This window comes from Cannabis sativa, chromosome 1, assembly GCF_029168945.1.
Source record: "Cannabis sativa cultivar Pink pepper isolate KNU-18-1 chromosome 1, ASM2916894v1, whole genome shotgun sequence".
NCBI lineage: Eukaryota > Viridiplantae > Streptophyta > Magnoliopsida > Rosales > Cannabaceae > Cannabis > Cannabis sativa.
Window position 1 is genome coordinate 22,005,841 of NC_083601.1, and position 56,231 is coordinate 22,062,071.

The 56,231-nt window shown below is 30.2% G+C and overlaps 1 protein-coding gene across 1 annotated transcript; it reads left to right on the top strand.

The window, feature by feature from the left end:
• Positions 1–33,287: 33,287 nt before the first annotated feature.
• On the top strand, positions 33,288–54,600 carry LOC115706675 (probable flavin-containing monooxygenase 1). Its single transcript, XM_061105770.1, has 5 exons — positions 33,288–33,963; positions 51,524–51,764; positions 53,326–53,507; positions 53,640–53,989; positions 54,086–54,600. The coding sequence occupies exons 1-5, from the start codon at positions 33,505–33,507 to the stop codon at positions 54,420–54,422; spliced, it is 1,569 nt and encodes a 522-aa protein (XP_060961753.1). The 5' UTR covers positions 33,288–33,504; the 3' UTR covers positions 54,423–54,600.
• The last annotated feature ends 1,631 nt before the right edge of the window (positions 54,601–56,231 follow it).

Below are 56,231 nucleotides of genomic sequence, written 5' to 3' on the forward strand. Positions count from 1 at the left end.
GAGAACCCTAAGAGATTTGGATGAAAGAAATAGAATAAAATTTGAAGATACATAAAAGAAATTATTAAATATTTTCTCAATCCACCAAAATGATAGAAAAATTATTAAAATAATATTCTAATACTTTAAGATGCAACCAAATAAATAAATTAAAAGTTGATTTTTTTTCCTAATCTTTCTATTTCTTTACTTCTAACCAAGCGTCACTTAGTGATTAGCCAAAGTATTGACTAAGAGCATCTCTAATTGAGACAACACCAATTATTGTCAAAATACACACATTATTATAAGATATTTTATTATTATTTTCTCTCTCATTTCTCTTAAAAATACTATGGTCTCACATTATATTGAATTAATGAATTTTTAAGTAAAAAAAATAATATTTTTTTAATAAAAAAATTAAAAAAAGAGAAAAAATGTCTTGTGTCCATTGTATATGTTGACCGCATTACATATACACATGTGGCAAAACCACTCAAATAGACAACCCCATTAGAGATTAGAGATGCTCTAAGCCATTACCTTTCAGGATTAAAAAGAAGAAAGACAAATAAATGGTTACCATTATTAAGTTGTTTGTTTTTTTGTTCCTGATGAATTTAACCAAAATCATCTGCTTGACTACATATTGAGCAGAAAATGATCATTGCCTTTATTCAAGAAGGTTCAAACATTGACAGCTCTAGTTTTAGATGAGATAAGATTAAATCATACATACTGATATACTTGTCTACATCAATGGCAAAATGATTCACAGCTGAGAAGATGATACAAAATTAAACAAGAGGACATATTCATTAAATGCTTTTAAGTATTTTAAGAGTCTCAATGTGCTTAATTTTCAGGTTGGAACTAGTTGTTATAAGTGGCAGAGCCAGAGACATATCCTAGTGGGCGTAATAATTTTTTATTTTTTATATATTTTTTTAAAAAAGAGTACTATCATTAAAAAATATATATATAATTTTTAATGGAATATTGTAAATTTTATTGAGAAAAAAAATTAAAAACAAAAATGTGAGGTGTTCATACAATACCCAATCTATCTAATGATCTAACTTAATTCCTTCTGCTAAGTGCGGATATCTATACTTGTGTGAATTGGATTATAAAATCTAAAATTTATATTTGTACAGATTGAATGTTGATTCACATGTAAAAGAAACTGATTTAATCCATCCACACATATTTATATATAGTTTTTAAAATTATTAAATATACAATTAATGTAAAAAAATAATAATTTAAAATTTTAATATATATTATGATACAAATAGGTTAAATACTATTTTAGACCATATATTTCACAAGTTAGTAATTGAACCCTTTATTTTATTAAATAATAATTTAGACCTCATATTTTTCAAAATGGTACAAAATAGACATTGAATTCAATTTTAATCAAATTATAAAACATAATAATAACATAAGATTATTTTTGTTATAAATATTAATAATTATGTGGATGTCCAAATCTTTTATTTATTACCATTAATTGTAATCAACATTCCTCTTTTTCTTAGTTTCCATTTTTCTTAGTTTCTTAATATTTCACTACTCTTGTATTTGTATAAATAGGGGTTCACCCCATTGGAATAAACAACTCAAAAAATTCTCATTCACTTTCTCTTTCTCTCTTCATCTTCTTCTTCTTTCTTCTCATCTATTCTATATTATATTATATTATTTTATAACATGTTATCAGCACGAGTCTCTGCCCAAGCTTCAAGCATGAGTCTCTACCTAAGACCCAATGTAAGTATTTTGTTAAAGTTCTTGAATTATTTCAAAGTCACGATACACTAAATATATATTTATATATATACTCATCTGACTGAAACAATTTCAAGAATCTTTTTTTTTTATTTTATTTTTATCTATATATTATATATGTATGTATATGTTTTTATATTTTTATTATTGATTTCATATATATATATATTATGATCTTATCATTTATAATATTTACAATATATGTGTGGCAATCATATGATAGAGAAAATCTGTATAAATTATACATATATCCAGAAGATTATGTATCATCGATAAAATATTGCATATATCATGAAGATTATGCATCATCGATAAAATATTGCATATATCCTGAAGATTATGCATCCTCGATAAAATATTGCATATATCCTAAAGATTATGCGTCCTCAATAAAATCTTGCATATATCCTGAAGATTATGCAAACGTAATATTCATTATATAGTTGATGGATGTATAATGAAAGAGATGAATACATATTTATATATATGTTCTTGTATTCTTTGAGGACAATGAAAAATAATCTAATATCGATATAGATTTTGACAAACATTTCCTGAAGATTATGCGTCCTCAATAAAATCTTGCATATATCCTGAAGATTATGCAAACGTAATATTCATTATATAGTTGATGGATGTATAATGAAAGAGATGAATACATATTTATATATATGTTCTTGTATTCTTTGAGGACAATGAAAAATAATCTAATATCGATATAGATTTTGACAAACATTTCTTGAAGTAAATGTTTTATATTTATCGAAGAAAAAAATGATTGTATTTATGTGAATACAACTAAAAAATCATTAAAAATAATTATTATTAATGCAATTTTATAGTGGGTTTTGAATATCCAAAAAGAATGTTAAGAAAATTGCATTGAAACATCAAAGTATAAGAATAACAATGAGCATGACTAATGTTATTTAAATACATGAGGCATGTATTTATTGTTCATCATTCCCTGCAGAGAATGATACGAATTGAAGTCAATTACTTTTAAAGATTCCTCGTATTAGTCATGTTATTATACATTGTTATTACTTGCAATGTTGGAAATTATTGAATTTGACATATATTAAAGATTAAATTTTGCATACATCTTGGAGACTATGCAAAAATTGCATTCATATATTCTTTGAAATATCGTAAAAGAAATTGTTGAATAATTTCTTATATTTTTATGGATGAACAAGTAATAAATTTTTAAGAAATTTATAATAATGTTCTACTTGTTCAACGTCATTCCCCGAAGTGAATGTAATGATTTTAAATAATCAATGACATTATTTACTACTCAAATATTTCCAGAAAAAAGTGGAAACAACCAAAAGATGAGATACCACACACAATCAAAGTGCATGAAATCTATATATCATGTGTAGAATTGAATAATAGTGGTCGCGTACCTATAGTACGGACACACTTATAATCAAGATAAAAATATACTTGATTATTTAATAGAATGTGAATTGTACAAACTTATTGTACATTTAGAATATTTAAATATCATTACCTAAAGAGAATGAATAGACATGAAATTCTATTTCAAAGAATATAGATTTCACATATATTGGTAATGCCAGAAGAAAATTAATATATACATATTTTATTATTTATTGAAATCAATAGTTTCAAACTATTGTTGGTACAGGATATGTAAATATATAGTTACTATATAATTCAGTTTACATATTACCAAAAGTGGATATATAATTTACTAATATTTGTTAGTGATCCAATATAATCAAAGTTAGGACTGTTCATCCGATCCAATCCGTACTTTTTTGGTCAAACAACATCCAATCCGCGCTAAGTGCGGATTTCATTTTTTGGATCCAATCCAATCCGCACAATAGCTCAAATCCAATCCAATTCAATCCGCAAAAGTGCGGATTGGATCGGTTACTTTGGATTGGTTACTTTTTAATATTAAATTATTTAATATTTATGAAAAAAAAAATATTTTTTTTCACATAACTAGCAACAAAATAAAACAAATTATCGTTATTTTATGTCTACAACAACACATTAAATAAATAAAATAACAAATAACAAATTCAAAGGAAGAAAAAAAATTGTATATATAAAAAAATATTTAATTTTATTTTAAATTGTATGTAAAAAAAATATATAAGAATAGAATATAAATTTTTTTTATTAAGTTTTGCAATATAATTGTATTATATGTGTTAGACTTTTGAATTACTATTTTCTTTACATTAAAATGTTATTTGTATATATAATTTTTTTAATTTTGTTATAAATATGTGTGGATTGGATTGTATCGGTTACTTTTACATGTCAATCAACATCCAATCCGCACAAGTGCGGATTTTGAATTTTCCAATCCAATCCGCACAAGTGCGGATATTCGCACTTTGGGGATTGGATTGGATTGGATCGTGCGGATTAGATTGGATCGGCTATTTTATGAACACCCCTAATCAAAGTGATAAAGAATCACAAAATGATTATTTGAAAAGCTTCCTGAAGAAGTCTTACATACAATTGCTACTTTGAGTAGTAAAATATCTTTGTATGTACCTAGATGTGTAACTTTTATCTAGTTATGAAAGTGATAATAAATAACTTATTATATGTACTTGTTGTACATTTAAATATATAATATATCAAGTCATGATAATTAGACTGATGAATAGTCTATTAATAAATTAGACGACTTGTTAAAAAGATACCAGGAAAATGAATGATATATTATGGTTATATCTATTTGACCATTACAATAACATGATGAAGTTGTCATGTATCTTTTAAATTATACACATCATTGAATTGATGATAGTGATTTCTGAAGAAATATAAAGTTTGATAAACATAATAGTGACTCACTACAAAAAAAAAAAAGGATATTCAGCTACAAAAAATTTGGTAGCAAATAATGCCTATTTGGTAGCTATTAAACTTTTTGCTACTAACTTTTTTTGGTGGCTACTTCGTAGCTAATACTCTGTTGCTGAAAGTTTTTTGCTACCAAGACAATTTGTAGCAAATTTGTTACTAATATTTTTGTAGCAAAAAATATCTAATCTAGTAGCAAAATAATTACTTTGAAAGACTACTAAAACCTTTTTTGCTACTACATTTTGGTAGCAAATCACTTTAAAATTGGTAACAAATACAACTTTAGTACTTAAAAATATAATAATTTTGCTACTGAAATTTTGTTGCAAAATAAATTTAAATTAAATTATATGTGATTTTCCAACCAAATTTATATTTAATATTTAATTTTAATTATTCCATTAATGCAGAATTTCTAACTATATATTTATAGAATAATTAAAATAGCAAAACTCATTTTAATAGAATTAATAACTTATATATATATATATATACAATTGAATTAGTAAATTGTTGATAATACAAAATCTCTAACATAATTTAAAATATATAACATACACAAATCTATAAAAATCTAATCAATCTTGGATGTTGGCTTATATCCGATCGACCAATCTATTAGGACTTCCCCAAACATTTTATATTTGCTATACAATATATTGAGCCCTCTTGTGATGCGTGGACTCTCACAACACCAATTGACCAGATCATGAAGGGTATACGGCTGCAGGGTTGTCGGGTTGTGAAGGTAAACACCTAAACCAGATATCAAGTAAATCCTTCCAAATAGCAACTTCTAGATAGAAAGTAAACAAGTAAATCCTTCGAGATAGCAACTTCTAAAATTACTACACCAAATAAGAGCACCTGAATAAGATGAACCACAAAACATGTCACAAAAAACAGCTGACTGGCAATAGGCTGATAAAAGACTCCTGAAATAGCTGACTAGGCTATTAAAAGACATCAGGTAATGTATAACATACTATATGTCTAATCTAGATCATCAAATGCATTTAACAAAGCAAGAGTTCTAGAATATTAAAGAGTCTCCATGGATTGCAGATTCAATGGCAAGTGTTGCACTAGTGCTTCTAAGAGCATTAGCAAACACCACCCTTTTTTTTTTTTAAATAGGGAAACCTTAAAGTTCCAGCATTTAAAATAGCAAAAGAATGAGATATAATAAAAACTAACATAAAATTAAACTCATTGGTTAATTAGATTAATAACAGAACAAAAAAAAATATTAAACAGTGAGGCTTTAATATTATAGGAGGAGACCAGCCATATATGGGAGTTAACAACAGTTTGGAGAAAACCAACAAAAGTAGAGTTTTCAATGGACTATAAACCACAACATGAGATAACCTAAGCCATTTTACAGAATTAAGAAGTAAAAAATATAAGCCACAAACTTAAAACTTATCTCCAAAATTGATTAGATACAAGTAATGTAACCAATATTTGCATCAAAATAATTAGAGAAAGAGGATAAACTTCATTCCATATTAAATTGCAGCAGAACTAAAAGAGGAAAATGAAACACAAAACTTAAATGAGCAACTGTTACCAAAGCCTACAACTGATGCATGATCAAATAATGTTAAAACACATATTTTCAAGTATTTATATTGCCATAAACAGTCTCAACCTCGTTGCTTGAGGTTGCCCTGCTTTCGGAACAGAATACACGAGAGCTTAACAAAACTGAGTTTTGTGACAAGTACCTGAATCTGAATGCCCATGATTTGGATGAAATGTGTTCAACCATTGCAGCCACCATTTTCCTTTTTCACAATAAGGAATGTGCTTGCTCTGTAAGATTATTTGCCACAATACCAGCAAACAAGCTCAATTCAGTTCAAACAGCCTTACAGATACAAAATATGCCCAACAAAGAGTCAAAGACCTAATACAACCACAAGAAAACCATTATACTAAATGACTATTTGAAAACTATTATACAAGAGCAGCAAACAAGCTCAATTTAGTTCAAACAGCTCTAAACTACAAGAAAACCATTATTATATACTATGATATGAGTATTTGAAGAATAGATGATCAACCACCTTATATAGAATCAGAAATTCATCTCATGTAGGTAACAATCTCAATATACTAAGTCAGGTCCAATAAGTTTGAATAAAAATTCATTACAGCTCTAAATTACACTGAAAACAGTAAAATGGGAAATTAAGAGCTCACCAACCATAATGAATTTTCCCAACTACACATTCGAGTAAGAGCACAGCAGTGACTCACTCTCATCAAAACTCAACTATCTGGACCCACCATCAGCAATGAGATGGAGAAGGTGGTTTTGGGTTTCTAGGCTCGGCTCCAATGGAGATGGTGGGATGATATCTGGTTTTGACATGTCATAATCATATCATGAAATTGAAACTTATCATCTTTCGTAAAAAAAGCCCAATTAAAAATATCTATGGAGAATATATTTAAAAATCTATTAATTTATTTTTAAATTAAAAATTATACCTAAAAATAATTAAACCACAAATGTAGAACATTTTAGTTATAAAATTTACCAAAAATTTTAAGAATATTGAATTTAGTTTATCCAAAACTAAAAAATTTAAAAAAAAAAAAAAAAGAAACGTATATACAACAAACAATCCTTATACACAGTAATTTAAATTTAAATTTCCAAAATGATAAGTATCCCACAAAACAAGGTTAAAAAATAACAAAATTACAAATAAGTATTTCAAAAATTAAAATTTAAATTTGATTTTAAATATATACCGTGTACATACATTAATTTTTATCATCATTTTTTTTTCATTACTCTATTCACAGTTAACAATATTCACTGTATTTTTTTTCTCTCAAAAGAAACTTAATTTGCCTCAACAGTCTCAACAAATCTGAAGAGCAATTCAGTGCCATAGTTGTTAAGGTATGAGCTAAATGATATTTGATATATATCATGATTGACATTATAATCTTGCATTGATTAGATTGTTAATTAAAAAATCCATTCAGGTGTTTCAACTGGTGAGGTGTTTCAAAGAATTTCAAAAAGGATACAAGGAGTCAGTACACACAAACAGGTTTGAATAAATTTCTATACTATTTCACTAAAACAATATGCATTGAAACCAACTAGGAAATATAGAATTGACATGGATTAATTATCTTCGTTTTCGAATCTGTATAGTTGTTCTTTCTTGGGCTAATGAATTTACAATCTTCTAAATTAGAAATAACATGAACAGAGATAAAAATAAATATTTAAATCTGAATCATATATTTAAACAAAATATGCCTCAATAAACAATTAACAATCATCATGAACCTTGGAAATTTTTCATCAATCAAGATACTAAAAATATACTTCAATAAAAATCTACTAGCCGCAACATAGTCGCTGCAATCCAAAGCCACAATCGAGCGACATTGTACCAAAATCTACAACTGCCAAAGCCATTCCATAACTATAAAGGCCAAAGAACCAGATTTTAGTAGGCAAAGGACAAGAAAAATTCAAAACCCACCAATATATTCCCTCAAATTGTTCTGTTTAATCTATCCAAACCCAATATAGCTTTAACCAAATAAATAAACCATACCTTAGAAGCATTTACGGTGACATCCTTGCCGTCGAATAATAATAGACTTGTTTGTTGAAAAGATACAAATAATAATCTGTTGAAAATAATAAAAGTTCATTGCATATGCATTGAACTCCCGTCAGACAGATGAACTGATGACAACTATTTGTCTTTTCAGAAAATATAGTAAACTCAACCCTCATTATTATCATCCAATAATATATATATATAAAAACAAAAAACCGAAAATATAAGCTACGCAAAATAAAAGCATCTCTAGCGCTAGATTCAAGCTGTTTCACAAATTATGCCCTCCCTCCCTATTAATTTTTTTGCCGTGTTAAAAATCAAGCAACATTTTGAGCCCGTGCTGCTATTGGATCGAATTGCAGAGCCCAAAGTCATTTTTTGAGTCATTACACTGTGAAGTGTGATTGATTTCTAAAATAAAATCTAGAAACAAAACTTAGGGTTTTAGTTTCTAGAATTGTAGAAATAAGTTACATGCTCCAAGAAGTGAAGAATCAACACAATAATTAGAGTAAAGAGTAAAAAAATTGGGAAGAAGAAAATCAAACCTTTGCCCATTGAGAGATATAGGTTTCGGTCGTACTCCTGCGAAAAATGTTGCTGTGAAAGCAAGGTGAAGATAAAGAGAAGGATTCTCAGTAAAACTAACTTCTTGGCCCAACATAGAAGCCGTCAGAAGCGAACCCACAGCCACTGTCCCCACCGCTAAATCTCTTGAACTCCCCATATTTCGTGCTGCCGTTCTTCGCCGAAGTCGAACAGAGCAGAACGAGCACTGCCTGAGCTGCCGTTCTTCGCCGAAGTCGAACAGAGCAGAACGAGCACTGCCTGAGCTGTCGTTCTTCGCCGAAGTCGAACAGAGCAGAACGAGAGGGAGAGACTGAGATCGATTTTAGGTTTAGGGTTGATACATGAGAGGCAGATTTAGGCTGTTTAGAGTTTAATTAGGCAAAAGAATGAGAGAGCTAGAGCAGTTGTCGACTAAGTAAAACAAAGCGAGTATATATATCGAGCAGTTTAGGGATACAGCTGCTATCGTTGATACAGCTGTATGTACTCTTTATTATTATTATTATTATTATTATTATTATTATTATTATTATTATTATTATTATTATTATTATTATTATTATTATTATTATTATTATTATTATTATTATTATTATTATTATTATTATTAGCCTACTAAAATGTAATCTATTTTAAAAAATATTTTTTTAACAAAAAATAAATTGAGTGACATTATTTAAAAAAAATATAATATGCTCTTTATTTTTAAATGACAAATGTAATTAATTACTAAAAAAATTAGAGTACCATAACTTTTAATTTTTAAAAATAGTAGCAATTAAGTATATATATCTGAAATAAAAATTAGTATTATATTCTTTATACTTAATTGTGTAGCACTTATTTTTGAGTTGAAATTATAAACTATAAATTATCAATTATAAATATAAATATGAATTTATTTGTACACTTCAACAATAAATAAGAAATATTAGATCGTCACTTTAGTTGTGCCAATAAAATTTATACACTATGGTGCCGTTTGGTAGCAATTATGTTTTCTAATTTTTAAATTACAAAAATGAGGTAGAATTTTTGTTTTTGAAAAACAAAAATGTGTTCTATAACCACTTTTGTTTTTTAATTTTAAAAGCTGAAAAACAAAAGTGTGTTCTGTAAAATTTATTTTTATTTTGGTTTTTGATTTTATTTAAGTCGGGTCTGGGTCCGGGTCCGGATCGGGTGCTAGGTTCGGTACCAGGGCTAGGGCCGAGTTTGGGTCTGAGTCGGAGTTTAAAACATTGATTAAAAAAGTGTTACCAAACGGCACCTATAATTATTAATAACTAAAGAATATTTGATAGGATTTTTTTAATTTTACACTTGAAAATAATTTTTTTTTTGTATCTTCACATTATTTCACATAGAAACCCTCATAGTAATTGAACAACCTAAATCGCAACAAAAATTCACATATAAACTACCAGAGCAACCCAAACAAAAAAATCATATTATTTATTATTATATTATTTTATATACTTTTTCAAACACAATATAATATTTATCAAAATTATTAATATTAAATATTTTTTCTTGTAGTATAATTCATCGTGTTTATCGGAAGATAAAATAAAAAATGATAGATAAGAACTGGATTTTCCAAAAGGATAGATTATCGGAGGAGTTTTTCAATGGACTTAAAAATTTTCTCAAATTATCATCCTTTCACTTGAATGATGAAAATAAGATTCGATGTCCATGTGTTTCATGTATGAACTTATACTATTATGACTTGGAGACGATTGAGCGCCATATATTTGTAAGAGGATTTTATACAAAATATGTTTTATGGGAGTTCCACGGGGAAGATATCACAGAAATACACGAGGATGAAGAGAATGCAGAATCAATCGTTGAGGAAGACAACACATTATATGATAGTGATGATGAAGATGATGACGATATGATACCAGCATTAGAGGATTTAGCTAATCAATCTCATTGAAATAGTGATTTTGTGAACCTTGGAGATTCAAATGGCGACAACAATGCAAGAAAATTCATTACCTAACTTATTTGCTGAAGCTGAAAAGGAGTTGTACCCCGGATGCACAGTATTCTCGAGCTTAACATTTATTGTTAATCTAATGCACATTAAAGTGATGTGTGATTGGAGTAACAAATCATTTGATCTGTTGTTGGACTTACTTTGGAAAGCATTTCCCAAAGACAATAAGATTCCACGGTCATATTACGAGGCTAAGAAGATGTTGCGTGATCTTGGTTTAAGATATGAAACCATTCATGTATGTAAGGACAATTGTGCTTTATTTTGGAAAGAGAATGAAAATGCTGAAAGATATCCTGTATGTGATCATGAACGATACAAATTTCAAGGAACTAAAGGCAAGAAGATCCTATACAAAAAGATGCAATATTTTCCCATAACTCCACGTCTACAACGACTTTTTATGTCTCGCCATACATCAACTGATATGAGGTGGCATAAGGAAGAACGTGTTGATATTGATGGTGAACTTAGACACCCAGCTGATGCAGAAGTCTGGAAGGATTTCGATCGACAATATCCTAATTTTGCTTAAGAAATTAGAAATGTTAGGTTGGGATTTGCAACAGGTGGATTCAATCCATTCGGTGATTTATCAAACGCACATAGTATGTGGCCAGTGTTGCTAATGCCATATAACATGCCTCCATGGAAATGTATGAAACGAGAATTCGTAATGATGGCATTACTAATTCCAGGACCCAGTGCGCCAGGCAAAGACATAGATGTCTTTTTACGACCTCTAATTGATGAGCTCAAGGAATTATGGGAAAATGGGGTGCGTACTTTTGATATTGTTGACCAAGAATATTTTACAATGCGTGCTGTGGTATTATGGATGATTAATGATCTTCCAGCATATGGTACTGTGTCTGGGTATAGCACTCAAGGGTATAAGGCTTGTCCTGTTTGTGAGGAAGACACATCTTCATTTCGAGTAAGAGGAAAAACATGTTTCATGGGTCATCGTCGATATTTGAGTCTGAACCACCAATGGCGCAATGATAAAGAGTACGATGGCACAATTGAAAGACGTTCGGCTCCAAGAATTTTAACAGGAGATGAAATCTTGGACAAAGTAAAAGGTTTATGGAAATGTAGGCCAGGGAAAAATGATAAGATCATTAAGGAAGATAAGCAACAAATGAAGGATGCATCTTATGAAAACAAAACAAACTGGAGGCGAAACTGGCCTAAGTTAAAACTAAGACATAATTTGGATGTGATGCATATTGAAAAAAATATATGTGAGAGTGTGGTCGGTACAATATTTAGTATCGATGGGAAGTCTAGGGATACTGAAAAGGCAAGACTTGATTTACAAGACTTAAATATTCGGAAGTAGCTACACATGAAAAAGAAAGGGAATAAATGGTTGAAACCAGTAGCATGTTATACACTATCGGCAAAGGAACGACAAGAATTTTGTACGTTCATAAAATCTGTAAAATTTCCTGATGGATATGCAGGAAATATTTCTCGAAATGTTAACATGAAAGATGGAAAATTATTTGGGTTGAAAAGTCATGATTGTCATATCTTACTGCAAAGGTTGTTACCTATTGGTTTAAGGCCATATTTGAATAAAAAGGTGATGGATGCAATTGCTGAGTTATCATTGTTCTTTAGAAAACTATGTGCGAGGACATTAAATGTGAAAGACTTAGACGAATTGGAAGAGGGCATTGTACTTACCTTATGTAAATTGGAAAGTATTTTTCCTCCTGCTTTCTTTGATGTGATGATTCATCTTGCGGTGTATTTGCCATTAGAAGCTAAGTTGGGAGGTCCAGTACAAATGCGATGGATGTATTCAATCGAAAGGTATCATAAATTGTATTTTAGTTAAATTTGTATTATTCGATAATTGTTGAGTACAATATTTTAAAATTATACATTGAAAACATAATAAATTTCAGGGAATTAGGTCATTTAAAGAAATATGTAAAGAACAAAGCTCGACCTGAAGGTTGTATTGCTCAAGGATACATTATTACCGAGGCATTAAATTTTTGTTCCATGTATCTTCGTGGAATAGAGACACGATTTAATCGCCCTGATCGTAATTCTGAAAACCTTGGCGTCAGAAAAGAATCTACCTTGTCTATATTCAACATGCCTACAAGACCATTTGGCAAACAATCATCTTTCACACTAACTCAAGAGGAACGAAACCAAGTTCAATGGTACATTTTGAATAATTGTCCTGAGTTAGACACATACTTAACGTAAGTTAATTTGTTTTTTCTTCCCAAATATTATAATATTTATGTTTTAGCATAAAATTAATATTTCATAGTACTTGTTATGAAAACAGAGAACATAGATTATTCTTACAATCTCAAGGATTTTCCGACATTGACCAAGTACAAAAAAATGAATTTTCAAGATGGTTTGAAAATAAAGTAAGTATAAAATATAAATTAAAATATCTTATAACATAAATTTGTGTTTGCATCATAAAATGACAATATGAAATTTGAAATATTCAAAGATTAAAAAAATGAACGAAACAACTTCTGGTCAAGCAGTAGAAGATTTGTATGCAATTGCAGTGCAACCTGATTTGTTGGTTTGTTCATATGATGGTTGTATGATTAATGGAGTTCGATATCATACAAAAAGTCGAGATGAAAAACGTACAACTCAAAATCATGGTGTTTTGGTTGAAGCAGAATATGAAGGAAAAATGTGTAATTTTTACGGCGTCATTGATGAAATTTGGGAAGTACACTACCTCTATTGGAATACAGTTGTATTGTTCAAATGTTCTTGGTACAATACCAATGGGAATAAAATGTATACTGAGTATCATTTTACTAGTATAAACATTAGCTCAAAATGGTTTGAAGATGAACCATTTGTTCTTGCTAATCAAGTATGTTCAGTCTTTTATTTAGATGATATTAAAAAAAATAAAGATTGGAAAGTAGTGCAGAAAGTGAATCATCGCCACATTTGGGATATACCACCAAAGCCAGATCATGGTGAAGATGATGATGAAGATCCCACTATCATCGGTTCTGAAGCATATCAAGAAGAATTTTCGAATAATATTGATTTAAATTTTGATTCAACAATAAGTAATATCAATCTTATTCGGGATGATATCGAAGATATAGAATGTGATGATGGAGTATTTAGTGATATTCCAATAAATCACAATGATGATACAGAAGAAGAACCGTAACTTGATGATTCTGAAGATATAATATTGAGTGATAAAACTAATTAAGTATAAAGTGCGTCAATTTTTTGTTTTTTTAATTTTTCAATATAAAAATTTGTTACATGCAATACTAATTAATTTTGTATTTTTCAGCTTTACAGTCATGTCAAATAAGAAGTCACGTGATCTACCATTAAGCCGTACAAGGTCATTTGGTCCAAAGAAGACACATAATAATGATTCAACATCTACAAAATCTCCACCTCCTCTGCCTTGTTCTCCAAATGAAGATTCAACAACACCGTCTGATGATGAAATTCAAGAATTGTTAGGTAAGACCGTTCATACATGCATGACTTAATTAAGATAATATATACATAAATATAGTTATATCACAAATTATATTGTAATTATGGACAGGGTCAAAGAAGAACACCCGTGGCCCTACTCGTGGGGATGGAGTTAGACGTTCATCAAAAAATGATACAAGTAAGAAAATAATTTCTTATAGGAAAGGTGAACTTAGAGTGTATGGGCCAAATGCAACTATATTTGGAAACACTGTTGGTGTAAAAGTACGTCATCATGCTCCACTTCAGTATAGTGGTTGGGCCAAAATTCCTCCAGAAGATAAGAAAGCTGTATATGCTCGCATCATGGTATACATATTTATAATACAATTTTTATGTACATAAAGCTATAATTTTATGATTTATTTAATAATTATCTTTCTTTTTAGGACATCTTTGACATAGATTTTAAAAAAGATCCATACCTCGAAACTATTTGCAATCACTATTGTCAAGAGAGATATAGGGGCTACCGTAACAAATGCCACAGTAAATACAAATCTCTTATCGAGGAAGGTAAAAATCCATTAGAAAATCGACCTAAAAAGTTGGTGCTAATAGACGAAGACTGGGAATGGATGTGTAAAAACTGTTTTTCTAATGAAGAATGGAAGGTATCATAATATTTCTTCAATTTGTACACATTTAATACTTTTAAATTCTTAATACTGACATGAAATATGTTATGTAGAAAAAGTCACCGTGTGTTCTAAAAATAGAGCAAAAGTTTCTTTTATGCATTCTGGTGGAACAAAATCCTTTATTCAATACTTACATGAAGAGGTAGTATTTTTTTTTCGTATAATAGCATTAAAATATTATTATATTTTAATTTTATTTATTATTTAAATGTATTACAGAAATCAAAACAAAGCATAGGTGATGAAGTACAACAACAAACTATGAAGTGTGGAGAGATCGAAATGTTTCGAAAAACTCATTATACGATTGAGAATGGATGGATCAAAGGAATAGCCAAGGAAAAATATGTATGTTAACTTTAAAAGTTAGTAATTTTATTTAATCGTTTTTGTAAAAGTAATAATTCATTATTTTATTGTTATTGTAGAATGAAATGGTTGAGTTGCGACGAGACAAACTTATTCAATTTGAAGATGGCTTGCTACTAGTAGTTGATGAGGCTGCTATGTAACGTTCTCGCTTCAAGCCTCCATTGGGCCCTTACACCCACACAGACTCATGACTATTATACACGAGTACGCTACTCTGGCTACTGGTAGTACCAATCAATCCATTTAACCCCTCTTCAACTGTGTAGTCCCATACCTACACAGCCTCAGAATCATCCCACTTGACCTTCCCCAGGCGGTGTGGGATTGCACAGCTTACCCGGTGTTTCCCCTTACGGATCCTGGGACTACTGACTGTCACAATCACCCCCCTTACGGGGTCCGACGTCCTCGTCGACCACACTTCCGGCTGGGTCAAGGCTCTGATACCATTTGTAACGTCCCCGCTTCAAGCCTCCATTGGGCCCTTACACCCACACAGACTCATGACTCTTATACACGAGTACGCTACTCTGGCTACTGGTAGTACCAATCAATCCATTTAAGCCCTCTTCAACTGTGTAGTCCCATACCTACACATCCTCAGAATCATCCCACTTGACCTTCCCCAGGCGGTGTGGGATTGCACAGCTTACCCGGTGTTTCCCCTTACGGATCCTGGGACTACTGACTGTCACAATTTTTTGTAACGTCCCCGCTTCAAGCCTCCATTGGGCCCTTACACCCACGGAATGAATGGCTCTTATACACGAGTACGTCACTCTGACTGCTTCATGGACTGATGACTGGCCCTACAGACCAACACGAGTGTTTTCAGCGTGCTTTGTCCTCACTCACACGCATCCTAGGAAAACTTCCCAGGAGGTCACCCATCCTTAAATTACCCCAGGTCAAGCACGCTTAACTATGGAGTTCTTTCGAGATGGGCTACCGAAAAACAAGATGCACCTTGTTGATATAGGTAGTATCAATCAATCCATTTAAGCTCTCTTCAACTGTGCAGTCCCATACCCACACAGTCTCATAATCATCCCACTTGACCTTCCCCAGGCGATGTGGGATTGCACGGCCTACCGGTGTTTCCCCTTACGGATCCCGGGGACTACCGATCGTCACAATCACCCCCCCTTACGGGGTCCGACGTCCTCGTCGACCACACTTCCGGCTGGGTCAAGGCTCTGATACCATTTTGTAACGTCCCCGCTTCAAGCCTCCATTGGGCCCTTACACCCACGGAATGAATGGCTCTTATACACGAGTACGTCACTCTGGCTGCTTCATGGACTGATGACTGGCCCTACAGACCAACATGAGTGTTTTCAGCGTGCTTTGTCCTCACTCACACGCATCCTGGGAAAACTTCCCAGGAGGTCACCCATCCTTAAATTACCCCAGGTCAAGCACGCTTAACTGTGGAGTTCTTTCGAGATGAGCTACCGAAAAACAAGATGCACCTTGTTGATATAGGTAGTATCAATCAATCCATTTAAGCTCTCTTCAACTGTGCAGTCCCATACCCACACAGTCTCATAATCATCCCACTTGACCTTCCCCAGGCGATGTGGGATTGCACAGCTTACCCGGTGTTTCCCCTTACGGATCCTGGGACTACTGACTGTCACATGCTATATATAGGCAGGTGTTAGGTGAAGGAAAATACGGTTGGTTACGAGGTTTAGGTCCTACACCTGGAAAAAAGATCTCAGTGGAATTATCATCCAAACATAAAGAGATTGAAGAAGAACGTTTGGACAAATTAGAGAAAATCATTGAAGATCTAAGGAAGAATCAAGATAATAATGTTGCAAGAATCGTTCAAGAGAATATGAAAATATTCTATGAATCACAACAAGGCAGATTATTAGAGGAACGATCATCAGAGTCACCAATCAGAATTCCATCAATGGTTTTATTAGAACATAAATTTACTCTCACATATTTTTTTTTTCATGTCTTTAAAATAAATTATAACAATTTTTTTTTTTGATCCAGGATAAACAAAATAGTTTTTTCACGCAACTGGAGCCAAGTAAAGAAAAAGATCAACCCTCATCTTCACAAAAATCCACTAAATCGTCCTCAAATTTAGAAGAAGTGCGAGATTCTCCAATTAAATTTGAGATTCCTAAGGACACTCCAAAGGGTGTAAAAGCTGCATTACTAGTTGTTCGATTTATAAAAGCTTCACACACTTTTTCCATGGTCATGGACCCAGAAATTTTGGATAATGATGAATATTTACATATTTCACCTATTGATGTAATTCATCTAGGCACTATGAAACGGATTGGAGCTGCTTGCATAGTATTTTACATTAGGTTAAAAATTTATCTTTAAATTACACTTAATGCACTAAATAATATTTTTTCCTTATTAATCTAATTGTAATATTTAGGATCTTACATGAAAAGTTGGTGAAGGCAAATCGAGCACAATATTTTCGTTTCTTTCATCCAATTTTAGCTTTGGATTCATGTCAAGCACAAAATGCAATGACAATGGCAGATCGCATGGAAGGAACAGAAGCGGGACAATTTTGGTTGCTTTCTGTTAATATTGGGTAAGAATTATTTAGTTAACTATTTATGTTATCAATATATTTGACTTACATATAATATCTTACTTTGGTGGTCAACAAAGACCATTGGATGCTAGCAATTATTGATGTATTGCGTGAAACATGTTATTGGCTTGACTCAATTGGATTACCCCCGCCTAATAAAATTAAATCTCTAATGGCAATGTAAGTTAAATAATATTATGGTTTAGTCTATTTAATTTTTATTTTTTAAATTATTTTAATATTTCTTTTGTTTATTAGGACTTTTGATTACTACAATGCTTCCAGTAATAGGCAGCCAAAAAAGTCTGGCATTACATGGAAATCTATAAAAGTAAGTTGTAAAATAAAATTACATTAATATAACAATATAGTAATTATTCTATAAATTTTAAAATATTTATGTGTTTTTATTTCATAAATATGTGCAGTGTCCTCAACAAATATCGGATTTTGAGTGTGGATATTATGTAATGAGATACATGCGTGAATTTTGCATGAATTCTAGACCTATCAATTGGCTAACCACTCAAGTAAGTTATATATATATATATATATATATATATATTTGGGGTATATACACTATGATAAAATATTTTTCTATTTTATTATAAATACTACTATATGAACTAATACTTACCTTACTCATTGCAGTGGAATGGGAAAAAAACTTATACAAAATAAGAAATTGATGAAATTCGTTTGGAATGGGCTGACCAATTTTTAGAAGAAATTACAGAAGATGAAGTGCTTTAATTGAGTGATCACAATAAAAGAAATATTGTTATTGTGTTATGCAAACCTTTCAGTTTATTAATTTGTTTTAAGGTAGTAAGTGCTTTTTTTTTCCCTAAGATGCTTTTATCTATGTTGGTTTCTTTGAAATTTTTACTGAAGCTTATTAGAGGGTCCATCTAGTATCTTTGTTTCAACAAAGTTATATATATCCTATATGACTTATGTAGTTGTTTATTACATTATTTTTCTTTAATTTTTTTATGGCGTTTATAATTTTTTAAATTTAGTTTATCTTGTTCATTTATTATAAATTTAATTATTTCTTTTTACCTTTCTTTAATATTAGAACAAAATATAATTTATATACATATTGTTTTTTAAGAAAATATAGATTAATTTTTTTAATTTGGAGCACAAGTACAAATTTAATTATGTTTTTATGTTTACTTTTCTTACATATATATTATATTATATTCTACATTTATTAATTAGTAATACATAAAACACTTTAACTAGAAATATTTATTTGCTAGTGTAAAAATATGATATAATTTAGTAGTAATAAATTTATAATTGCAATAAATTCTAATATACACAAAATGCATCAACTTTATATTTTACGCCAATATAAAATTTTAGCTACAAAAAATACTAGTAGCTAAAAGTATTCATATGCCACCAAAATTTTTAGTAACAAGCATATTTAGTGTCATTTTGATTAAAACTCATTTTGCTACTAAAATTTAGTAGCAAATTTTTATTTAGTGCTCATAATGTTAGCTACCAAAGATAATTGTAGCTAAAAATATAAATTTGCTACTAAAATATTTGGTAGGAAACTCATATAGTATTTTTTTATTAGAACTTGCTACAAAATCATTTTGCTACGAAAATTTAGTAACTAATATTAATTAACTGCTACCAACTATATTTGGTAGCTAAAATTTTGTTGCTAAAAAGTTGGTTTCTTGTAGTGACTCTTGAAGAGTGTATATGTTTTGGAGAATAATATAATTATATTATTCATGTATATAAAAATGAAACTTGTAATGATTATGCTGTAGTGATTTTACATTACCTTATGAAAGTTTCATTGAAATACAACTTATAGTGAACCTGAAGCTCATGAATTGAATTATTTTGACATGATCAACCATATGCAATAAATTGTCAAATGATTTGACTAAATTTTGTTGAAGAACCAGAAGATTCTTCTCATTGTTAATTTATAAGGCTCAAAAGAAGAATGTGCATATATTTGCACATAAAAAAAAAATATTTAAATTATATTTCTTTAACAATCTTGAGCCATTGTTAGATTTTTATTGCATAGTTTCTTATCGATGTGATAAGATTATATGATCATACATTTACAAAATGTATAAATTTATGTATTTCTAATTATACACGTATGACTCATTCTTAGAAATGAATTAAGTTCATAAGGATTAAACTTGAAACTGAAGTTTATTGAACCTGAAGTTCAATGTCATATAGTATATATAAGTTTAAATAAATATTGATTCATTGTGATATATTGAAATCCCTACAGGTATATTAATATTATTAGATATCACAATTTTAAAAAATTCTCTCGATCAGGGGGAGAGAAGCAGTTGGGATCGATGATAATTATTGAAAAATGATCCTTGCACAAAGTATATAAGAACAATATAGTTCAAAATGATATATACCAACTGCAAATTAATATTATTCAAAGTTGAGTTAGAATGAGTTGAAAACGCCTGAAGCGTAAATGAACAATATAGAAATTATTAATAAATGTTCATTTGATTTATCCTGAAGTTGTTAAATATAGAGGTACTCATAAGTATACCTTGATGTTATAAAGTATTGATGATTAAAATGATAACCGTGATGAAAACGGTACTTGAAGAGACTCCCAAGAGAAGTTAGACATAACACATTTGATCATAATTGAATTCCTAAAGTGATTCTATATAGGTACCTATAAATGATAAACATATTTGAAAAATATGTAATTTAAAGAGATCTCTATAAATTATGTCAATATGGGAGGAAATTATCATTTATTAAAATTTTTGTCGACAATAAATATTGAATGTGTGCATATGCAATAAACTAACATGAGATAGCAAGGATCATGGTATTAGATTTTTCGAGAATTATCGACATACATTTTTTTTTGTCAAAATATTATGACGCAGTCCAGGCAAATTTACTCACATAAAGTGAAGTAAGACCTGTAGGGTGTGCAAATAAATATTTCTAATAAGAAATTTGCATATATGTATTTGTACATAATGAATTATTGTACAAAGTTTGCATAGACATGAGATTGATTGAAGTAAGGCTTAAATATTGAGAAAATATAATCATGATTTGATTATAGCCTGGAATATATTTTATGAGGATTTATAAGCGTCACATAAATGTTGCAACAAAAGTTATTCATTTGGAGCTCCTAATATAGTGAGAATTTGAAATAAGCCTTATCTAAAAATTCTAGAAGAATTTAATACATGTCTTAAGTGATATAAATTCTAAGTCGCGCGCACTATATGACAAAGATCTTTGTATGAAATAAAGACATGTAAGTAAATTATTGTTTGAAAAATATGTATGGTTGTCTATGCAGTATAAATACGTAAATTATACGTTGTGATAGACTCTTGAAGAGTTTTTGATTAATTCAAGAACAAAATTTTATTTCTTTTGTATTTCAAGAAATATTAATGTATAAAGTTTGTTCATTAGTATTGAAGTCCTGAAGTACTTCATATGTATCAAGAATTATAGATATATGATCATTTCATATGGAAATTCATACAACAAGATGAAATAAATATATGGTCTTGGAGTACCATCACTGTCACAAATAAAAATTTATATTATCATTAATGTGTTATGTTCATATCTACTTGAAATTTTAAATTTTCGTATGAACAATGTTGTGTACACACATGAATGATACAATTAGTTGGATAAAAGTAATGTTCCACGAACCCCTCATCTATAATTTAGAAGTCCATACATACTCTGAAAGAGTTATAGAAAATATATGACCAAAGATTATATATGGTGATATTTTAAAAGTGAGAACAATAATCTTATGAGATTTATTATCACCAAAAGAATTATGGATCATATGTGCATGAGGGAGAGGCATATTTATGTTGCACTCTTTTTCCCTTAGTTCAGGTTTTGTCCCACTGGGTTTTCCTGGCAAGGTTTTTAACGAGGCAACTTGCAAATAATTATGAATATGAAATATATATTGTACTCTTTTTTCCTAGCTCAGATTTTGTCCCACTGGGTTTTTCTGGCAAGGTTTATAACGAGGCAACTATAAATCATGTTAACATACTTGCATTTTATGAAGTAAGTAGAGAATGTGTGTGAGTGAGATCATTGACATAGCATATTCGGGAAACATATGGATTGCACTCAATAAAGAAGTATCAACCCAAGTAATTCTCTATGGATAATACTGCTTGCATCGCTCAACTAAAAGGATGTACATTGAAGGAGATAGAGCTAGAACACATTTCACGAAATTCTTCTTTATACGCTTCAAGAAAATGCATATTGGTGTTCAACATATTCAATCAAGTATCAATCTGTCAAACTTATTCATAAAGTTATTACCAACATCAACATTTGAGAAGACGGCAGATAAGATCGAAATTCGTCGACTAGAAGATCTCCACAAATGCCTAAAAGAGGGGGAGTTAGTTTACACTATACTCTTTTTTCTTTGATCAAGTTTTCAGCAAGATTTTTAATAAGGCAGTTATTATGGACATCAAAGGGGGAGTGTTATAAATATTAATAATTATGTGGATGTCCAAATCTTTTACTTATTACCATTAATTGTAATCAACATTCCTATTTTTCTTAGTTTCCCTTTTTCTTAGTTTCTTAATATTTCACTCTTGTATTTGTATAAATAGGGGTTCACCCCATTGGAATAAACAACTCAAAAAATTCTCATTCACTTTCTCTTTCTCTCTTCATCTTCTTCTTCTTTCTTCTCATCTATTCTATATTATATTATATTATTTTATAACAATTTTACATTTTTTTTTTCATCTATTCGTCTTAGAAACTTGTTTTATGTTAGTTATTGTAATGACTGCACATTTATAAATGGAATTGGGAAATAATTGATATTTATTAGTAAATTAATAAATATGTATGATTATACGTGCATTAATAGAAATTAAACCCTATTATCAAAGATAGGTATTTTAGTGAAATAATTTCTCAATTACGGAGATTTTATTAAATTATATCACTACAAAAAATCATACTTTTAGTCACAACAAAATCATCATTCATATGTTTTGTGACTAAAAGGTCTGTGGCTAAAAGTATTAGTCACAAAAATTACAATTTGTTGTGACTAAATGTAATTTTAATGACGATACTTGTTGTGACTAAAACTAAATTAGTGACAACTTGTATCTAAATATTATGTTTTAGTCACAAGTAACATTTTGTTGTGACTAAAAATCACATTTAGTCGCAAAAAAATTATGTTGTGATTAAACAGTTGTCACCAAAGTAGCAGTTTTTTATAGTGTATGTCATGCATGTTATTTATAAATTATGAAATTTTTATGTTTTATACCCGATAACAGTAAAATTTGACGATTCGTTCATTAGAGTCACTTAGACATGGTTCAATATCTTAGAATTAGCAAGGTAGGATTTATAAACAGTTAGAATATTGGTGTTATGCGAGACAAATAATTATGACCATTTTACCCCTAAAATTAAAGATTTCTTAAAGATAAAGTAAGGGCATTATGGTAATTTTATTCACTTAAGCTTTATTTGGTTTATAGTTATAGTTAGTTTAGTGGATTTTAATATGGGGAGTTCTATTTGTACCCCATAAAATGATAAATACACCCTATTATTAAAAAAATATAAGCTTAAATAATTTTTAAAAATTACTCTTAATATTTTTTTTTTAAAAAAAAAAAATCCTCACATTATTTTATGTTAATTTTAATATTTATTTTGATTTCATTTAACTTATCTATATATTTTTTTATTCTTTTCCAAGAAAATTTCATATAATTTTTTGTCATAATATTTAAAATATAATGTATTTTTAGTTGATAGGTATATTTTTTAAGAATATGAATTGGAAAAAAAAAAGTTAAAAAAAACTTAATATAATTAAAAATATAAATTTTATATAAAATAAAAATTATTAAAATGGGATGGTTTTAACAAATGTTTAGGTAATTTCACTTTTAATATAAGAATAAGGGATTTATGTTGAATTAAATAAAAAAAAAAAAAGAACTTTTGAGATAAAAACAAAATCAAGTTATACTCTTTCTCCTCACTCATACTGTAACGCCCCCGCTTCAAGCCTCCATTGGGCCCTTACACCCACGGACTAATGGCTCTTATACACGAGTACGCCACTCTGGCTGCTTCCTGGATTGATGACTGACCCTACAGACCAACACAAGTGTTTCCAGCGTGCTTTGTCCTCATTCACACGCATCCTGGGAAAACTTCCCAGGAGGTCACCCATCCTTGAAATTGCTCCAAGCCAAGCACGCTTAACTGTGGAGTTCTTTCGAGATGGGCTACCGAAAAACAAGATGCACCTTGTTGACATAGGTAGTACCAATCAATCTATTTAAGCTCTCTTGAACTGTGTAGTCCCATATTTACACAGTCTTTGAATCATCCCACTTGACCTTCCCCAGGCGGTGTGGGATTGCACAGCTTACCCGGTATTTCCCCTTACGGATCACGGGACTACTGACTGTCACAATCACCCCCCCTTACAGGGTCCGACGTCCTCATCGACCACACTTCCGGTTGGGTCAAGGCTCTGATACCATTTGTAACGTCCCCGCTTCAAGCCTCCATTGGGCCCTTACACCCACGGACTAATGGCTCTTATACACGAGTACGCCACTCTGGCTGCTTCCTGGATTGATGACTGACCCTACAGACCAACACAAGTGTTTCCAGCGTGCTTTGTCCTCACTCACACGCATCCTGGGAAAACTTCACAGGAGGTCACCCATCCTTGAAATTGCTCCAAGCCAAGCACGCTTAACTGTGGAGTTCTTTCGAGATGGGCTACCGAAAAACAAGATGCACCTTGTTGACATAGGTAGTACCAATCAATCTATTTAAGCTCTCTTGAACTGTGTAGTCCCATATCTACACAGTCTTTGAATCATCCCACTTGACCTTCCCCAGGCGGTGTGGGATTGCACAGCTTACCCGGTATTTCCCCTTACGGATCACGGGACTACTGACTGTCACACATACACACACACACACACACACTCTCTCTCTCTCTGCTCTAGAAAACCCAAGGAAAGAATTAACCTTTAAAGACCAGAATTTCATCCATTTCAGTTAAAGATTTAGCAAGATTTTTGAAAGAAATTTGTTTAGAAACACCAAGGTAAACCCTAGTTCATTTCTCTCTTTGAAATTTCAAGTTGAGATTGGTTTTGACGTATGTTTTTGAGAATTCAGTTCTATTAGGGTTTGGGAAAGTTAGAAATAGTTTTAGGGAGTATTTTATGGTGTTGTTTGATGTTAATTGTGTAAGAGCACTCACATGAGATGCTTTAAAAAAGAAATAGTTTTGGGAAGTTAGAAATAGTTATTGTTCTTAATTTATTAATTTTTGTCATTACTAATTATTTGATTGTTTAGAGTTTAGTTGATTTGGCCAAAATTAGTGTGGAGTAACATGAATATATCAGAATATTTTTATTTAAGGAAATATATTTCTATTTAAAGAAATAAATTTCTATTTAAGGAAATAAAATAAATAATTGATTTTTTGATAAATGAATATTTTATATTCATTGATCTGGACAAAATCAATTATGTAATATTCTATATATGGTCAGATTTCTATATTCATTACCCGATTTGATTTCCTGAATTAATTGTCAAAATGATTTGACAATTAATGTGGCGCAGATACTGATGGAGTATCTCACCTATAAATATAGGATCTCGGTCCCCGAGCTCCTCACTCATTCTGTTCATAACAACAAATTCTATCTAAAGAGAGTTGAGAGAGCGAGGAAGCCCGATTACCCACATCAATTGGTTTCTTTTGCAGATCAAGCTTATGTGGGACTGAAGCTCAAAGATTCAATAGCTAGAGGTATTTCGATCCTATATTCATATAGTGTATATGTTCATTTATTCCGCATTTTATATATACTCATTCATATATTTCAGTTTATACATTTAAATGTCTAACAGTTGGTATCAGAGCGGATTATATATCTCTGCCTTGATTTATTTTGAGTTTTATATATCTATATATATACATACATTTACAGGGTTCTTCATTTATAATATAATATATATTTTATATATATACACTTTCATATTATATAATCCCGATTATATATATATTCATACTCAATTTTTTATATATACATATATATACATTCATATTCATATTCATCTTCATATGTATACATATATATTTATATTTATCTTCATATATATAATATATATAATTCTGATCATATATATATATTTTAATTCAATCTACGTATATACATATATGTATTCATATTTTAATTTTGTTTATATTACATATATACGTAAGTATTGTTGTATATATATACGTATATACATTTTTTTTTATATATGTTTATATATATTATACGTTTAATATATGATTTTATTGCATAAAAATTGTATGTGATATGTTTATGATATTTTTATGCGGTATATACATTATATTCGTGTGTATATATAAACATAAAAAAATTGGAGTTTTTGGTCCGTTGGTTGTTTTATTCATTTTTCTTTTTTCGGTGTTTATTTCGAATTCTATATACATCACTATATTCATATAGTATTATAGATCGATCTAAACATGTGAAAAAATCATTGAAATTTGAAAATTTATTTTTTAAGAACTCATATGGACTAGAAATTTTTTATTAAAATTAAAGTCCAATTTTTACATGTTTTAATTGCCTAAAACCGACATGAATCTCTTTATTTATGCATGGAGATTCAAATGGGAGTGATTCCATGAATTTTTATCGTCGGAATTCGTTTTCCTGTTAGGGTTTGGGTCGAGGCAGTTTTTTTTTTTTTTAAAAAAAAAAGGGAAAATTTCAAATTTTTATAAATTTTTATTTATTTAGAATATTAATTATTTTCTTATTTTGTGTTAATTTAGTCAATAAATTACATTCATTCCATTTCCATTTTTAATTTAATACATATATTTAGAATTAATATGTTATTTAGTATAAATTGAAAATGGAAATTTGTTTTAAATTGGTAATTAATTACATGATTTATTTAGGCATGTAATAATTGTGCATTTAATTATTTATTACCAAATTTATGTAATTTATTGTTTAAATTAATAAAAGTTGAAAAATTTGCCATTAAGTATATTCTTTAATTTTGCATTTAATTCATATCATATAATTAATTGTACTAATTTGTATATTTACCTTATTTATACAATTGATTATTAGTACAAATATTTAAGATATTATATGGTCATAAATGCATAATTAATTATATATTATGGAATTAAGCATTTAATTTATTATCACACAATAATTGTATTAATTTGTATTTATTTGGCAAATTTATTTTTAATATAATTAATTTTGATTTGTACGATTTAAATACTATACATAAATTCCTTTTATAGTGCTAGATATATTTAGAAATATTCAAACATTAAGATAGGTTGAATATTTTTTATAGCACATTAAGTTTCATAAAACTTTATAAAATTATTCATAAAATATTCATAAAACTTTCCTAAAATGAATAAAATATGAATAAAATGTAAGTAATTTTGTGGTTTGACATAAGAAAACATGAATCTGGGACAAATGCTCGTATTTAGAACGGTTTTTAATGATCTTCGGACAACCACACTAGGAGCACTAATCTCGGTGATTGTTTATTATGTTAATAACGAAATTACTTTTAGGTAGAGCCCAATACCTAATGTCAAAGTGAAAATCTATATAATTAGGGAGTAGCCACAGCATCCTTATTTGTATAAAATTATATATTAATTAAAATTCACCTTAATAGACATAACTTGTAATTAATTATATAGGTATAATAATTTTACCTCACTGGGATTTTATTATATTTGTATAATTAATTAGGATAATATGTTAAATTAAATTCTCTTAATTTACCCCACAGGTAGTTATGGGGATTTAATTTAATAGTGTCATCACAAATTTAATTAAAGATAGATAATAAACCTTCATTTTTCTAAACTAATTGTTTAATTAAATCTATCATAAAGTTCATCTAATTTTATTAAATTTAAAATTTAGCCCACAGGCAATTTTGGATTTAGTAAAATTTTAATCTTCAGTTTATACTTTGGTGTCTAGTGAACCACATAATTTTAAATAATTAGGGAGTAGCCACAGCATCCTTAATTATATAAAATTATATACATTAAGTGGATCAAGATCATATAATGGACATGAATTATGTGAACATAATAATCTTACCCTACAAGGATTTATTAGATTTACATAATTAATATGTTAAATTAAATACTCTTAATTTATCCCACAGGAAATTATGTAGATTTAATTTAATAATTTTATCATAAAGTATAAAATTTTGAAACATTTATAAATAATTAAGTGTTTCATACCTTTTATTGAGATAGAAATATTAAACTTTAAGTTTTTCATAAATTGTGTAAATCTATCATAATCTATATCTAAATCTAATCTTATTAAATTAAAAATTTAGCCCACAGACAATTTTTGTTTAATAAGATTTCATATGTAAGCATGTTTATTCATTGGTAAAAACATGATTCATTTAAACCTCAAAACTATATATGTAATTTTATTACATCACTATTCATAAATTTCTTCCATACCAGTAGAAATTTCCAAAAATTTATTCTGATAACTTAATTTAAAATGTACAGTTTTTACTTTATAATTAAGAAAAATAAATCACACTTTATTATCACCAATAAATTTTAATTTATTGTGTATGAATACATTCTAATATAGTTAATGTGATTATTAACACATAGTGGATTATTTTAGATTGTTATTCCACATTCATAATTTCTTGTAAGGTTTACAAATAAACCTAAGAAAGTCAGTAACTGTGAGCAAATCTTATCCTCAGACAAGATAAGTTCTCACATTTAGAAGTTTAAGGAACAATCAATATAGTAGTGACTTTGTTTTAAAATTAGCAAAGACCTTTATGTTCCAAGCTTCTTTTGAAACTTGATTTAGACACATTTAAAGGTCTTTACTACAAAATGATGTCACTCATAAAGATATGCAAGTTCAATCTGACAATAAAAAATGTGTTATTGATAAGAATTCTTCTACATTATAGCACCAAAAATTATGGAACATATCTCCATAAATAGAATAAATGTTAGTAAATGGTGAAGATATTCATTAAACTTGATTTTACTAACTTTACACTACTACAAAAACCCCCTTTAGAGGCGGTTTTTAAGCCCTTTCAGCGTCGGTTTTCGCGAAATTCGCTACCGACGCTGATTCAATGGCTGGAGGTATTTCGATCCTATATTCATATAGTGTATATGTTCATTTATTCCGCATTTTATATATACACATTCATATATTTCAGTTTATACATTTAAATGTCTAACAGAATATTCCCAAACACTCTTTTATTGGCTAAACAAGACAAGTTGAAAACTTGTGATAGGCTACGTAAGATTGGGAAAGCAATGTCCCCAAATTTGTTTGATTTGTGGACTTGACAGTGAGGATGTGAGTCATCTTTTTTTTTCTTGAGCTTATAGCCGTACTTATATAAGCCAAATCAAGAATTGGTTAGATTGGAAGGCTAATGCCACTGAGTACTTGTGGACAATTATTGCGATGGTTGGGGCATAGTAAAAGTCTATATCATCTTTTAAGAGGAAGGATTTTGTGGGTACTCTTGCAGCAGTTTATCACATTTGAAGAGTTGAAAATGAGGCTATTTGCGATCAATGTAAAGTCATTACTTGTATAGTGAATAGAGTCTAATATGATATTATTCATAGAATCACAGGATATTCAAACACAATTAGGAATCTTATAGATAATGATTGGTTCACAATTCTTCATGTATAATTTCTTTTTAGTTGTCTGGTTTTAGTTTTCTCTTTTAAGCAAAGATTGGTATCCATAAAAGTTTATGAGGTGAAATAAATATTTTTTATTTACCAAAAATATATATATTTAATTTATGGAACATTAAATAAAATATTAAAAACTAATATATAAAGTTTTAATTTGTAAGAAACTGGAAGAGGCAAATGACCCACTCCTTCCTCCCCAAAAGAGAAGTCAGTAGAAAAGAAAAATAAGGAAAATTTTAACAGAGTATCTAAACTTGTACTTTTTTGGTAGGATTTTTTTTTATATATATTTGCAGTATGAATTGTTTTTAAGTTGGAAAATAACGTTATTTTTACGTTATAGAAATATAATATAACGTTAGAGCAACATAAAAATAAAATTTTTTAAAATAACAAAACAATAATAATCTTGTATTTTTGTAAAAGAAAAATAATAATCGACAAAAAGAAACCCATAAAAACCTAAATTTTTTGTTACTTTTGGTATTATAAAATAATTTTAAAAAATAATGATATGTTGAGAAATAAAAGCCAAAAGCCCAAAAGAGAAGCCTAACTCTTAAAATTGGGGTCAGAAAAATCACTAGTCTTATTAAATTAAAATATAGAAATTTATAAAAATACTAGAATTTAAGTTAATTTTTACAAAAATACTCACATGAAAATCTTTTCCAAAATACTATATTTTTATAATACAATAATTTTTTTGAAACACAAACAACAACTAAAAACAACATCGAAATAACTAAAAAAACAACCGTAAAACAACAGTGAAAATTTAACAGAATACACAGTATTTTTTAAAAAAAAACACAATATTTTTGAAAAAAAATTCGCCCAACATAAAGTTAAAAAAATTAAAATCTCAGTATATGGTGTAATAAAATATTGGGATTATTTCACAAAAACATAAAAACAATAAAAAAAATTACAAAAATATGGTTTCACGGAATTTTAAACATTTTTATGATTTTTTTTATTTTATTTACAGAAAATACGGTTTTTTTATGTTGTAATCTTGTTAATTTGTTGTTATTTTTTGTCGTATTTTGAAGTTACTTTTATGTAGTTTTCTTGTTGATTTTATGTTGTTTTCGTGTAATTTTTTAGAAAACCGTAAAATTATATAAAAAAAAATATTCTTTAAACGTAAAAATATAAATATTTTATTAAAAATTGTGCCTTATGTAATTAATCCTAAAATATTCTAAAGTTCCATGATATAGGTAGTGACGTAAACCATAACCCAACAACAATTAACAAAGAATATTTACAAATTCACCTCATTTCGTAAAATTGGGTTTCTAACCCATAAATTCATAAAATTTCAGCAACCAAACGCATTTAATTAAAATTTTAAAATTATATATGAATCTATTTTTATTAATTTTAAAATTAATATGTACCTTTCTCTTTAAAGTAAATAAAATTTCTATTAATAGATAATCTGAACATTGATATTAAATAAAAATAGGTTAACCAACTATTTATAAAAAAACATCATTTTCAACTAAATAACTTATGAACTTGAGCATTTAAACAATACACGAAAAGAAGTTCATATATCGGGGCTGGCCGCCAGCGTTTAAAACTAACGTATACCCTTTTTTTTATAATTAAATGCCATCACATACCTATTATTTTAGTACGTACAAATTATTTGATTATGGGCTTATGCTCTAATATTATATTATATTAGTATTATTTAATTAATATAATATTATGTTTGGTTTGATTTGTATTAATAGATTGTGTAATGTTATAATATATTTTCAATACACTCGATCTTAACACCGACTACGGGTCAGGTCTGTTCTAGATACATGTTCCAGATTTGGGTTCAGGTTCAAGTTCGAATCCAAGTCGGAGATTGGAATTCACCTTGAATCATTTGTAAATATTATAATACAAATTAATATAGACTATTTATTATGTATTAAATAATACCTTGTATTAAACATTTTGATCGTAATAATTGATATAATTTATCCGAACATAATATTTGCTAGGATAGATCGTTAGTTAGAAATTCAGTTGTAACTAACTCTTCATCCAGCTGAGTCTTCCACAACTATTGTAACAAACACTGGCAGACCTAGAATAAAGTGAGAGGGGCCTATTTTTTTTGGGGTAAGTGAGGAGGGCAAAAGTAAACTTAAAAAGAAAAAAAAAAATATGCTTTTGGTGGGATTAGAATCCTTGTCTTCTAATCTATATGTTAAGTAACTTAATTATTACAAAGTTAATATTATATTTATAAATATATCTTTTATTATAAATATAAATAGTAACTAACTAAAATATATTTTTTTTTCTGACTTTTTTTAGAGACGACTGTCCCGTCTGGCTTATACGTAGTCCGCAAATTTTGTACTTTAGATCCAATATATAAAATGATTGTGCTCATCTCTCTTTCATTTTCTTCATTTGTCTTTTTTCTCACTTTTATAAAATATTATTTATTATTTAATACAATGTAACTTTTATAGAGCATACTAAACTGCTTAATATATATAGTTTAACCAAATATCAAGGTATTATTGTTTTACTTCATATATACACTCGGGATTTCCAACTAAGTTTTTCGTCAAACTAAAAAATATACAAACTTAGAATATGAGTAATTACAAAAAAGTCCACTGCTTATTAATATTATGATTATATTATTTTTAAAAATTTAAACAAGCTAATTGAGGCCAAGTAAACAACCAACTTAAGCAAAACTACTCATAAAAGATATAGATAAGGAAAATGAACTGCCATACCAAATAATTATAATAATATGATAAAAAAGAAAAACCGTATTGATTCAAATAAGATACGCCTAATTTATTACTTTTAAGACTAAAACTTATTTTTGAAGTCGGCTTCCTAACGCAAGGCATCAATATTATTTGGGCTAAAAGAAATTGCCATGTCGAAATGACAACATGCCTTACGAAATTGCTATCTTTTTTTTTCTAATAAATATAATATACATTTTAATTAATTTGATCAATTATAATAATATAATAAGTATTATTTTTTGACAGGTATAGAACGTAATAATATGTAATTGACTAATAATTTGTAATTAACTAATAATTTTTAGGTTAATTAAGATTTTTTTCCCCGAACTTTGACATGTACCAAATCATGCTCTTTGAACTTTTTTTACCATTAAAAATTCCCCCTGAACTATTGAGATTGTTAGATTTAAGAATTTTTGTCTAATTTCATTCAATTTTACTGTTTCAGTGATTGTTTATGTACTAAAACATGCTTCCAGACTTTGAAATCTATCAAATCATGCCTCTTAAACTTTGATATGTACTAAATCATGCCTCTGAACTTTCATCCATGTCATAATTTTTTAACTAAAATTATACAAAAGTACGTCCTTAAATTTAACAATCTCAATAGTTTAGAGAAAATTTTTAACGGCAAAAAAAATTCACGAAACATAATTTAGTACATGTCAAAGTTTGGAAAAAAATTCCTAATTAGCCTCATTTTTATGTTCAAATGCACCAACCTATCATTAATTCTCTTATACATTATTGATTATTCCAACACTTTCACCAACACGTGAAATATTGTTTCACGTACCCAAAACTCTCATGCAACTCCTATATATATCACAATGCTCTCACAACAAAATCCCACCCCAATTCCAACCCAGACGTCATTACTAAATAAATTCTCCAAAAATGGCTCCTACTTCTCCTATTTTTACCAAAATTGGGATAATTGGAGCTGGAGTTAGTGGTATTGCAGCAGCCAAACAGCTGAGACACCATGATCCCATTGTATTTGAAGGGACTGATACGATTGGAGGGGTGTGGAGCCATTGCTGCTACAGCTCCACTAACCTCCAATCGACTTACAAAGACTACGAGTTCTCGGATTTCCCATGGCCTGCTGCTGCAGTGAAAAAGGAGTTTAGCTTTCCTTCCCACCTAGAGGTCTTGGATTACCTCAACTCCTACGCCCGCCAATTTGACGTCCTCAAATGCGTAAGGTTCAATTCTAAGGTGGTGGCGCTCCGCTACCTGGGCGGAAAAACTACCACTGACAAAATGGATACACCGGAAGAATATGGCAGCCTCCTCTCGGGTCACCCCGTTTGGGAAGTTGCTGTCCAGACCAACAACTCGGACGAAATTCAGGTATGTTATATTAAATGTAACTATATGAGTAGGTGTTTATTTTTTTTTTAGATTTTTTTAATAAACATTACATATATTTAAAAGAATGTTTGTCTATTATTATTTTCTTTTACCAAATCCATCGTTTTCATTTTTAACAATAAAATGGAAAATATATTTCTATTATTTGCCCAATCAATATTGTGATGACGCTCTTACCTATTGTACTTGCAAAAAAAAAAAAAAAAAAAAAACTTTCCAGTACTATAAAAAAATGTATGATTAATAATTTTTTAAAAAAATAATGAAAAGTAATATAAAATTAAGAATATTACGGTTCAATTAAAATTATAATTAATAATAAATTTTATATATAAATAGTATTTAAATTAATATTTTTTTAATAAAAATAATATTATTTATTAAATAAAATAAAAAATTTTAATTATATAACTAAAAATATATATAAAAACAAAAGAAAAACTAAAAACATATAACTAAATTATATGCATACATTATTTAACACATGATACCATATATATTAAAATTAAAAAGTATATCTTTTTATATTAAATATAATTATTTAAAGAAAATTATTAATTAACGGTTTTTTTTTCATTAAAGTTAACAGTTTAAACTAATCTGGTTAAATTAATCAATTACCTTTAGATCTTGTTTTTATATGTTAAATTATTTTGAGTTCTTTTTTTCAAAAATTTGTAACACGCACGTCTTAATACAAACATTTTCATATAAAAAAATAAAATTGTCTCGATGCCAAAAATATTAGAAAGAAATTCAAAAAATAAATAACTCTAACTATTTTCTTTACCGTAAAAACATTTGACATTCCCTTTTTACTTGCGTCAGCCTCTTTTTTTCTTTTCTTATGTCATACTAAACTTTCTTTTGCGTGCGTCAATCAATTTTTATTTTTTATTTTTATTTCATTCTCTCTCTTATCTATTACAAAAATTGATCGTACCATTAATTATTTGAATTTAAGAATAATAATTATTTTTCAAGGTAATTATTGTTATTTTTTTAGATTAATTACTTTTTAAATTATAATTTTAATTTAATGTTATTATGTGTGTTTTGTTAGTTAAGATAAGATGCAATTACGTTGTTATTTATTTATTTATTTAACATTTTTTGTATTACTTTGAAACTTGATTAAAAGTGTACTAAGTTGATAGAAAATATAATAAATTATAAAATTATTTATTAACAAAATTAGTATTATTCTTTTTTGGTGATATAACTTTGTGATATTTAAGATACTATTTTATTTAATAAAATAAAACAAAACAAAAAAAGATACCAGTTTGTCTTTTAATTTTTTTAAAAAACTTAATAAAATAGTTTGATAAAATTAATTTATTTAGAATACTATCCAAGAACAAAGTATATGAAATAATCAAATACTTTTTAGTATCTTAAACAAATTACTTTTTAGTAGCCTATTAAATTTGATTGGCATATCAATTTTTTTCTAATTACAAAATTTATTAATTATTTTTCTTTTAAAAAAAAAAACTAATAAATTACATTTTATTTTAGTCATATAATCAGTGTAAAAAAAATAGCTTTGTAAACTTTGTCAAGAAACAAAAAAAAACTCTGTACAATTTAAAATAAATTATTGAAAAAAAAAAAAGATAAGAATTGCTACGCGGCACCAGAAGTGCGGTGCCGAACACCACAACTACCTAACAGTGACTTAATACAAAATTTATTTATAATATTTTTTTATTAATAATATGGGACCCACAACCATTTTGACCCTTCCCATCTAAATAATAAGCCCACGCGCACCATCTGCCAATAAATTATTTTTCAACATTTTTTTTAATATTTAAATGTTTATCCATGTTTACATAATTTTCATTCTTTTTACATATTTTTTAATTCTTTTTTAATTTTTTTCTTTACATCAAATTCTTTTTATTACTTTTTTAATCTCAAACATTCTTCTTAAAAAAAAATTCTCAAACTTTTTAGTATTTTTATATTAAATGCTTAATATTAAAAAAAATTCATTATTTTATTTTTCAATACATGTATATTGTATTTTTATAATTTTTACTTTTTCATTTTGTTATTTATGATTTTAGACTAAAGATTTTCCGAAAAATCAAAATTGCATTCATATAAAAATTAATATAATTTGAGATATATTTTATATAAAATAAAAATTATAAAAATAAAATATATTTATATATTTTTAAAGTGTAAATAAAATTATTCACATAAAATTGTTAAGATAATAAATATTTTCATTTTTCGACAGTGACAAGAACCTTGACCTTCTCTATCAAATGCATAACTCCCTATAAAATACATATTAAAGTAGTCATTGAAAAGTAAACTATACTACTAAATAACAAATTTATATATAATGTTCATAAAGTTTTGGAATTGACATCATTCTAAAAAATATACGTGGAGTATTACTGCATAATAACATCTCCCACAGTCATAAGATATATAGGCTTCGGTACATATTATTATATATCTTTAGGATGATCATGAGAAATTAATCTTTGGGTCTTGGTAATACATTGTTTGGCTTGAAGTTGCTTGGTGCGGCATTCCATCGCTCAATGTAAGTGTAACGCCCGTATTTTATAATAATAATAATATTATACGAAGTCTAAATTTTTCATAATTAATATATTTAATAATTATACGGATCGGGATCCCGAGTAACAAAATACTAGTTTAAAGTATTTTACTAATATGTACATATACACATATATTTTTTTTTTTAAAATTTAGCGGACAAGCACCCTCAAAATACAGACTCCAAAATATTAATAAACCGAAACCCTCCAGGTTGCACTGCCGCGATATGTACAATCATGCCGAGTTCCGCCTCACTGTTCCTCCAGCTTTGCTTTTCCTTTACCTACACAAGGTAGCAAACTGATGAGTCAACAGACTCAGTAAGATATGCAAGAATTAAATAAAAGTAACACGTGACCAGCTTTATGGTTAAGCTGCCCTGAGCTTAACTACGAAGCTCACCAAATGATTAAGAACGTTCTTAAGGGTAGTACGACTACTGTACCATATGCACTAAAGTACCAACTTTGTACTTGTGTTGGTAGAGCCCTAATTGTACTCCCGAGAATTTACTAAGTGTTGTACCACGAACACGACGTACCCAGGGTACTCGTGACGGTAACACCGTAATTATATTAACATCCAAAACAAGCATAAACATTTATATATATATTCTTACGCTATCTTACCTCGTTCCGTGCTCAAGTGTGCCTGGCCACTCGAGTGGAAGTGCAGCTCGACGTTTAACAGGGCCCTAAACCATAATGTTCAAAAACCGATGAGAGACTCGCTAAAATACATATCGGGGATTTAAAATACAAACTAAGCTTAACCCTATCGATGAAAAGGATGCTAATACCCTAAAACACCTAAAAACGGGAAAAACTAGAGTTCGGGAAAAAGCCCCAACCGGCAGGCCGGTTCCCAACCGGAAGTCCGGTTCTGGGTCACCAACCGGTCGACCGGTTGCCACAGGTCCCCCAGAACCGCCGGTTCGTTCGTGCCGGGAACCCGAAAATCTCCCTTGACCTCAAAATCCAACCAAACTTCACCAAAATTTCCAGAACACCTGCATACTGTATTTACAACGTTTTCCAACCAACAAATCCCAGAAATAACCACTAAGTCAAGATATGCCATTAAAGACCTAAGTTAAGGTTTTATGCTCAAATTAATACAATACCTAAATCAACCACCCAAATCAGTTGTTATAAACCTTAATTAACCCAAACCAAACCTAGAATTTGATCCCTAAGCATCTCAAATCAAAACAGCCACTATCACTCAAAACACAAGCTCAAACTAAGAAGAAAACTTAAATAAACATGTTCTAGGGTTCTAGGATTTTACCTTAGCTTCAAGAGTGCTTGATTCCCTAGTTGATTGCAGCAAAACAAAGAAGAAGAATTGAATTTCCTTCTGGTCTAGGCTGGCCGAACAAAGAAAGAGAGGAAATGGAATGAATTTCCTCAATTTTGGCTTTTTCTCACACTTCCTTAATTTTCAAATGAAAAGGATTTATCTAATCCTTTGCTGAATTCATTAAAATGCTAGGTGTCAAAAGGTAGGGCAGCCACTAATCCACTCCTAGGAAAAGACTAAATTACCCTTTAAATCAAACTTAAATATTTTCCAAGATTAGGGGTAAAATGGTCAAATACTAATCCCCGAAAATTCTAACGCCTCTACTATTTAACAATAATACTCCGATAATAATCTAAATTATAAAATGCAACTCTCTAGGCCCAACGTCGCTTTCCACAGCTTCCGAACACAATCACAGAAATTAGGTAATTAAATATAAAATAGCATAAAAACACATATGATATATAGAATATATTTCTAAAACATGCATTCCATAATTATTAATACATAAACCTTAAATAATTAATAATACAGAGTACTATTCATAGGCGGTCTTTACAATTATCCCCCCGTTAAAAGGATTTCGCCCCCGAAATCTACCTGAATAACTCAGGATACTGGGCTCTCATCTCAGATTCCAATTCCCAAGTGGCTTCTTCCACTTTACTGTTTCTCCAAAGTACCTTGACCAATGATATGGTTTTGGTTCGGAGAACCTTTTCCTTTTTATCCAGAATTTGCACCGGTTGTTCGTCATATGATAAATCAGATTGCAATTCCAATGCTTCGTAACTTAGAACATGCTTTGGATCAGACACATACTTCCTTAGCATGGAGATATGAAATACATTATGCACTGCTGATAATGCTGGAGGTAAGGCTAACCTATAAGCAACTTGCCCAACTTTTTCCAGAATTTCAAAAGGTCCAATGAACCTAGGGCTCAATTTACCTTTCTTTCCAAAACGTTTGACTCCCTTCATCGGGGATACTCGTAAAAAGACATGATCACCAGGTTGGAATGTAACATCCCGCCGCTTGGGGTCTGCATAACTTTTCTGCCTGCTTTGTGAAGCAAGCATTCGAGCTTTGATCTTGTCTATTGCTTCATTTGTCTTCTGAACTAATTCAGGGCCCAAGTATTTCCGTTCTCCTGTTTCGTCCCAATGAATTGGGGAACGACATTTTCTTCCATAGAGCAGCTCATAGGGAGCCATTCCTATGGTACTTTGATAGCTATTATTATAGGAGAATTCAATCAGAGGCAAATACTTAATCCATGACCCTCCAAAATCCATGACACAAGCTCGTAACAGGTCTTCGAGTATTTGGATGGTTCGTTCAGATTGCCCATCTGTTTGAGGATGAAAGGCTGTGCTGAATTTCAAATTAGTTCCCATAGCCTTTTGTAAACTCACCCAAAACTTTGAGGTAAATTTAGGATCCCTATCTGAAACGATTGACTTCGGTACTCCATGAAGACGGAGAATTTCTTTCACATACAAATCAGCATACTGATCCACTGAATAGGTTACCTTAACAGGTAAGAAATGTGCTGACTTTGTAAAACGATCCACCACAACCCAAACTGAGTCGTACATTCCTGTGGTTCTAGGCAAGCCAACCACAAAGTCCATCGCAATGTCTTCCCACTTCCATTCCGGAAGTGTTAATGGCTGAAGTAACCCCGCCGGTCGTTGATGCTCAGTTTTAATTTGCTGACAGGTTAAGCATTTAGTGACATAGTCCACTACATCCCTCTTCATCCCATACCACCAGAAATAGGGCTTTAAATCTTGATACATTTTGGTGGTTCCTGGATGTAATGAGTAAGGGGTAGTATGAGCTTCTTCTAAAATTTCTTTTTTAAGCTCACTGAAATCTGGGACACACACCCGTGCTTTAAACAACAACATTCCATTGTCAGAAATGGAGAAGTCCTTAGCTTTGCCTGCTAAGACATCTTCTCGAATTTTAATCAATTCTGAATCTTCTAACTGAGCCCTTCTGATTCTTTCCAGCAAATCTGACTGAAGTGTCAGATTGAATAGTTTCTCAGTTACTAACTCAATGTTTGCTCTAGTCATTTCCGAGGCTAGCTGAGAGGAAATCATAATCATGTTGGATATCTGATCAGGTCCTTTTCTACTTAAGGCATCAGCTACAACATTTGCCTTTCCAGGATGATACAGGATTTCGCAGTCATAGTCCTTCACCAATTCTAACCACCTTCTCTGTCTCATATTCAAATCCTTCTGAGTGAAGAAATACTTGAGACTCTTGTGGTCAGTATAGATCTCACACCTTTCACCATACAAGTAATGTCGCCAAATTTTCAAGGCGAACACCACTGCTGCAAGTTCTAGGTCGTGAGTTGGGTAACGATGCTCATAATCTTTCAGTTGCCGAGAAGCATAAGCTATGACTTTATCTGCTTGCATCAACACACAGCCTAAACCCTGCCTTGAAGCGTCACAATACACCACAAACTTTTCTTGATCAGAAGGCAAGGCTAGAACAGGAGCTGTAATCAATCGTTGCTTCAGCTCTTGAAAACTCTTTTCACACTTATCTGACCATATAAATCGCTGATTCTTCCTAGTTAACTCGGATAACGGCATCGCAATTTTGGAAAATCCTTCCACAAAACGTCGATAATAACCCGCTAAACCTAGAAAACTTCGAATTTCAGTGACTGTTTTAGGTCTAGGCCAATTCTTCACCGCTTCGATCTTTCCTGGATCAACCATAATTCCATCTTTTCCAACAATATGCCCCAGAAAAGACACTTGTGACAGCCAAAACTCACACTTTTTGAACTTTGCATAGAGTTTATGATCTCTAAGTTGCTGCAAAACCATTCGAAGATGTTGCTCATGCTCCGCTTCTGACCGAGAGTACACAAGAATATCATCGATAAATACAATCACAAAATTATCGAGGAAATCCTTGAATACCCTATTCATGAGATCCATAAAAGCTGCCGGTGCATTTGTTAACCCAAAAGACATAACCAAGAATTCATAGTGACCATACCTGGTCCGGAAAGCTGTCTTCGGGATATCCTCTTCTCGAATTCTCAATTGATGATACCCAGACCTCAAGTCAATTTTAGAGAATACAGTCTTGCCCTGAAGTTGGTCAAACAAATCGTCAATTCTGGGCAGAGGATATTTATTCTTAATGGTTAACTTATTCAGCTCCCGATAATCAATACACATACGAAGAGTTCCATCTTTCTTCTTCACAAATAACACAGGGGCTCCCCAAGGTGACACACTAGGCCGAGTAAACCCTAGATCCAACATCCCCTGGAGTTGTATCTTTAGTTCTTTTAATTCAGCAGGTGCCATTCGGTAGGGTGCCTTTGAAACAGGTTCCGCTCCAGGAATTAAATCAATGATGAAATCTATCTCCCGCTGAGGTGGTAATCCCGGCAACTCCTCTGGAAATACATCCAGAAATTCCTTAACCACTTTAACTTCTTCTGGTCCAAGTAACACAGGTTTACTGGAATCCACTACCACTGCCAGAAAACCAACACATCCATCTCGTAATAAATCCCTAGCTTTCAACGCTGAGATACTAGGGACACGAGAACCTTGGACCGAGCCAACAAAAACAAAAGGTTCCTCATTTTCTGGTTCAAAAGTCACCATTTTCCGTTTACAATCAATACTAGCAGAGTATTTGGACAAAAAGTCCATACCAAGTATAATATCAAATTCGGACAATGGTAACTCCACGAGATCAGCACTCAATTCTCTACCTTCAATTCTAATTATTACTGACCTAATCCACTTTCTTGAAATAATTAATTCTCCATTAGGCAACAGGGTTCCAAACCCCGTCTCAAGAATATCACTAGGTCTATCAAACTGATCAAGAAGTCTTGATGACACATAAGACCGAGTAGCACCCGAATCAAATAAAACAGTATAAGCAAAACCATTGATTAGAAGCTGACCTGCAACTACTGAAGGACTGGCAGCAGCATCAGCCTGAGTTATAGCAAAGACACGAGCAGGTGCAGGTACAGGTTTGACCTCGGGCTTCGGTTCTTCTTTCCTCAACTGAGGACAGTCTTTCCTGAGATGTCCCACCGAACCACACTGAAAACAGGCTCTCCGGTTACAAGCCCGGGGATGATGTTTCTTACAACGCGGGCACTCAGGATAAGAATAAGTCTGACGTCCTCCTCTATTCTGGTTTCCTCGAAACGTTTTTCCTTGCCCTGAACTTCCCGAAGATGGAAAAGTTCTTTTCCTCTGCTCAAGAGTAGAACCCCCACTTTCTTTTTCAGGACCTGACATAGGGAGAGTAGTAGGCCTACCAACACCAGATGACTCTCGGGTTTCTTGTAAAAATTTAACTGCTCCTTCAGCTCGAAGAGCCTTATCAACCATTTCTGCATAGGTTGTGGTATCACTTGTTGTAATAACCAGGTCATGTCTGATTTTGGCATTCAGCCCAGCCAAATACTTTTCTTTCTTGCTGAAATCTGTTGGTACAATTCCGGAGGCCAACTTGGCCAAGCGGTCAAACTTGGTGGTATACTCAGTCACTGACATACTCTCACCTTGTACCAACTCAATAAATTCCTTCCGCTTTGCACTGCGGACCGCCTCGTTGTAATACTTGGCATTAAACAATTCTCGAAACTCTTCCCAGGTCATTCTAGTCACATCCCTAGTGAGGGATACCATTTCCCACCAAATCAGGGCATCCTCCTGAAATTGGAACGTGGCACATGCCACCCTATCATTTCCGGCTACTCCCATAAAGTTCAATATTTTCTCAATAACAGTCAACCACTGCTCCGCCTTTAAAACATCAGGGCCTCCCAGAAATACTGGAGGCGCTTGTTTTCTGAACCTCTCATACAAAGGCTCCATGCGGTTACCAGCAACATGTTGCTCAGCTGGCACCGCAGGGACTACAGGAACCGCAACAGGCGGTTGCAGGGGAGGCTCAACAGGGGCATCCCGTTGCCTGAGTCGCCGGATCTCTTCTTCTTGTTGCTCAATTCTAGTTTGCATTTCAGCAAACCTTTGTTCCCAATCAACAGGGGCCTGAGGTGGATTCTCCTGTCCACCTCTCGGAACTCGACCGCGGCCTCTACCGCGACCACGGGGGTTTTGGGGATTTCTACCACCCCGACCACCTCCGGTCTCAACCAATTCACCCTGCCTTCTAACGTTTCGCTGGTCGTCCATTATTTAGGACTTAGCCTGCGAACCCACAAGGCACGTAGGTCAGACAGTGGTCAAAATACTTTCAAGACCGCAATTAAAATTTAAAACATCTTATTTAATCATATATATATAACACAACATATCTTAAAATAGTTCGCAAACAGGAATAAAGCTTACGGAACCGTGAGTTGAACTCGACACTGGCCTTGATTGTACATATCTTGACGGTCTTCAGTGAACAACCCAGTGGCTCTGATACCAAACTGTAACGCCCGTATTTTATAAAAATAATAATATTACTCGAAGTCTAAATTTTCTTAATTAATATATTTAATAATTATAAGGATCGGGATCCCGAGTATCAAAATACTAGTTTAAAGTATTTTACTAATATGTACATATACACATATATTTTTTTTTTAAAATTTAGCGGACAAGCACCCTCAAAATACAGACTCCAAAATATTAATAAACCGAAACCCTCCAGGTTGCACTGCCGCGATATGTACAATCATGCCGAGTTCCGCCTCACTGTTCCTCCAGCTTTGCTTTTCCTTTACCTACACAAGGTAGCAAACTGATGAGTCAACAGACTCAGTAAGATATGCAAGAATTAAATAAAAGTAACACGTGACCAGCTTTATGGTTAAGCTGCCCTGAGCTTAACTACGAAGCTCACCAAATGATTAAGAACGTTCTTAAGGGTAGTACGACTACTGTACCATATGCACTAAAGTACCAACTTTGTACTTGTGTTGGTAGAGCCCTAATTGTACTCCCGAGAATTTACTAAGTGTTGTACCACGAACACGACGTACCCAGGGTACTCGTGACGGTAACACCGTAATTATATTAACATCCAAAACAAGCATAAACATTTATATATATATTCTTACGCTATCTTACCTCGTTCCGTGCTCAAGTGTGCCGGTCAGCCTGAGTGGAAGTGCAGCTCGACGTTTAACAGGGCCCTAAACCATAATGTTCAAAAACCGATGAGAGACTCGCTAAAATACATATCGGGGATTTAAAATACAAACTAAGCTTAACCCTATCGATGAAAAGGATGCTAATACCCTAAAACACCTAAAAACGGGAAAAACTAGAGTTCGGGAAAAAGCCCCAACCGGCAGGCCGGTTCCCAACCGGAAGTCCGGTTCTGGGTCACCAACCGGTCGACCGGTTGCCACAGGTCCCCCAGAACCGGAATTCCGGTTCTGTTCTGTGCTGGGAACCCGAAAAATCTCCCCCTTGACCTCAAAATCCAACCAAACTTCACCAAAATTTCCAGAACACCTGCATACTGTATTTACAACGTTTTCCAACCAACAAATCCCAGAAATAACCACTAAGTCAAGATATGCCATTAAAGACCTAAATTAAGGTTTTCATGCTCAAATTAACACAACACCTAAATCAACCACCCAAATCAGTTGTTATAAACCTTAATTAACCCAAACCAAACCTAGAATTTGATCCCTAAGCATTTCAAATCAAAACAGCCACTATCACTCAAAACACAAGCTCAAACTAAGAAGAAAACTTAAATAAACATGTTCTAGGGTTCTAGGATTTTACCTTAGCTTCAAGAGTGCTTGATTCCCTAGTTGATTGCAGCAAAACAAAGAAGAAGAACTGAATTTCCTTCTGGTCTAGGCTGGCCGAACAAAGAAAGAGAGGAAATGGAATGAATTTCCTCAATTTTGGCTTTTTCTCACACTTCCTTAATTTTCAAATGAAAAGGATTTATCTAATCCTTTGCTGAACTCATTAAAAGGCTAGGTGTCAAAAGGTAGGGCAGCCACTAATCCACACCTAAAAAAAGACTAAATTACCCTTTAAATCAAACTTAAATATTTTCCAAGATTAGGGGTAAAATGGTCAAATACTAATCCCCGAAAATTCTAACGCCTCCACTATTTAACAATAATACTCCGATAATAATCTAAATTATAAAACGCAACTCTCTAGGCCCAACGTCGCTTTCCACAGCTTCCGAACACAATCACAGAAATTAGGTAATTAAATATAAAATAGCATAAAAACATATATGATATATAAAATATATTTCTAAAATATGCATTCCATAATTATTAATACATAAACCTTAAATAATTAATAATACAAAGTACTATTCATAGGCGGTCTTTACAGTAAGACCTACTTAATTACGACAAGAATACAATTAATTAATTAGCTTTTCAATTCTATACTTACAAATATATACAAGGAAAATAGAATGAAACTTATACATATGATCAATAAAAGTAAGATTGTAAAGACTGCGAGTAAGATCCATCCAAATGTTTAAAATCTATTAACTCATTTGGAAGTGATATATATAAGGTGTCATTGTTTCCATATGTTGTTCCTAAATTCAAAATTTTAGTAGAAATATATTTTTATATAAACATAAATTCAAAATAGAAATTTTAAATAATCGTTTACCTGTAAGATCATTTTTTCTTATAAATCATGGGTAATACATTGAGTAGAAATTGTGGATACATCTTTCCCTTTTGTAGCAATATCATCTACAATACTTTCTTCATTTGAAACCTTTAAGAAAAGAAAAAAAAAATACTTTAGTCTAAGAAAATATAAAAAGAAAAAGTCAAAGAATATATTTAAATTAATAGTACCTTAATTCTTTTGCAATGGGTGTCGACTTTCTTATTATCTGGCACTTTTTTCTTCATAGAAACAATTTTCTCCAACTTAAAAATTTTACGCTTTTTTGGTGGTCGTTCATGTCTTCGTACAACTTTAGGACTATGAATTACATGATCTTCTTGCTTATCACTATCTTTTCTTTTTATTGGCAATCCATTCATCACATTCCAAAACATTGTACAATTCTCATTAGATTCAACAACCCAATTAGCAACTTCATAAAATTTCTTTTGCAACTATCATACCGTTGGATTTCAACATTTCCATTCCAATAACCATTATGGTTGACATTGATCATTGTGTAATATCATTTTATATCTTTCCTCCATCGTGCTACAATATACTTTTCTGGCACCTTTTTGATGTGTTCTTTTACTAAAATTGACAATGAATGCTTACAAAGAATTCCTTTAAATTCAAATAGTCGACAAGCACAATTGACCTCACATGTCTCTCTATTGAATTGAACTGTGTAAACCCTTTCTTTTTGTATACCTCCAACAAATAAAGTCTCAATCTCATCAAATACCCCATCCTTTTCACCATTACAAGAAATATTACAGTAAATCTTCCCAACTAGCTCATTTTGTAATTCTTTATACTTGGAATGAGTATAGATCATTTGAAATTGCTTCTCTATCTCAAATTGTGTTACACAAGGGATTTGTGTGCTAAAAAAATTAGAAATCTGTAAAATTTTCTTTTTCAACTTTGTCTCTCAAGGAAATGTCATATTGTTCAACAAATTGCTTCATGATGTCTTCAATGATGTCTTCAATGAGTACTTTACATACCAACCCAAAATATTTTTTTTCACGAATGTTGGAACTCATCGACGTCTTTCCTTAAACAAATCACTTAACCACTCATTGTTTGAAAGTTTAAACTCATTCATAAAATTTTTCTTCAAATTCTTCTACTGTTATGGAATCATAAACCACAATTTTCAAGGCATTCTTTATTTGTTCATATGCATTGTATCCCCTTAAATTTTCAGGTATATTTTTCAGTAATTATACCATAAACACCAACGATGTCAAGTTGCGAGAAATACAACTTCCATAGCCTTTTTCATTACTTTGTCTTGGTCTGTAATTATAGCAGGTGATTCACATTCATTCATGTATATAAAATCATGTGCTGAACAACCAAATAAATGTACTAGTATCCGCATTTGATAACAATCCACACCCCAACAATATTGAGTGCCCATGGTGATTAACTTCTACAAACAATGCAAATGGAAAATCATATTTATTTGTCAAATATGTTGTGTCAAATGTAACTACATCATCACCAAACTCTTAAAATAAGGCTTTGCTCCAAGAATCTACCCAAAATATATATTTGATTCTACCATCATTATCTAAACCTATCATGTAAAAGAAGCCAAGATTCTTAGGTTACATACTCATAAAATAATCATGAATGGCTTTAGCATCTCCAACCCCCAAACGTAAATGCCTAGCTTTACCAACAAAATTTCTGCAATCTTTTTCTAATAAGAGTGATACTTTATCATGACCTCCAACTTCAACTACAAATGTTTAGAAATTTTTGCCACACTATAACCTTAGCACGATCGTTTAATTCTAACTTTATTTTTGCTCCTATCCCTATTTCTTTATTGCATGTATACAATCTTGATTTATGAGGACTTAGACAATGATTATGCTCAAGCATATAACAAAAATTAATTTTGCATTGCCTATCTTCATACAAAGTACACATTAATTCTTGCTTTGTAATCCGATATTGTTTGAGGATTAGGAATAAGAAAATTTTGTTTCTTATTGAGTTGAGATTTCCTATCTCAAGAACATGAAAGACAAACAAATTTCATTTTTCCATGTGTTAAATTACGACTTGTTTTCTTCTTAACACCAAATCCTTCTTGTTTCCATATAATTTATAGTACAAAATCAAATCATCCAATGAATCAAACTTCATTCCTATCTTAGGTGTTTCCACACTATCATTCAAATATTTCATTGTGCTTTCAACTTTTTTCTCACTAATATCTTCATTACTAGACAAACAAATATCTTCTTCTTCTAGTGACATTTGAAACTCTGTATATGTTCCTTTAAAAAAGTTGATACATAGCTAACTAATTACTAATTAACATATAATTAAAAATAAAACAATGTGTAAAGATAATCTCATGCAATCATGGGCATATATATATAAAAAATAATAAAACTACATATATACACGAAATAATTGACCATAAAACATTCTTAAAACAAAATCATTTATTAATATACGTACTAATTATGAGTTTAAAATTTTTATTTTTACAATGAATAAATTGATAAACATCTTAAAGTTCTTACTTTTACTTTTTCTTATGTAATTTCTCCACTTGTAATTAATTTATTTTGGTTTCTTCAGTATCTAAATATACAAAATATATGAGATAAAAAAATAGTAAAAACAAATTAACTAAAATAGCTAAATAATTATTTTCAAAAGAAAAAGAAAAAAATAATAATCAACAAGTCACTTACAGTGGAATTATAGAATTGATGATCAATAGCAAAACTTGTAGAAGAAGAATAAAGAGAGGAAAAAGACGAAGAGATGAAATATGTAAAAATATCCAAAAGCGCGTGTGGTTATATTGAATAGAAAAGAGTAAAATTGATTGTGGGGCCCATATAATTTAGTAAACAGAAATAAAAATTAAAATAAAATTAATTTTTTGTCCACATTTTGACATAAGTGGACTGCCACCTAATTGTGGTGTTCGGCACCTCCGGTGCCGTATAGCAATTCTCAACAAAGATACATCATGTCAATATTATGTTATTATTTTTTTTAAAAAAATAAGAAAAGAAAAAGGAGAGAGTCATCATGTTTCTCGCGCCCCAAATCTATCACTTCAAGTCTTCAACCCATTTAAAAAAAAGTCTGTCATTTCAAGAAAAAAAAATAAGACACTCTTTTTTTTCTAATCTAATCTAATTTGACCGATTAAATTCAATTTAATAAAAAAAAAATAGATATCTAATTATATTTCGATTGGATTAGATTAAATGCTAAAAGTTAAATTTTAATTAGATTAGATGTCAATTTCAAAATTCAATTAAAAATCAATCCAATCTAATTATATAATAAAAAATATTAAAATATATATTAATTATATTTTTATTAATTTTTTTGTTTGTTTGTTGAATTTGTAATACTTTTCGTTATTTTGTGTGTTTATTTTAATGATATTTTGTTCTATTTTATTATTTAAAAATATTGTTATTTTAATTATTTAAAATTTTTAGCTACATTACACTTGTAAGAATAGTATGTTTAGAAATTATTAAATTTAAATAAAATGTGATACTTAGTTTTTACGTATTTTTTTATATATATATTTTTAAGTTAATATTGAAATTTAGGTGTGTAATTGGATATCCAATTAAAAAACTGATCCTGGATTAGATTTTGAGGTCTAATTAGATTGGATCGGATAATGATTTTCCAAATACAATTACTGAATCAATTGGATCAAATGATAAAAAAAAAAGTTGAATTGGATCGAATGACCACCTTTATTACACCATATATGAAATTGCAGCTAGAGCAATATCAATATTTATTCATGAAGTTAATAAAATATATAGTGATCAATATAAATTATACATACTATAAGCCATATTATCGTATTATTTTATTTTTAATATTTATAGAGAATATTTTATATATATATATATTGGTTTTCAATAAAAATCACCTCTGTAATTTGAAATAATTTAAATGATCGGATCTGATCAGGTGATCATACTATTATTAGGCATATTCCCATGAATAATAAGTTCTATTGATTTTTAAATAACAAAGTATATATGTATATGATGATTGAGTATACAAGTGTGGCTCTATTTCCTTAAAATACACGGCACAAAATAAGTATGTATAAAGTATATTTTAAAAAATTTATAATAATATCCATAAATTAGGCTCAAACAGTTATAGGTACGGAATAAAAAAATATAAAAAACATGCTAACTGTTTGAATTAATCTTGCTTTGACATACTAAATATAATATTTTGGAAGATTACTTTATATATTATTTTTTAAAATTTTAATTTGAAAATTTACGGTTTAAGTTTCTCCGATAATTTATATGTGAGTTGTTATATGGATTTTAATATTGCGATTTAAGTTGCTACGTTGGTTGCTATAAGAGTTTCTGTATGAAATTTCAAGTACGAAAAAAATTGTTTTAAAGTGTTAAAATAAAAAAAACTCCTAATATTTTTGTCAAAATCCATACTTAGTAAAAACTACAAAAGGTACTAATTTATTATTTTTCAAAACATAAGATATGAAAAATGTATTTTAGCAAAACATAGGATATCAAAATGAGTGTTTACCCCTTAAATAACTATTATATGTACATACATTAGCATAAAAAAAAGATTAAAATGATTTAAATATAAAAAAAAATGTTGTGCGTATACCAATTTTTAGGGATGTACCATAAAATTTTCTTTAATTTATTTTGTTTTTTTTTTTTTTGGAAATGGATCTTTATTCATTTTTTAAGGTATATAATTAAATAGAGAATGTTAAGGGACATTTTATGGTGTGAAGCATCATAAGATGTAGCATATTGTTATTGGTCTAAATCATTATCGAATTTCATACAATAGGCTAAATCAGAATGATTTTGGACACCATATATGGTACCTATAATACCAATTAATGCTCATATAATTAATCCTTTTTAATCGCAAAACTAAGAATTGGTCAATTATATGTAACGTTACGGCACTCTAGCAAACAAAATATATATAACGTTACTTGCTTTTTTACACAAACGCGATACGTACAAACCGTACGAGCGGTAGCAGCCTACGCCATATTATTGATTGTATATTCATTAATCAAAGTCTAAAACCATATGTTTGTCAAAAAAAGAAGTCTAAAACCATATGTGGGTATGACCAAATTATGTAAATATATATACGCACTCAAATATGTACATGTCACATATGTTAGAGATATTATTATAATGGAAGATAAACTAAGATATATACAACTCAATTGTAAAAATAATACAAGGATAATAAAAAAGATTGATTAAATATATATTACACAATACACATATATACACTACATATATTGCATATATATATGAAAGGTAGAAAGGGAAGATTACAATACATGTAATATAATATGAAGAAGAAAAAGATCAGTCACTTACAACCTTGAGTGTAAAATAGTAGGGATCATCACGATTTGAACAAGGTATTACACCTTTGTCCAAAAGCTTATTTCCCCTATCTCCAGGAACTCTTTAGGAAATAGCTTTAGGAATTATCAAGCCTTAGGGTTTTCTAAAAATGTGCTTTCTTGATAGAAAACTTCATCTCTCTCAAATCAAAAAAGACCTTTTTTTATAATGTTTAGGTGATCACACATAGAATTCAAAATACACACCTGATCATTTCTCTCCCATAAATGAGTATTAATCTATTTTGTAACAACTATATATCATAATTTTGAATTCTATCATCAATTTTGTGTAACATCTCTTTTATTACACAAAAATATGATCAACCAAAAGAAGTTACAAAAATAATTAATCTTGTAACTCATCTCCATATTACAAAGTATAGGTTACAATATTAGATTAAATAAATCATATGTTACGCAATTTATTTACTAAACACTTAATATATATTATTCATATAATAACATATATTACCACATTTTAATCTACATATTGTTATATTAAAATATAACAACTAATATGATAATAATTGGATCTTGGCAGCTGTACAATTTCGAGTTTGTGGTGATGTGCATTGGAAGGTATGGAGATGTAGCGATGATGCCAGAGTTTCCAGAGAAGAAGGGACCTGAGATATTTGAAGGAAAAGTTTTGCATACAATTGATTACTGCAAACTTGACAAAGATGCCACTTCTGATCTCATTAAGGATAAGAAGGTTTCTGTTATTGGCTATAAGAAATCAGCTATCGACTTGGCTTTGGAATGTGCTCTACAAAACCAAGGTACGTGTACTCAGAGTTCGTCTTGAAATTTAGTGGGCCATGAAGAATAATATATTTTTGAACCTTTATTTAAAAAAATGTGATATTTTTTAAAATGAGTAAAAAAAATGTGTAATTTAAAAAAAAAAATAAACTTTTTTGGGCTTTGAATACAAATTTAAGCCGCTTATATCTAGGACCGGCCCGACCTGCTTATACCTACCTACTTACCACGCTAAAATATGCAATATATATTTTCCCAACGCATGAGAATTATGTGCAGAAATTTCTGATTAATAGCCTTCTAACTTCCGATGCAATATTATACTAATATTATTTTGAGTGTTTCATGAGTTCCGATCCAATTATATTTTTAAATGAGGATATCTTTAGACTTTCATATATGATATTGTGGAAAAAGAAATAGAAAATTGGACTAAAAATAGAACTATTGTAAAAAGTAATAAAAACAAAAAAATATATCTGTATATTTATGAAAGATGACCTTTGTTTTCCACGTTATGGTTAGGAATTTTTTTTTTGCATGCTGTTTGTTCTTAAACACCAGTATATGATATGGTTAGATTATATATAAAGTCATGAAATAAAGTTTCACTTTTCTTATTTTTTGGAAAGTATTTTTCTTTTATAATATTGTAAATTGAAACAGAATTGCTAAAGGTTTTATAGTGAGTAACATTTTTATAAGGTATGATACAATTCAATATTAGTTATTTTAATTTAATAAATATTATAATAAACTGCTAACTAATTATAAAATATTATATCATATTAGATATCTTGGTGCATTGTAATAATGCTTGAAAATATACTACTTTTGATCTTAATTTTAGTGCCACGCTTTTAGTAGGAGTACCCCATTTAGAAAAGACAAACCGATGTTTTAGAGATAGCATTATAATGGGCACTAGCAGTGTGCTCAACATCTTTTATAGGTGACGCTCAATAATTAGTTAACGATATTTTTTAAAAATTATTTTCTTAAATTATATAGAACTGACAGTATAACATCGAGAAAGGTGCTACATGCAAAAAAAATCTGTCAGCCTCTCTTAAAATAAAAATATGCACGTACCTATTTGACTCAACAAAAATTCAGATGATAAAGATCAGATAGAAGAAAAATACAAATTCTGATTTTTGCCACATATATAAATTATACATATACATATTTTGTAAATCATAACTTGCAGAAGAAGAAATGTGCAATATATAACCATCATTAGATAATCAATCATAATTAGCAGTGTTTAATTCACTGAGAAAGACCTTGTCTACGTATGTATATACTACAAGTACATTTGACCACGTATGAAGAATTCTTTCGAACAACCCCCCATTTGTATTACTTTCATTCTTTCTAAACTCCTGAAATCATGAGTCAAAAAGTCGACTATTTTTGTTTTTGAAAGTAATAAAATTTTAAGCATAAAGACAAAGTACATACTTACCTAAGAGATGATAATATATTATTACTTTTTATTCTATTATTATTATTATTATTATTATTATTATTATTATTATTATTACACTGAACCTTTTGTTTTGTGGGGTTCAATAGGATCAGAAGGGAAACCATGTACATTGGTAGTAAGGACTCTGCATTGGGCAGTTCCCCATTACTGGATTTGGGGTTTGCCGTTTTTCCTTTTCAATTCCACAATGTCTTTACAGTTCCCCCTTGAAAAGCCCAACCAGAGCATTCTAAGGCTCCTCCTTTCCTCTCTTTTCTCTCCATTATTGGTAATAATTACCAAACTATTCTTTAATCAATTCCCTTGAATAATTTTGTGAAACTAATGTATAGAGTTCAAATATTTATGTATTGATGATGTGATGTTAATTGAATGTGTATATATATACATCTTGACACAGAGGAAAGTGGCTTCAAAGCTCATAGAATCTTATCTGCTAAGGAAACTTCCCTTGGAGAAGTATGGACTAAAACCAGAACACCCTTTTGTGGAAGACTATGCATCTTGCCAGATGGCTGTTATACCAGAAAAATTCATCCCAGAAGCTGATAAGGGAAACATTGTCTTTAAGAAAGCATCAAATTGGTGGTTCTGGGAAAAAGGAATCGAGTTTGAAGATAAGTCGAAAATTGAAGTTGATGTTGTAATCCTTGCAACTGGCTATGATGGAAACAAAAAGCTTAAAGCTATCATGCCAGAGTCATTCCGCAGCTTAGTGGACTATCCATCTGGTCTCATACCACTCTACAGGTTAAACAAATAAAAAGGAAGAAAACGTTGAACATTGAGTTTCATATTTGTTACAAGTTTATTTATCTTTGAATTTCTTTTCTCTGTTTTTTACAGGGGTACTATCCATCCTTTGATCCCAAACATGGGATTTATAGGCTATGTCGAAACTGTTGCGAACCTGCATTCATCAGAAATGCGTTCCATGTGGCTGTCTCGATTGGTGGACAAGAAGTTTAAGCTCCCGGGAGTGCCAACAATGCTTGACAAAACACTTAAGGAGATGGAAGTTATGAAGAGAACCACCAGGTTTTACAAGAGGAACTGCATTTCTATTTACAATGTCAATCACAATGATGAAATATGTGAGGAAATGGGATGGACCGCTTGGAAGAAAAAGACCTGGGTATCTGAAGCACTTAGCAAATTCCGTAGTAGAGACTATTTTAACTGATAAGATTGACATAAAGTTACCATATACATAAAATGCAGTCAAAAAGGCTCTGCAGTGATTTAGCCAAGCTTATTATGTACTATATAGTAGTGTATCCAACAAATTAATGTAAAATCTAAATAATATTGACTTTTAAAATCCCCAACCCCCCAAATAAAATAATAAAGACTTCGGTTTACTTGGGAACCAGAGTAGATAGTAGAAATAGATGAAAATGATCAGAATTCAGAATTCAGCTACTTGCAGATTGGCCAGTCCAATGGTCTGCAATAGTAGTTAACAAAGGCAAATAGGACCACTAAAAGGGAACAAAACACAACACATACGTTGTACTCTTAGGATTAGCAAGCTATACATGCAGCTCATTTGGACACAGTTCTGCCGGCTGCCATGGTAGATTTGGTGTCCACCCTCAAAAGTCAAAACTCTATGTGATTGGCCAAACTGTTGACTAAGGCATTACCTTGCAGGATTAAAAAGAAAAAAGACAAATAAATCATTAGCAACAACTTTTATTTTTTGTTCCTGATGAATTGCACCAAAATATCTGCTTGACTACACATTGAACAGAAAATGATTGCATTTATTCACATACGAAAGAAGGTTCAAACATTGACAGCTCTAGTTTTAGATGAGATAAGATTAAATCATACATACTGATATACTTGTCTACATCAATGGCAAAACGATTTACAGCTGAGAAGATGATACAAAATTAAACAAGAGGACATATTCAAATGCTTTTAAGTATTTTGAGAGTCTCATCAATGTGCTTAATTTGTTAGACTATATATATAGTGTATGTAATATAGCATATACAAATGATATGAAATGCGAAAAACAAACTGTAATCATATCAATAATATATGCAATGAAAGGATCGATATACCTCCAGCCATTGAATCTTTGAGCTTTAGTCCCACATAAGCATGATCTGCAAAAGAAACCGATTGATGTGGGTAATCGGGCTTCCTCGCTCTCTCAACTCTCTTTAGATGGATTTTACTGTTATGAACAGAATGAGTGAGGAGCTCGGAGACCGAGACCTTATATTTATAGGTGAGATACTCCATCAGTATCTGTGCCACATTAATTGTCAGAATATTTTGACAATTAATTCAGGAAATCAAATCAGGTAATGAATATAGAAATCTGACCATATATAGAATATTATATAATTGATTTTGTCCAGATTCAATGAATATAAAATATTCATTTATCAGAAAATCAATTATTTATTTATTTCCTTAAATAGAAATTTATTTCTTTAAATAGAAATATATTTCCTTAAATAAAAAATATTCTTATATTCTCCCACTTGGTCAGCATTTAAACTAAAACATTCAAACCCAAACGTTCCTCATTATATAATAAACATACGAATCATAGCGACATGTCCTCATTATAAGTCGAGTATTATCTTCCATGTATTACGATATATTTATTATATAACAATGTACTTTATGTGACAATGTACTTAAGTGAATAAACCCCAACCCTTATGTTTATTCAGGTCCTCTTACGATAATTTTCTCAGATGAAATTAAGGTGCACATAAATATGAGAAAATATCGAAATTAGAGTTTCATTGAATAATTTTTGGTTGTACAAATAAAAAACTGCATATGGGTTAACTGAATCCCACATTTACTTTATGATCCTTGAATTTGTGTTGCGGCATGCCTTTAGTCACGAAATATGCGATCACCCAATTCAGTTTGCGTGATTAATGACCACTTATCACACATTTTTATGGCTAAATACTTAATGTCGATATGCTAACTTCGACTAGTACTCTTATAGTTATTA

Bases quoted from the DNA above. Each gene is read 5' to 3' on its own strand.
- LOC115706675 (XM_061105770.1), top strand. From the start codon at position 33,505: ATGGCTCCTACTTCTCCTATTTTTACCAAAATTGGGATAATTGGAGCT. The intron at 33,964-51,523 runs GTATGTTATATT...GGATCTTGGCAG, and splicing joins ACAACTCGGACGAAATTCAG to CTGTACAATTTCGAGTTTGT. The intron at 53,990-54,085 runs GTTAAACAAATA...TGTTTTTTACAG, and splicing joins GGTCTCATACCACTCTACAG to GGGTACTATCCATCCTTTGA.